The sequence below is a fragment of the Lampetra fluviatilis genome, chromosome 60 (genome assembly GCF_964198595.1).
Source record: "Lampetra fluviatilis chromosome 60, kcLamFluv1.1, whole genome shotgun sequence".
In the NCBI taxonomy this organism is placed as follows: Eukaryota; Metazoa; Chordata; class Hyperoartia; order Petromyzontiformes; family Petromyzontidae; genus Lampetra; species Lampetra fluviatilis.
The window spans coordinates 8548967-8620900 of NC_136334.1; the positions used below are offsets into that span (position 1 = coordinate 8548967).

Consider the following 71934-nt stretch of genomic DNA (forward strand, 5'->3'; position numbering starts at 1 on the left):
TGCCGGTGGGCTATGCACAAATCCACATTGTTGTTGTAATTGTATTGCTTGTCAAAATCTGAATCTTTATTTAGACTGGAGATATGTTATGAGCTATGGAAGCAGGGGCAGGTTAGCAACTTTTACAACAATACAAAAAAGGATTAGGAGTGCAAAATAGAGAAAAGGTAAACAAGTCACTAAAAATAGATAAGAATAAATAAAGTTTATAAGCACAAATTGTACAGGTACATGCATTTCTGCGGATTTTTCAACACAATGCAAGCTTGGGCAAGGCAGCAAAACAACAACAATAACAGTCCCAGACCACACCAAGACAACAACACATGGTCCCTCAATAAAATTGCACATTCAAAATTAACAATCGATAACTGGGCGGGTAGAGGTCAACATTATAAATCACACGAGCCATTGTAGTTGTGATCTGCACCACGTCTGTCTTGATAAAGGAGACCTGTGCCTCCTTCTGGGTGTGTGACGTGCCGCTGGGTGTGTGACGTGCATCCTGCTGGGTGTGTGACGTGCGTGGGTGTAGGAGAGGCCCCTTACCCTGGCATGGCAGTCGATGACAAGTTCTACCGCTTGATCTGCGATGGCTACTGCATGCAGCCACCCCCCCGCTGTCCACCGCAAGTGTAAGCCGCCCCCCATACCCCCCACACCAGGTTTTATCCACTGCTGGACTGATGCGTTTCCATTGTCGATGCAGGTGGCTGACGGAGGAGAGTGTGAAGTGTTTGTTGCGTGACATTCTTTGGTTTTAATTGTAGTGATTCAATTAATTGATTGAACAATTGCATAAGGGTGAATTATGTGATATGTGTTATTGGCAATGAGTTGTGCTGGCTGGTTCAGTGTCGATGACACCGCCATTATGAACCCTCTTGGTCTGGAATGTCCGACTTCCAGCCGTACGTGCTGTTGCGACCCACAGACTCCTCACATAGAGACCCACAGACTGCTTCTGTCTCTACGAGATAAACATGACCAGTGTTTCTGCTCTACGTATGGAGATGCGGTGCCATTTAGACGCCGCTGTGTGAATCCATACCGTAGGTATTTTATGCCTTCGTGACCCTCTCCCTACTCACCCCCCTCACCCCCCTCGCCACCTGACTCCCTTCACCCCCCCCCCTCTGTGACGTCATTAACATCATCGGCACTCATCCAACCATTCTGAGAACGAACGCGCACTGGAAGAGGTGAAAGCGCAGTCGGAGCTTGTGCGCGACTCGCCTTCCTCGCACCCTCACCGCAGCCCCCTCCCCCCCTCGCCCCACAGCCGCAAGGTGATGCACCGCTGCTGGAGCTACGCGCCGTTAGAGCGCCCCACGTTTGAGGCGATCCTCACAGAGCTGAGACCGGCCTCCAACGATGACAAGATCGACAAAGGCGAAGAGGTCGACTGGGAGCCGTCGTCCGTTCCGTCCGAGCGCAGCTCCCTCGCTTGCTAGGACCCCCCTCGCTACGCTGTCCACTCTGGGGGTGAATAGTTTTTTATTATTATTTCAAAGATTACCGTGCTACATTTGTTTATTCAGGGAAGTCTCAAACTTTTGCAGGAGAGTCCTGTCCAGCTTTCACAGAAGGGGGCGATATTGCCACGGTGTGTAATCCCTGTTTAAGTAATTTGCAAGTAATATCTTGTTATTGTTATTTTTTTAAAGCTGAGAACCCTGAGAAAACGTGTGCACAACAGGGCAAGAACATGCAAAGTCTACAAACTCTCACTTACACGCAAAGACTAAGATCCCCCCATGTAACAGACTGTTGGGGTAAGTGCTGTTTATGAGTACTTGTGCAGGCCAGCACAGCATACGGGGTTTGTCTCTTCCAGTGCTGATGTTTTCACAATGTACCAAGTACTCATTTTGGCGTTGGCCGTGAGCAGGAATCAAACCGGGATTGCTGGGTTCATAGTGCAGCACGCTGACCGCTGCACTAATGCTCCCCATAAACATCGGCAACATAAACAAACAACAGCTCGTACAAATACAAGAACCCCGCCCCTATAAGGTACATTGTGTTGTTTCGCATTTACGTTGTCGATCAATTAGGGAACTGTTTACTTATAAATATGTTTTGCACATATGCATTTTTAAAACGATTGATCAAATGTTTCAACTAGGAGCGCACGTGCTAAAAATTAACTATTTTGTGTTGTGATACCGTACTATACGCGCATAGCGCATACCACCGAAAAACCCTCCACACGCATTCAGCGTCTGTCTGCCTGCCAGCCCGCCATTTGGTGCATTCGTTGTGCACGTGTTTTGTAGAATTCTAGCGTTAGGTGGTAGTTCAAAAAAGTACAAAGGGCTGCGAGAGATAATGATCAATTTAAAACAAAAATAATTAACCTCTTCAAGGAACTCACCAAAAGATGTTGGAATGAGTGGGCAGGTGATGAGACGTCCCTTTTGCACTGCAGGGAGACCGTGGCACTGCCGTGGATGGATGACAGCTTCTTGCTTGATGATCTCATGGCGCGTGCCGTGTGATATATTGTTTCCGTTGAAATTCTATTTCGTAAGTCGAGAAGTAGACTTAATTTGTCGATTTCGTTTGCACTAAATTTCGTAAATCAAAACACAAAGATTTCCTGCACCACCAATATAGACTGTTGGGCCAAGTGCTGTCATCAAGCACCTAATACAGAAAAGACAGAAAAACACGTGCGTTCATGCACAACCACATACAAATACACGCGACCATTGTAAGCACACGCTTTCAACAGAAATCCTAAATGTTATATATTGTGCTTTAATGATTATATTTCATATTAGTGTGTCTTCTCAATGTTACACAGTAAATATAATCTTCAAGGACAACTCTTACAGTCCCATCATCACCACCATCTTTATAATCACCATCATCACCAAATGTATCATCATCCCAACCACATGTATAATCAATCACCATCTGTATCATCACCACCAAAGACAAAGACTCCCCATATAGCCCAAATAGACTGCTGGGGCAAGTGCTGTTAGCGAGCACCTATGAAGGCCAGCATGGCACACGAGGGGTGGGTGGCCAATACCACGCCCGGCCGCCTTTGTCTCCCCAGTAGTGATGTTTACACACCACACCAGGTACTCATTTGAGGCCGAGTCGACCTAGGGGAGGTCCATGATCGGTTCAGATAGTCGTTTCCTTGCGTTAGGCATGAGCGAGAATTTAACTCGGGTCGCCGGGTTCGTAGCGCAGCGTGCTTAACGCTACACTACCGCTCCCCACCACCTGTATCACCATCATCTTCCAGAGTGAATACATTTCATGTCAATAGCTGGAAATGCTTGTATTTGTAATAAATAAAAAATGTATAAGTAGTTGTCACTGACACTCACCCGCACTAAAACGGTCAGAAAGGACTGAAAGATGAAATATCTTCAGAACCCGACATCCTGAAACTAAACTAATGATTTGTATTTTACCAGGTCAGGCCCACTGAGCTATATCGCACGCTTGTGAGTCCTGATTCCACTTTTGGGGGTCTCAATTCCAACGCCATGGGATTATATATGTCTACACGTGCGTGCATGTGTGTTTGTGTGCACGCGTGTGTGCATATATATTTACGCGATCTAACCCAAAACAAACCTCTATTATGTTGCTATTCAGTTGCATGCAACCAAGTTACGCTAATCGCTCAGGTATAGGGCCGCCTCAAGAAATGCTTGTAATCGATGTATTGATGATGACGATGCGCCATGGTCCCCAGTCTCATTGAACCCGAGACTCACGCAGTTTGTGCACTCCCAGCAGATATTGACAGCGCAACAGGGAGCGCGTCACCAGCATTCATTGAGTAACTCACTTTATTTCGTCTGTCATCTGTTCATTCTTTAATTCATAGGTTAATTAAAGGATGTATTTGTCAATTCATTAATTAGGCACTTCATCCATTTACTCATGTTCATCCATTAATTTAGCAAATAATTGATCGCTTCTCTCAGTCTCCTTCTATGTGTAATGAGTGACTTCTGCGACACGTCATGTAGAGGGTACTTTTATTATTACACGGACACAACACAGGCCAACCTTATCTTCTCACTCCGAGTACACACTTGGATGTTAGCGTCTCTACTGGCTACACACACACGGCCGATCACTCGGCCCGCAGGAGATCTTCCACGTGTTCTGGACGACGGAGAGAGATGACGGCGAGCAGCGATGCAGTCCGGTCACAAGACTCCACACACGAACCCCGAGCCCCGGTCCGGCCCTGGCTATATCCTCCCAGGCGTGGCTAAGCTCCTCCTCTGGCCACGCCCTCTCGTGGAACCTTCGAGCAGGTTCCTGGAACGTCTCGGCCAACCCTGCCCATTACCTTTTGCCCCAGGTACCTCTCCCTTTCAGGTTGGATGTTGTCTTTAGCGGTGCCCGTGCTTCCTCTTCCAGCCAGCAGGTGTCATCATGTCATTACACATGCATCAAGTCGTACGTGAAGTCACAGCTCAGTTCCCATTCGTGTTCAGCTATACAGGTTACATCACGGCAGCTCGACACAAAACGATGTAATCAATGGTGACGGAATGATTATTTGGTGCACTGCACGATAAACCCGGCGACCTGAGTTTGATTCCCAGTCAGCCATCCATAGGGGGTGTGGGGCCTGGGGTAAATCTCACTGTGGGCTTCCTGAAGCCTTCAAACTAAACCGGAATTATTACCCATAATAGAGGTGTTTGGGTTATATCGCGTAAATATATGAATGTGTTGTTAAAACCCGCCACCACCTGATACAGCCAACTATTAAGGGTTCTCATGTAAACAGAACTTGCCAATTCGTCACTAGTACAGCACTAACCGGTGTATTGGAGACCCAAGCCACAACATTTACAATCTAGAATATGAGGTTTCACCAGTAATTGCAACTAGCTTCACTGGTAAGGCCCACTGAAGTTATTTTGCAGAAGCAACCTGGCCAGAAATGATAGCTCAATGAAGTGGCTTATCATGTAGAAATGTATCGCATCCAAATACTCTAAACGCACGTTTCTAAATGTGGAGGGAAAAACCGGAGGACTCGGATAAACATCCACACGACCATAAACAGGTGTCAGGGTGGGGATCGAACCCACGACCTCCAGCATACCTGCTGAGGTCACATCTCGCCACCGTGGCGCTTTTTGCGTGGATGCCTTCATGAAACTCATCATGGACCAGTCGAACAGAAACGTTTCGACAAATCTGGATCCACATTCCACACCTGTAACTATGGATGAACCCACGAACAATTCAAGCTCACGCTTAAAAACACTGACCCTCCCACCAAACACATTGAGAAACATCATAAGGCCACCCCATGGTTCCTATTCCCCCAGCTCCCCAGAAGCATGCAGAATACTCCTTGTGGAATGTATCGTGTGCTTAAACTGCACAGGGACGCGCAGTGGCAAAGTCCTCTGGGAAGGCGATCGACAGAGTGGGGATGCGTGAGACAGATTTCTACTCAACCTGCCGACCGTGCTACCGCTGAGCCTCCTGGCCGGCTCATTAAACGTCGGACGGGGGGAAAAACCCATCAATAATTGCAGATAATAGGAAGAATAGGGGCAGGGATAATATGACTTTTGCACTGACCCTTAAGGTCATTCGGAGTCACAGGTGATAGAGACGTGGATAAGAGGCGTTCACATGTCGTTTAAAAACAATTGGGCTCAGGCAACTTGTCTCGTACTGGAGCATGTCTTTAATCAATTTAGTACATTTGGTTGACCGCAGAGCATACAATTAGCACGTTGTACTCGTTAACGAAGTTAAAAAGAAGATCGTATGACTTTATACCGGCACTAGATAGGCAGAGGGCAGCTAATAGGCATAGGAATGATGCCGCATCTTTCACAGAGCCCCCCACCTTCTCTTTACAAACAAAGACAAAGTTCCCCTGGAAAGCCTGAACACTGTTGGGACAAATACTGCATATGCCCGTGGGCGTTGGGTGGCGGCACCACACCTAGCCAACACAATCTGCCAGATGTTGATGTTTTCACACTGCGCCAGCTACTCATTTGAGGCTGTGTAGACTGAGGAGAATCCCAGGACCGTTTCAGATATACAAACGCACAAACACGATAAACCAGCAATTAATAAAGGCAATATTGTTGTTTTGTCAATATTATTCAAATAACAAGTAAACCCGTAAAAACAAAGTTTTTCACTATAAATCCTTTATATGCGTGGCATCGGGGCGGCTAGAGTCCTCTCGTCCTCTGGCTTGAGATGGCTGCCACCTATGGGTCAGATGATTGTCTGGCAGCATCAAACAATTGGTAATTAAATATTTAAAAAAAATTCCCTAAACAGTGTAAAATTTTGGGATTTCTTTTCACGAAAATGCATTGTCACGCACAACGAGTCTGTGTGCAAAATGTCAGCTCGATTGGATCACGGGAAGTGGGTTAAAAAACGACCGAAAGATTTGCACGGTCCTAAGCAAGCAAGCGAACTTAATATAAAGGTTTTAAAAATGAGAAGCTGCCATTCGAGTAATATTTAGCAGATTGAATTTGCAATCCAGAAGTCGCCGGTTTGATCTTCCTGCATGGCAATTGAAACATTCAGAAAGTTTATTTTTGAAAATCACGATATGAATAAACAGTTCTAACTTTTTTTTCATAAAAACAAAATTAAGTTTTTTTCTTGTGGGTCCCTCTGGAGTTTTGGGCCCCTGGATGAATTCCATTCCCCATCCACTTTAAATGCGGTGCTCGTTTTTACGCGCCTCGTGTGACAGCTTGATGATCACTCCCCAATCAGGCCTCTGCGCTTGCGTCGGGTGCAGGGGAGCTCGGGATTTCTGGAGCATCCTGCCCTTCGGGACAGACAGCCTGCCACATTCCAACGCACATTCGTCACACACACATGCACACAAAGACAAAGATCCCCCGGATAGCTTTAACAGACTGTTGGAGCAAGTGCTGTTCGTGAGCACCTTTGAAGGCCGGCACGGCACACGAGGGGTGGGAAGGCCAGCGCCACGCCCGGCCGAGTGGTGACGTTTACACACACGACTAGGTATTTATTTGAGGCCGAGTCATCCTAGGGGAGGCCCAGTACTGGTTTAGATAATTGTCACTGGTGTTGGTCGTGCGCAGGAATCAAACTCGGGTTGCCGGGTTCGTAGCACAGCACACGAACCGCTAAACTCCCGCTCCCCCCACACACACCACCCACACACACCACACACACCACACACACCACAAAATACCACACACACAGCACCACGGCTGATTATGAATATTGTTATTATAAAATGTGTACATACATAAGACCTCCTGAATTAGGCCACATGCACCAGTTTATTCCCCGAATACATATCCAGGCTATGCCTGAATTTATGGTTTTTCATTACGACAAATGGTTTTTAAATTACAGCAATGGGTACACTCACCACAGCTGCCTCGGTCTCCTCCCTGGGGCCCTCCTTGCCGGCCTCATCTGGAGAGACAGACAGAGAGAGAGAGAGAAGGGAAAGCAGAAACATTTCCATAGACCTTGATCACTTGCAAATTTCCCTGAAACCAGTGTGAAGGAAGGCCACGACAACACGTGCTTGATACGTTTCCAAGTATTACCAGGAATTAACTAAAAAACATTCTCCAATGGCGTCACTATAACCCTCGTCAGAATGAACCAAGATGAACAAAACTCTCTCCGCTGTCCGCTGTGAGGGCAGATTCTGCTCCGTGCAACAGCCGCAACGTCAACGCCCTGGTGTAGCCGCCTCTTCCCATCGTCTATATTTGTTATGTCCCCACACATCACATCCTTGACTCTACTTCCCGTCCCATGCTGTAGTCGCAGGCTAAAAGTTTCCAATAGTTCACAAAAGGGTTGCCGCGATAAAATTGTTTACGATATGATACGATGCGAAGATTATTATATCAGTTCCCCATAACTTTGTGTGGTTTACACTTATTCTAATCTTCTTGTGCTTTGCTGTATGTCCAGCGAGTGAATACTACTGAAAGGTTCTTCCACTCACTCCAGTTCCAAGCACACATGCTGTCCGAAAATGCGGTGGGTTTCCTGCCTTTTGGAGTCAGGATGCACGGGGGCAGCCTCAACTGTCTCTGCGTGGCACAGAGCCACTCAATCCAAGCGGGCATCAGACTGCCAGTAGGGGGCGATGATTCCAATTTGTAATCCCAATTTAGTAACTTACAGGTAATTGTTTGAATTTGGCAAATTTTAATCGTGAGGCTGATACACAATGGCCTACTCTTTCTGATGATGAATACACCCGGAGTATTAACCAGGGTTAACCAGGGCGGGCTGCCAGATTCGAACCCTAAACTTCTGCACCAAGCAGTGAACGCACTACCGCTCGGCCGCATGATTGCCAATTGGCGAACCGATTTATTTATTCTATTAACTCATTTGAAAACTCATTTGTTTATAACTGCTTGTTATATTTAGTTTGTTGTCCTTCCCGCACACCTCAGATTAGTAAGGTTGGCTACGTACGGTGTGAAAGAACTTCAACATACATAGATAACCAGAATGCTCCATCCACCATGGCAATCAAAGTAAAAATGATGTTATCTCTGGAATTTTGCCAATAAATAAAAATATCACATAAAATTTGGTGATTTTTTGTTGCAATAATTGGTGACCCAAGTATGAAACCACTATGGTATTTATCGCCCACGGATCACAGCCCCATGTACTGTTTGAGTGTAGCAAAGAGTTTTTAGCCTTAATGATCCCACTCTTCACATAAGTGGTGACTGTATCATTAACAATCCCATCGTGCGTGTTGTCTGTAGTGTACAGTGCCACTCAGCACCAATGGGGAGTTCCGTTGTTGCACCATCGGCACCATGGTTTGTCCTCTCTTCTCCACTTCTGGGGAAAGAAGCCAGACATTGTATGTAGAACTTCTTTCGCACCGTACGTAGTGAACCATGCTCATCGGAGGTGCGAGAAACAGCAGTAAAGTAGAACATGGCTAATCGAAGTGCTGTAACCACACACGTCCACGGCACTGTCCTCTCTTCCTTTGTGTGGATGAGAGTTCTACCGTTGGGAAGCAGAGGACAGTGCAGACAAATACGTTGTGTTGTTCTTCTGTGCTCCCATGTCTACGCTCGCCACCTTCACACACCGGCCAGCGTGGTGAAGTATGGATGAACCCCCCCCCACCCCACGACCTGTATGGCATGGGCAAGCCCTCATCCAGCAGTGGATCAACAAAAGGTCTGGCCCTATTCACGTTTTTACAGTTCCGTAAATAACAAATAACAAGCAACGATACGTCACGTAACTTACTTGGCAACTTGCCTGCTTTCTTTCTTTCCTGTAAAGTAAAAAATACGTTACATTCTTGGTTTGCAAGTGATATTTCTTGTTTCGCAGAAAATGATATAATTTTTGGTAAACATGACGATGCCTGTCCTGCTCTTCACTGCGTGGCAGGTAGTAGGGTAGCCGTGACATTTGGACACCGTATTGCGATATATCGTACAATATAATAACATCACCACAATGATTAGACCATCCACTTTACTAAATAGCATCACAAAGTGACCTTCGTTACTTATTTAATTCATTTTAAATATATTACATTTCTTGGCGAAGTATGAGACAGCACATGATAATGTTTATAAATAATCACACAGTAAGCAAGCCAACGTTCGGTCAAGATTGACATGTGGATTTTAAAGGTTGGACAAACACGTCCCTTGTTCACTGGGTTATTACTAATTGAAACTAGTGCTGTTGCAAAACTTTTCCGTAGTAAATTGAAAGTTATTTTTTCAAGTGTACAGGAGATTGTGGGTTCGATCCCAACCCTGACGCCTATTGTATATTTGGAGTTTGCGTGTCTCTCTCCCTGTGGTAACGTGAATTTTTCTCCGGGTCCTCTGGTTTTCCCTCCACATTTATAATCAGGGTGCATTTAGAGTATTTGGCTGCTGTACATTTCCACATGATAAGCCACTTCATTGGGCCATCATTTGTGGCCAGGTCGCTTCTGAAAAGAGCTATATAGCTCAGTGGGCCTTACTTGGTAAAATAAAAATTGGTTTAGTTTAGTTATCGTTTTCATAGTTCACGTAGAGTACTTCTTGTGTACCTGAGAGCACGCGAATTACAATATTTATGGCAGGCTTATGTTGAGTGAACCGCAGTTGATTCACTTTTAGAGAATATTTATTCACACTTAAGTACATCAAAGCACAAAAACAAGATAACATAAACACAGAATGCATTAACAAAGTCATGGGAAACATATCGCGATTATCGTCATGTCGTGAAATTTGACATTGTATCGTAGTATCACGACGTGCAAAAAAAGATATAAGGCGACCCGAGGCATTACATCGCAATGGGACAAACTCGAGGTGTGGGCGACAAACCGAGGCATTGCTAGTTTAACACGTGGGCTTACGCGACCAGTATCCATAATACAGGATGTTTTGGGTTAGATGGCGTGAATATGAATGTCGTTAAACCCGCCACGGCCTTCTCACCTCCACACGCCCCCCATCGCCACAGCAGCACCGTGACCACCACGATGGCCGCCACAATGGCCACCGCTCCGGCACCAACGCAGGCAAAGAACACAGGGCCCTGCCAGGACTCGGCGCTCTGTGGGCTCCTCTCCGCGTTCGAAAACCGGCTGTTTATCGACACCTGCGTCTCCTCCGGTTGTGGTCGCTCCGTTCGTGCGAGGGGGTGGCGTGGCGGTTCGTTTTGGGGCGCGTGTGGCGGTGGCGACGAGGGGCCACCGCGTGGCACCTCGGCCTGGCTCGTGACGAGACTTTTGGGGTCGTGACTCGACAAACTGACCGCCGCTGAATTCCCCAAGTTGTCCAAGGCTTGTGTCACAGAGGCTGCTGTTGAAAAACTGATGGAAAAGAAACATATTTAATTTCAATATAAAAATATCAAGATGCCATCAACGCGAGAGCCACTACGATCATGACTGAACGCTCTCCACCTGCCAGAACTTGCAGCTGCTGTACAATACACATGCCACCTCGAAGATCTGGCGACGCAGTCTCTCACCATCTACCCTGAGGCTTTCCCCTTCTTCGAAGGACTCGTGAAGACAATTCCAATGCCCATCTCGGTAACTGGCCGAGAACATGTCCAAGAATGTGGAGTTAGAGCCAGTTCGAGATTCCAGTTGGGCAGAGAACAGACAGGAAGGAAGTTCTAGAAGGTTATTTTAATCAACTTATTGTGGTGCATTTATTGTGGTGTATTTATTGTGGTGTATTCATGTAATCTTGACGTAAAGCTTTCGTGACTGCAGGAATTCATATTCTTTGGGTCTTTCGATAAGTCACGTATTAATTTGAACCTATGTACGTGACTTTACCGAAAGACCCAAATAATATTTATGTAATGCCATAGCCGTAGTGTTACCATGTGTACGGTTTTACCGGGAAGGTGGTGACGCAGTGGTTGGCACGCTGAGCTACGAACCCTGCAACCGACCATGGCTATCACCAGTGGCAAGGCCTATCGACATCAGTCCTGGTCACTCCCCGGCCCCTTCACAACTCTGAACTGACTAGCGTGGTGAAGTATGGCCCAGCAACCCACATGACAGACAAGGTGCGTAGGGACATCTTCATCCAGCAGCGAAAGGACAAGGGCTGTGATAATCATTACGGCTTCACCACATTGAGATGGCCGTGTTAAAAGCAACGCGTCACTGAGAAACAAAACCCTGGGATGGCAGTAGGATGTCTCCTGGAATGTTACCTGCTATCGGAGATTAAACAAGTCCCTAAGCTACCTACGATTTTAAGTCTTGCAGTGTTAGTGTGAGGTGTGAGACTCTAAACCACAGTCTTGTGCGGTGCGTAGCTACGTGTGGAGCTCCGTTCACAGTGCCCGTTACCTCTCCCTGTGCTCGCTCACAGCATTTGGCGCAGTGTCTTGTCGCTGCGTTGGCTCTCTCTCCACACGATGTTCGTTGCCGCGCTTGTCTTTGTCCCCTTCACGATCATCCGGATCGTCCTCTCCTTCCTCATCATCATCATCATCGTTGTCGTCGTCGTCGTCGTCTTCAGAACCCTCCTCGGAGTCCCGGTGCGTGGGAGTCGTTCCGTATTCAACTGGGCAGGGGTGGCAGGGTCATCAGGGAGCTCGGAGTTCAACTGGGCAGGGGGTGGCAGGGTCATCAGGGAGCTCGGAGTTCAACTGGGCAGGGGGTGGCAGGGTCATCGGGGAGCTCGGAGTTCAACTGGGCAGGGGGTGGCAGGGTCATCGGGCAGCTCGGAGTTCAACTGGGCAGGGGGTGGCAGGGTCATCGGGGAGCTCGGAGTTCAACTGGGCAGGGGGTGGCAGGGTCATCGGGCAGCTCGGAGTTCAACTGGGCAGGGGGTGGCAGGGTGGTCAGGCAGCTCGAGTTCAACTGGGCAGGGGGTGGCAGGGTCATCGGGGAGCTCGGAGTTCAACTGGGCAGGGGGTGGCAGGGTCATCGGGCAGCTCGGAGTTCAACTGGGCAGGGGGTGGCAGGGTCATCAGGCAGCTCGAGTTCAACTGGGCAGGGGGTGGCAGGGTCATCAGGCAGCTCGGAGTTCAACTGGGCAGGGGGTGGCAGGGTGATCAGGCAGCTCGAGTTCAACTGGGCAGGGGGTGGCAGGGTCATCAGGCAGCTCGGAGTTCAACTGGGCAGGGGGTGGCAGGGTGGTCAGGCAGCTCGAGTTCAACTGGGCAGGGGGTGGCAGGGTCATCGGGGAGCTCGGAGTTCAACTGGGCAAGGGGTGGCAGGGGCATCGGGGAGCTCGGAGTTCAACTGGGCAGGGGGTGGCAGGGTGATCAGGCAGCTCGGAGTTTAACTGGGCAGGGGGTGGCAGGGTGATCAGACAGCTCGAGTTCAACTGGGCAGGGGGTGACAGGGTGATCAGGGAGCTCGGAGTTCAACTGGGCAGGGGGTGGCAGGGTGGTCAGGGAGCTCGGAGTTCAACTGGGCAGGGGGTGGCAGGGTGATCAGGGAGCTCGAGTTCAACTGGGCAGGGGGTGGCAGGGTGATCAGGGAGCTCGAGTTCAACTGGGCAGGGGGTGGCAGGGTGATCAGGGAGCTCGGAGTTCAACTGGGCAGGGGGTGGCAGGGTGGTCAGGGAGCTCGGAGTTCAACTGGGCAGGGGGTGGCAGGGTGGTCAGGGAGCTCGGAGTTCAACTGGGCAGGGGGTGGCAGGGTGATCAGGGAGCTCGAGTTCAACTGGGCAGGGGGTGGCAGGGTGATCAGGGAGCTCGAGTTCAACTGGGCAGGGGGTGACAGGGTGATCAGGGAGCTCGGAGTTCAACTGGGCAGGGGGTGGCAGGGTGATCAGGGAGCTCGAGTTCAACTGGGCAGGGGGTGGCAGGGTGATCAGGGAGCTCGAGTTCAACTGGGCAGGGGGGTATGAAGGCTGAGAATTCATCTCACGTTGTTACAACATATCGCACAGTACTGTATCCTGAATGACATTCCTCGTGCCATGTACGAAGTCTGAGCCGAATGAACGACAAGAAGGGGCGGTGGTGCGGAGTGGACAAAGCAAATTCGATTTCACGAAACCTTTCAGCTAGAGTGGGTCCGAGATGAAACGTTCAAGGCAAACGCACGGGCACATCAGTAAAAGGAACACGTGTATATGCATGAATGATAGTTTATCCAATGCGAAATGAAGGTCTCCCCATGCCACATCGACCGTGCAGGTTGTTTGACCATACTTCACTACGCTGGTCAGTGTGGGTTGGTATAGGAGGGTCCACAGCTCCGGTGTGGCTATCACTCGCCCCTGTGGCCAGGAATCGAATTTAGGTCGACGGGTTCCGAGTGCAGTGAGCTAACAACGACGCCACTGCACCACCCCCATACATTGCCTCGCCATGATGCATATTTAGTGTCGAATACAGGGTGAATAAAAATGTTGAATCTTACATTTCAGTGATTAAATAACTTCGGATTTACACAAAAGGTTGGCCAAAGGTCAACTCAATTTTCTCGGCGCTATTTATCCGTTGGGAGAAACATGTGCAGGCATTAGACAGTAATTGTTGCACGGATCTGCATGACTCTGAAGTTTTGCTTCATGATCGTGAGGCAGGGTGGTGCTGGGAGCCGCGGGGGCGTCCGTGCCTCACAGCAACAAGTCCCTGGGTGCGAGTCCCGACTCAGGCTCCTCTACGTGTGGAGGACGTTGGTTTGTTCTCCTCCTCCTGCTCCCCACGGCTTTCCTACATATTCTCCGGCTTCCTCCACAGCTAATTCTTTTTACAATGTAGCTGGTATTGGCCATAACATTCCAATGCTAAAATATTAACTGCAAATTACTGAATTGGGATAACCCTGACTGCGAAAACTTAGCAGGACCCTCCTGGCAGAGGGGCCTTGAGACTCGGCGAGTCTCTCCCGGGTCAACAAGTCGAGTATTCAAAGCATTCGCGTGTTTTCACATTCGCGTGAACGGACCGCGATGACAAAACCAACGGAGGTTCTCGCCGCGGCTCACCCACGTCCAGGCAGAACTCTGCCACGGCGCTCTCCTTCTTGCCGATGATGCAGGCCCAGCGAGCGCGGTGGGCGAGCGTGGCGGCGCGGATGTTCAGCGTCTTCCCGTCCGCCGAGATGTGAATGTCCGAGCCGCTCTTGACGGGCACACCCGCGGCGAGCCAGCGCACGCGCGGCTCGACAGGCTTGGAGCCGCAGTAGGAGCAGGCGAGGGTCACCGGGTCTCCTTCAGCCACCCCCTCCCACGGGTTGGCCTCCAGTAGCAGGTTGGAGGTGCAGCCTACGCACAAAAATGCCCTCATTGCACACACAAAGTGCCCGCGACAAATGCACCGCGATAGCTTGCCAATGTCGTCAAAGAGCGTGAACCTTTCACGCGAACTATGGTCATTCTTGCAGCGGCAGCGGCGTTTGGCGGTCCGTCGAACAAAGACGGTCACTGCATCTCGTGCTTTCGAATGCACTTCTGCGGCCATCTCTGACGCTCTTCCTTACGATATGAGGAAGCCACTGGAGCTATGCGCTTCTAAATCATCATCGAGATTGAAAACTCGCTTGCTTAAAACAGCTTTTGTGTTTCATTTGTTGTCCTTTCCCCGCACCTCCAATTTGCACGGTTGTCTACGTACGGTGCGAAAGACGTTCAACACACAACACACATATATACAACATACAACATACATACACACAACATACATACACACAACATACAGGAACTAAATTTAGCAGCTGACTGACTTCATTAAAGCGTTATTCACGGGACCTTCGCTATCCTGTAATCGTAGCGACTGTGTGATGTGACGTGCGATGTGACGTGCGGAAAACATTCACCAGACCCAAGTCCACCCCACAGGGTGGGTGCCACCTCTAGACAGCAGAAAGGGAGAACTCAGCATGCGCGTGAAAAGAGTAAAAAGGAGCCCTCGTCGTTACAGAAGTGATGAGCATGCGAACTTTAGAACCATGGCGTTGTTGCCAGGTCAAGAATAGTCCCCTCTAGCACCCGATTAGTGATGGCTAAGATGATAATGGATACATATAATTTGCAGGCCATTTCAAAGTGGTAGGCCTCGTGGCTTTTTACACTTTTTTGTGTTTTGTTTGAAACGTACAGTTTTTCAACCAACACTATTTTTCTGTTATGATGAAGTTTTTCCACACCTGGAAGCTGCTAATTAAGCCAGGAAGAGAAAACCCACAAAGAAGAAGCAGATGGTTGGGTAGCTCACGGGTCAGAGCAATGAGCCAGCAGCATTGATGCTGTCTTTACAAAACAATGATAATCTAGAGCTGTGCTTAGCAACTGGCACACGAGTGTGACACAGCAAGTTCCAGGTGTGCCGTGGTATTTTATAAATTCTAGGAGGAGAAAAAATCACCAGCCCCCATCGCCCCGCCTCCCGCCTTCCCCTCTCCATTGGTCACAGCTCAGGATGGCAGACAGCCATCAGCCACCACCTCCGTCCACCCACCTACCCACCACGCAGGCCTGCAGATGGGATTTGTTTTGGCTCTGTGTGTCGTGAAGATCAAGTGAGCTCGAGAGTGAGTGCTATGGGGTGAACAGGATTGGGAAGCGCTGCCGGTCCATTCCTATCACGATTTTTGTGTGGATTGATGGAGGGCTGTGGACAACTAGAGTCACGTACGAGAGGCATTTCACGGTGCATCTGAAAAGTTTTCACAACGACAGCTAGAGCGGAGGGGCAGACGTATGCCGAGTCCTCGCTTAACGCGTGGTGTGCATGCCACGAAGCGTTTTCGCGAGAATGCAGTTCTTCCAAACGGGAACACTTTTCGCACAACAAGGAATGGACTCCGTTACAACATGGAACGCGCACTGTTACAACGAGGATCGTGCACTGTTTTAACGCGGTTTCTGAGCGGTCAACGACGAACTACTTTCTTGAGCTGCGCGGCTGAGCAGTACAGCGAAGCAGTACGCACAATGAGACGGTAACGTGGCTGGCATACCCTCAGTATGAGTCCTGCCGTCTCGCCGGGCCCGCGCTTACTTGGCCTCTCACCAGACTTTACCATCGCCATTTACGGGGGACGCTGTCGTCCGCTTGACGCGGCACTTCTCGAGGAAGGTTTCTACTCCGCGCGCGTCTGGACGGTCACCGTCTGGCACCTGCGTTGACGAAGAGGCGGATGGCGCGATGGAGCCCGGTGGCCTGGTTCAGGCAGGTGTAGTCCCCTGCGTCGCTGGCGCGCACCTCACGCAGCCGCACGGTGTAGTCGCCCCGCTTGATGAGCTGGGGGTGCACGAGCACACGGCCGCGGAACTGGTCGGAGACGACCTTGCGCCCATCCTTGTTCGATATCTCCAGCAGGCGGCCTCCGTCTGTCCTCACGCACCTGAGAAAAAATTGCACAAATTTTACTCTTGAACTATTCGTTTATTACCACGTAAGGCCCAACTGAGCCACGTAGCTATTATTTTAGAAGACACATTAAGTGAAAAAAAGGAAAATGTTATGTGATGTGGTGATGGTTCTCTTCTTCTGCAGTTACAGGTGTCCGGGCTGAGACCATCAACTTCATTATTGTTTTAACTTGCTGACCTGCCTCTAACTGGACATCTGTGAAAAAGAGCTTCATAGCTCATCGGATTCCTCCTGCAGTCTCAATACATATTCTGATTCTGAACTCACAACACTTGAGAACCTGGTTTAAAAGTGTATTTTACCAGGTAAGGTCCAGTGATCTATACAGCTCTTTGTCAGAAGCGACCAGACCACAAATGACAGCTCAGCGAAGTGGCTCATAACGTGGAAATGTATAACAACCAAGTACTCGCAATGCATGTTGATTCTAAATGCAGAGAGGACCCAGAGAAACATCGACACCACCACAGGGAGAACACGCAAACTCCAAATATACACGCGTATGGGTTCAGATCAAACCCACGATCTCCTGAATACCAGGCGAGGTAGTTAACATCTCGCCACCCTGGTGGAAATTTGCAGCAAGTTTCATTGCGCGGCTGTAACGATGAAATAACTAAATAATTGGAAATGTGTAACGCGCGCAGTTTTCGTTCACCCTCATTGAAAGAGAGAGTGATTCAGAGGCGTGGGAAGCCACAGACAGGCAGGAAGGCAGCCAGAGGCAACACTTTCCCAAGCTCTGCGGTCCTATAATCGGGATGTTTGGCCAAATCCACCGGCTACACTGCCATATGCTGGCAAGCCATGAGATGGCGAGCTCAACAACCCACAGGGAGGGAATTCCACAGAAGTGTTTGATCCACCAACCATCGCCTCCACGGTGCTGGGTTTCAGGCGTGCACTGCCACCAGTGGCCGGCTACTTTAGTTGATTGAGTTCATGATTCGGATAACCGGCCAGGAGACTCCATTGGTAGCACGAGCGGCTCGCGATAAAAAAAAAACGGTGTACGAATTCTAATTCTGATTGGGGGTTGGCTCAGCCCATCATCACTTTCTTTGGCGTCGATAAAATTAGTACCACTCTGCGGGGAAGTCAAAAGCGGTTGTCCTATGGAGAGGCTCGTCCCCGTCATATGAATGTGGAATTTCCACCAATGCTGGGTCGTATACCTGAGCATACACACCTTTGCGTTATCCGCATTCAATTCTCCACTCTGGGATCATAGACGGCACGTGCAAAACATACGGTCCAGATGGTGGGTCCACATCTGAGCGATCAGTTGCACAACTTTATTTTATTTGTTTTGCTTTTAACATTTTGGTGACCCCCTACCCGGGTTATATTGGCAAAGAAGACTTTATCCTGACCCCCCTTGAGGTCTCCACCCCCGGGTTAAGCAAAATAAACCTGGCAGCTCGCAGTCAGGACAGACTCCGCTTTCAAGCGTCCATCTGCTCGACGGCCTGGAGCGACGCATTGCATTGGGTGCTCCGTGCGGCGCGCATCTTTCATGAATGGAACATTAAAGATACACCGCAGTGGTGCGTTGCTACATATTTGATTGTCCGTTAAAATACTAAAATGCATTGGGACAGGTGGAGTAAAGGGGTGGGGCACTGCTGCTTGGCCAGATCATTTAGGCGACGCCCAGACGCACGCATGTCACCGCGCCACTCGCTCGCTTGCGGACAAAGCGGTCTCAGGCCATTGTAGCGCACGGTGTCGATGGCGATTTAGTCGCGCGGCCGATTGTCACGGGCGCGCAACGGCAGACTGCGTCCGCGCGTCTGTCTCGTCGTGCCGCGGACCTCACCAGGGGGCTCGCGGCCTCCACTCCCAAGTGACGAGCGCCCCGGGAGAGAGGGCCCCGAGTCCTCTGCATGGCAGCGGCACCTCCCCGCCAGCCGTCACCGTCACCGACACCGCCTTGGCGTCGGGCTCCGCCAGCCCCCGCCGCACCACCGTGCACAGCAGCAGCAGCAGCGGCAGCAGCGGCGCTGCGGAGAAAGACACCGCGCGGAGAGACGTGGCGTTCATGACACCGTCGAGATGAAACGTGTGTTCAAAACAAAATGTACACGTGCTTTTCAATAAACATGATGATTTCGATTTAAAGCTTTCGTGACTGCAGGGATTCATCTTCTTGGTTCTTTCGGTAAAGTCACGTATTACTTCCCTTCTACGTGACTTTACCGAAAGAACCAAGAAGATAAACATGATGATGTCGTGTGATCAGCAAAGAGCAGCAGTTGGAGATTCAGTTGGAAATGGTTTAGCCATTCAATTGCTTTGAGAGATGGTGAATTGCAGATACCCACACGCCCACTGCCTTCAAATGTCTATGTGGGGCAGTGTGGTGGCCTCTAATCTGTGGAATAATAATAATGTTTGGGATCATAAACCTGACCTTGCTTGTCCTACTCTTAATCACTTTTAGACCTCTTATTTTCTATCAAGTGTGCGAGGGATTGATTTGATGTTGCTTGTTGTGACATGTGATGGCTTCTTGTATTGTTTGCGCTGCTTGCAGCAAGTCGGTGCACAACATTGTGGCATTCGGATCGTGAATGGAGGTCTCAGCATCAACATGCAGCGTGTTCACAGCGATGCCGTGGTTGCGTTTTTATATGGAATGTTTATTTGGAGGAACTGCTTTAAGATTTACGTGACTCCATTCTTCTTGAACATCAGTATTCACGATGCCTGTTAGTCATCTCTTTGTCTTGTCTGTTTATGAAGAGTGTCCCCGTTTGTCTCAATGCTTTATGTAGCGTGAGGTCGTATCGCAGAGTGCAAGCGTGATTTTAGATTTACAGCCCCTTTAAGCTAAACTAAAACTATATTTTTTTACGAGATAGAGCCCATTAAGCTATGTAGCTCTTTTTTAAGATGCGATCTGGCCACATAATATAGCTCAACGAAGTGGCTTATGATGTGGAAAATTATTACAGCCAAATAATCTAAGCACGTGTTTCTAAATGTGGAAAAACCGGAGGACCCAGAGAAAAATCCACACCACCACGGGGAGAAAGACATGCAAGCTCCAATATACAGCAGGCGTCGGGGTCGGGATCAACCCCACGAACTCCTGTGTATCAGGCGAGGGAGTTAACATCTCGCCATTATGGTGCCCCAATTCACTGCTGGGCGAAGGTATCATCTGTGCCATAACAGTCGTGGGGGGTTTTTGGCCATATTTCAGCATGCTGGTCAAATTTCGATTTAAAGCTTTCGTGACTGCAGTGATTCATCTTCTTGGTTCTTTCGGTAAAGTCACGTAGAAGGGAAGTAATAAAATAATAAGAACATGCTGGTCAATTCAAGCTGGTGAAGGCGGTACCCCGGGCCGGTTCAGTTCTCACTGCTGATGTCAGCCATGGTTGGAAATCAAACTCGGGCGGTCAGGTCCATAGCACGGTGCGCTAACCCCTGCAACCGTCACCTGGCAACTGTTCTGTTAAATACGTCGGGTTTATTTTGGCAGCCTTATAGGTGGCCGAGTGGCTCAGAGGTCATGTGGCTGAGTTCACACTGCTGAGATGCTGGGATGTGAATTTGGGTTTCAGCTGCCTGTGGTTTAACTGGATTCTAAAGTGCAGCGAGTTGGTGGTCTTGGCCACCAAAGACTGCACCCAAAACCCTGGATGTAAAATGTATTTTTTCAACTCATTTAGCTACATTCCAATTCAAATAATAAACTAAACATGTATCATATTTGTAACAGGGTTTGTCGGTAAAATTCATCCCGAGTGTTTCAAGTCCAAAGGGGATCTCCAAATGGTTGTTTTCTCCTGTGGGTTATTCTCCCACACAATAATTCAGAATGGATCGTTAATCGCACCACGTGACTCTGCAAAACAAACTTGGGGTATTCAGGCCGTCTGGTTTCCATCCACATACAGACAAATAAACTGTCTTGAGAAAGCCTGCAGTGATTTTGTTCTACTTTCATTCTTGACTATAGTAGTATCTGCTGTTGACAAGTTATGTAAATAAATCGCTCTTAAAAGGTCATTGACAGAAATTCACAAGCAGAACCCTCGCATAGAAGTCGTGGGATGTTGAGTAAATGTCACAATCTTGTCCATGCCGTCTCGTCACATGGCAACAACAACACAAGTTTAAACAACTCTCAAGAGATGAAAAATGCTGCAGCTGTATTCTCTGCATGTGCACCGTATCTCAAAGCTTCACTGTCAAACAAAGAAAATAACGTGGACATTCTTAACCAACAATGTGGCTGGGTAGCTCAGCAGTTTAGTACCCTAAGTATGCACCACACTTAGATCATGGGTTCGAATCTGCATTTCTACCACCGGTGATCAACCTTGCAGCGTGCTCTTGATTGTTTGGGGGTGCATACAAAACTCAGGGGGCACCATATAGTCAAGGTAAAGTGAACTTTATGGAAACGTTAAATGCTAAATGGAGTAACGCTGCGATCAGCTCTTGGCATTTGTGGGTTCTGCTCTAGCCCACACCCCCTGTGAAGGACTACCCCCCCCCATCAACAGATACTATTATGGATATACTGCATTTGTTAGAACATTTGAGAAGGGGGGCTGAGCCTTCAGCAGCGGGGGGTTCAGTCCCCCAAACCCGCCCCCCTCTCTCGCACGACGCGATGAGACTGCACCATGAGGCGCCACGGTGGTGAGACGTTAACTACCTCACCTGGTACACAGGAGCTCGTGGGTTTGATCCCTACCCTGACGCCTGCTGCTGTATATTTGGAGTCTGCGTGTCTGTCTCCTCGTGGTTGCGTGGATTTGTCTCCGAGTCCTCCGGGTTTCCCTCCATTTTGAATCCACACGCGTTTAGAGTATTTGGCTGAAATAAGTTTCCCCGTGATGATGATCAGCCACTTCGTTGAGCCATCGTGTGTGGCCAGGTCGCGTCTGAAAAGAGCTACATAGCTCAATATGGCCTTAGCTGTTAGAATAAAAATACTTTAGTATCTCAATAGCTTTACAGTTGTTTTAATCGGGCTTCTCGAGTGTAGTGAGTTCACAATTGGAATGTTTATGCTGCAGGAGGAATATGATGGCTGTGAAGCTCTTTTTCACAGATGTCCAGTCGGGCTGGCAGCCAGCACAGCAACAAATGAAGGTGATGGACTCAGCTCGATCACCCGTGACTGCAGAAGAAGAGGACCATCAAATTCGGGTTTTTTTTTACTTAATTTATCTTATTTACAGCAAATTTTTTAAACGTTGGTTTGATCTTCATGCAATAATTATTGCAGCAGGTTGTGTGGGAAGTGCCCGCTAGCGTGGATAACAGGTCACTCGCACCTCCGATTAGCATGTTTGGCTACGTATGGCGTTAAAGAAGTTCAACATCATACATACTTGAAGGGAATTCTTTGCAGTAGTTGTGTGATATTACCTTCAAAGGGCCATTCACTATCTCAGCCTGATGCACTGCTTTGCTATCATTCCAAATAAACACTTCCTCTTGTAGGGGATCGCAAGTGAGAATTTAAATCTTGACTTAAAGCTTTCGCGACTGAATGAATTAATATTCTTTGGGTCTTTCGGTAAAGGAAAGACCCAAAGAGTATGAAAAACAGTATATGATTTTTTTTTAATGCTGACTTTCCAACACTAAAGGGATAATTTGAGGAAAGTCTCGCCTGTGCCTGCCACTGTGCTGAGGGTAAACAGGCACGTGCCAAGCGCACGCGATCTGTCTTTGCTCTGCCTGACAGAATGTTTTTAGAATACTGATTGAGTCTTAGCTGGTGAAATGCCACACACAGCTGGGGAAACCTTCCTGCCACTTATCGTGGCAGTCTCGAGCGGGCGTCTGTCTGCATCTCATTACTTGAAGAAGTGAAGTGCATGAAACAAAGTGGGAATTCACGCTGTGAAATAGATCCTTTACAGACGAGGCATGGGCCGCTACCGTGGCAGTGATGGTCAGGACGCTGGACTTGCAATTCAGAAGTTGGTGGTTCGATTCAATCTCCTGGCGTGGCAGCCAGAAGTATAAATAGGTCCACCGTAGTGGAATTGGCAGGTCAAGTTTGGTGGGGTAAAGTGTGGGTACTCCCATCTCTTCTAAGGCTACTGGCCACCATGAAAGAGTAGGCCAACAACACCCCCAGAGGGTTTCTCTTGGGCTTCTGCCTCGAGTGGAGGCACTTCTGCCACCAGTGGCGTGAGTGAGCAATTGCAGGGTTGCTCCTTTACCTATATACAAGGCTGCTTGTGATTCATCCACCTCGCGGCCCAATGAGTCAGAATCTGAATATTTATTTATGCTGGAGGAATCCGATGAGCTATAAAGCTATTTTTCACAGATGTCCAGTAAGGGCGGGTAATAACATTGCAACAAAAAATACAAAAACATGATAGCAGTGCAAAGTACAAGAAAGGTAAACAAATCACCCAAACGCATACAGAGGAAACTAAACCATCCCCATCCTACCAGGCAATGTCCATTGAGGTATTCACTTGTTTTCCAGAAGCGACTCGGCCACATACGATAGCTCTACAAAGTAGCCTGTCATTTGGACATTTACAGTAGCAAAATAATCTCATTGGATTGTAATGAGTCGGCTTGCGTTACATACCAATTTTTTTTTATATAATAGAGTTGAAGCATAGCTCCTCCATGGGCTGCATGGGTTGCACGAACCCATTGCATGCAACATGTACGAATGCAAAATAATCGACTCTTTATCAGCACGACACTTAATCAACGATTCATCGCATCGGTGCAATGCCTCGTATGTGCAGTGTAGATTATGTAGGGAAATCTTGACACGTGACGTGCCACCCTCTTGCCAATCCACTGCTGGATGAGGGCCTCCCCATGGCCACACTCAACCACAACTGTGAGTGTGATTTGGTGAAGGCAGGGGGATCATGGAGATGTTGCATCGTCATCATCATCATCATCCAATCGAACACGTCGGCTACGCTGCGCTGTTTTCTGCCACCCAAACAAAGTGCCGCAGCTGCCTGCACTGAACTTGTTGTTTCCTGCATCACGGTCGCCCATCAGAGCGTTGTCCAGACTCAACCCTGAAACTCCCGAGGTGCGATGAGATCGAGCATCGAGCTGCGCGATTCGCTCCTGGACGATTCCTATGCCCAGCTCCCTTTTGCGTATTTCTGAATGTTGGGTGTCCTCAGAATAAAAAAAACACTCTTTATTTTACCAGATAAGACCCACTGAGCTATAGAGTTCTTTTTCATGACCGACCTGGCCAGAAATGACAGATAAAGTAGTTAAAAACTGCTTTAATTGTTTAGTTTGTTGTCCTTCCCCTGCACCTCCGATTAGCACGGTTGGCTACGTACGGTGTGAAAGAAATGCTACATTCATACAATTAAATGACTTATGTGAAAATTTATAGCAGCCAAATACTAGAAATGCATGTCCATTTTAAATGTGGAGGGAAAAACCTGAGGACCTCGAGATTAATCCACTCGTGCGACGGAGAGAGAGAGACAAACAAACTCCAAATATACCCGGCGAGGGAGTTAACATCTCCCCACCGTGGCACCCCAAAAACAACCCCGTGCATACTGTCAATTAAATGGGATGACAGTCGTACTTTTGTGACATCACCACACAAACAATTATAATCAATTACCCGCACGGAGTGTGGCCAGAAAATGGGTCGGGAACGACACGTGATGGGATCGGATGCACGCGACGTGACTTCTGTAAAGCCATCGTCTGTCCCACCACCCAAACATCCGGGAGAACCCTTCCAACCCAAAGCTCTGCGGAAAGCCATCACAGCCTCCTCCTGCACACCAACCCCTCTCCTTCTTATCTACCCCTCTTTTTCCACTGAGTGCAAAAAGTAATAATTCCCCCACTGAGTAAAGTTGCAGTTTTTTTTATTTTACTGGGGCAAGGGGGAGGGGGGGAGGTTTATGCAGGACAAAAGATCCCTGCCCATAATGTAAGAAAAAACACTCGCGGGATGAACAGCAGCAGTAGTAAAACAAGGGGATACCAGAACACTGGGCGGTTTTTTTGCGTTTCTCCCAACATATAAAACATGTATATTTTTTTTCTCTACGGGACCCTTTTTCCAGTATTAAGATGATATATATATGAAAGAAAAGGCTTTACCACTCTTCGGCAATAATACAGGAGGTGTTAAGATGTTCAAACACCAAATCGACACCTATGACATGGCAACAAGTCTGCATTAACCGCTCGTGTTTGCAAACCAACATGTTTTTTATTCCCCCTTTTCCTCATACTCGAATGGGCTCCTTTCCCAAGTCTTCCCAAGTTATTATGACCCTGTTCAATTCAAGAAAGTATCAACTATTATCTACTACACCTTCAGTTATTGCTGGCTGTTGGCGTTTTGGACTCCTGAGTCTATGCTCAACAACTATGCTGAAATAATTTTTTTAAAAATCTCACTGTCCTATTTCTGGAATGTTATGAGACAAAGAAAACGCCGTCCAGAACTCTCACAGTAAACAGAGGAGCACCCCGTATATCGTGTCAATCAAATCATTGCTTAATTCTCAGAGCTGAAATGAGACAACATTTTATATTTTGTGTGTGTTGCCATTAGCGATCGGACTAAGACCATCAGACCGGCTACACTCGAGAAGCGCGGTGTAGTCACAGGTGGCTGAGATCCCCCAGATTCAAACGCAGGATCTCGGCGGTGCTGGCTCAGCTCTCTGCCTCCTGAGCCACCCGACCACCATCACAAATTCCCATAATTAAGGTACTTTTACTGTGGCGTATTATATACCCCATTCCAAAAAAAATTCATCTTTCCAATGTCTCGCTATTTTACTGCAATGATGTCACATTTAAGCCGTATTTTGATGTCATAAGAATAACACTTTTATTTGTTCTGAGATGATGCATCAACTATATTTAGTTTCACACAACCCAATTATGATTACTCTGCAATGTTACATATTATGGGAATTATTTTGGATGCAGTGGCTTAACTGAAATCCCAGGAATAAAACAATTATTTCTTTGGCAGCTCTGCGGTCATACCCCAAAAAAATATTTTATTACCCAATAATGATTGCAGTCTCACCTAGTCTCAACAACCAGAGGCCCTGTCATCCTGGCCTTCACGACTCTGTCTCCTTGAGTCTCAAGATGGGGGGCCTCTGGACACGGCACAAAGTAATGACAGAGGAGGTGGGGAGCAGTTGTTGACCGCACTGTGCTACGAATGCCGCCGCCCAACTTCAATTCCAGGCCATGGTCTAACATCAGTGGTGAGTGATATCTGACCCAATTTTGCCCTCATCCACCTTCACCAACCCGCACTTACCAGCGTGATGAAGTTCGGTAAAAAAAAAAACCCACGACCGACATGGCATCAGAAAACCTTCAACCAGCAGTGCACTGAAAATGGCTGGAACATTTGATTAGATATTTTTGCAAAAAAATCATTGTGGCAAGTCACAGCATGGTTTATATGATTGTGTTTAAACGCAGAGGTGCCTCCAGACGCTCCCAATGAACACACACGCTGTGAGCGCCGTTGTGTTTAGTCTGCTGAAATCTTGGCACGAGACTTTCGCGACCAGCCCTGGCCAACAGATGTGAACGACCCGAAACATTGTAGGGTTGGTAACATTCGACAGGGGGGGGGGTGGTGACTGTACCACAACGATGAAATCGCTCGACACTTTAGCTCTCTCCGACGCGTTGCACGCACCGTAACACGTGTTGTTCGGCATTGCATCATTCAGAACATCGCGTGGTTGCAAACTGCAATAGCTCTCACACGGGAGAGATATTGCAAGTACAGCAGTGAAAACCTGCGCCGTGCGTTGACGTCATCTCTGCCGTAGAAAGTTGCAACAAGCTGCTGGCTCAGCTTATATTTTTTCAACAAGGTCAGCAGTTGAACTCTTAACAAACACCTGGTGAACATATGTGGGGGAGCAATAAGCGGCTCCACTCTGGTTTCAAACCACACGCAGAAATGTGCAAAATACACACAGCCTCAGTGCATTATGGGAAAACTGTTCGCATTTCATGAAGAACGTTGTGGTCCTCTTGTCTTAGGTCACCAAAATAACTTTGAGAAAATGTGACTGCCTGACCAGCAGCAGTGATGCAGTGATGGACAACGGTGGACTGGTGCCTGCACCGGGAAACCACACACGTGGCATCTCTACTTCCGCAATGTGGGGTTCATTTACTTGGCTCATGCCAAGTATAATCCAATCCGTAAGTGACGATGTTTTCACAGATTTGATTAGCGGCACCATCTGTTGTAAAGTGAACGAGAATGAACGAAGGGGGCTGTTGAGCGCAGGCCTCATCACGGTCCCAGCCTTTATCATTGACAAGGAAAGAAAATTGTGCGGATTAGGTTATGTATCGTTTTGCGGCACGCGGTTCTCATTGGAAGTATTCGACAAGTCTCAATTGTCGCCAGACATGCAGGAAGCAGTCTGTCCCGAACGCTACGATAGCACCTCGGGGCTCGGAGAGTGATCAGTGTGGGCTAGAGAGTAAGACCCGAATAGCAACACATTTCCTACCATTTTCGAATTAATTGTGTTTTTATTGTACCAGTTAATGCTCTGCTAAGACGAAACATTTTGAAATGAACAAACCAGATGCACTCTGAGTAAAAGCATGACCTAATTTCTCCAAATTTTTTCCAGATCGTTGCTAGACTGGCTTGGAATGGGCATTTTTAGCTAAGGCACTACCACTAGAGTACAAGGTACGGACATCCGTAATAATCCTACATTATTATACCGTCTTCCTATAATCGTATGACGAACTTTCAGGCAAATTAAGGATAGATGGATGTTGCATTCCAAAATAATGGCCAGCACAGCGTTCTGCAAAGTTACAGATGAAATTAAAACTCTAAACTAAAACTTTTTATGTTACCAGGTAGAGCCCACTGAGCTATGCAGCTCTTGTTCAGAAGCGACATGGCTACGAATTATAGCTCAACGAAGTGGCTTATCATGTGGACATTTATAGCATTTTCTGTCTCTGCTATGAACTTAGATTTTGAGACTGTGAGGCTTTCTCACTTAGACACACAGTCTCATGTTTATACTGTATACATGATTAATAACGATAGTTCCTGTAATGCCAATTATTTAGCCAGGAAAGCCTAACCGAGTCCAGGGGTTATTTTTCAGGAAGTGCTGTGGAATGGAATGTTTGGCAAATACCATTAATGAGCGTATTGGAGGAAACCAAAGTAACCAGAAAGACACAAACGCACACGAGGATTGGTGAAGCTCTGCACCTAGAAAAAATACATGGTAAGCCATTGCAGTGACCCATTCCACCCAAGTACTAACCAGGCCCCAAACCTGCTGCTGAGCTTGTGATATCCACCAAGATCGAGTGCATTTGTGGCTGCATTTCCCCGCCTCAGCTCACCCCACGACCCCTTAAGTTCCTTCTTATAAACACTACCTCTTTTCCTGCTCCCTCTTTATAATCTCTCACCATGGTTTACCACTCGTTCAATCATCCATCCAATCAATTCATTATCATAATGTCTCATTAATTTAGTTTTTACCTAATTCACGCATCACAGATTCACCCATTACTTCCTTTTATCTATTTTACTAACTTCATCTTCACCATCACATTCATGTGTACCACCATTAATTTTCTGTAAAGCGCATAGGTCAAGGCACTATATAAATTATATTAAGATAAGATCATATGAAATATATTGACCACGGTGTAGAATCACGGTGCTTCATGTATACGCATAACTTTTCATTATTCTAAATATCAACAATAAAACAAACAAATGCTGTCTATCCATACATGTTGAGTGAAATTGTATTCGCCATTTACAGACCTGAGCCAGCTGTGGCCAGACCAAGTGTCAACGTCTCATCATCGGGTCCATGCTTCATGTACGTACTTTGTACACGAACAGTACTATGTCAATCCACTGCTGGATGAGGGCCTCACAACTCCATGCGGCTTATTAGACCATACTTCAACAAGCCGGTCAGCGTGCATTGGTGGAGATAGGGAGCAGACACAAGGGAGCACAAAAGTAAAGAACGGTGGGTTTTTCTGGACTGAACCTCTGCTGCCCACCACTTAGCCTGTGACTAATTCACCGATAATGTGCTTCTGATCTCGTCACATCTCTGAAGATAAGCAGGGTTAAACTTAACTTTTTTTTTATTTCACCATGTAAGGCCCACTGAGCAATATAACTCTTTTTCAGAAGCAACCTGGCCCATATACGGTAGCCTAACGAAGTGGCTTTTCACGTGGAAATGTATCGAAGCCAAATACAGGCATGGGAGACCATCACCATGCACAGCAGGTTGCTATAAGCTGCTGCTGCTGCTGTAGGAGCCTCGTTTTGAAACGAGGGGTGAAAATTGCCGCATTGCTCTCTCAAGCAGGGCTTGAACACGGAAGATCTCCACTGAGAGCCACGCACTTTAATAATAACAGAGACGCTCTGTCAAGGAGAAACATTTTGAAATGAACAAACCATATCCGCTCTGTCAATAAACAGAAGTATTACCTAATTGATCACTCAATATCTTCAAGAATGTTGCTAGGCTGGTTTGGAATGGGCATTATTAGCTAAGTCACAAGGTAAGCAACTCTATAATAATACTACATTATTAAACCGTATCTTCCTATAATCGTATGAAGAGCTTTCAGACAAATTAAGGCGAAATGGATGTGGCATGCCAAAATAATTATAGTTGCAGCTGAAGTTAAAACGAAAACTTTTCATTTTACCAGGTAAAGTCCACTGAGCTCTGTTCTTCAGGAACGAGCTGGCCACAAATAGTAGCTCAACGAATTGGCTTATCTTGTGGAAATTTATAGTAGCCGGACACTCTAAACGCATATTTCTAAATGTGGAGGGAAAATCGGAGGACCCGGATAAAAATCCACACAACCACGGGGAGAACCTGCAAACTCCAAATATACAGCAGCAGGCGTCAGGGTTGGGATGGACCCGACGACCCGCATATCAGGCGAGAGGGAGTTAACGTCTTGCCACCGCGGCGCCGAGTATAGAGATATCTTTATATAACGGCACAGGAACAGTACATTTTTAAATTAAGGAACAGTTTGACGCATACAATGAATACAATGTACCACACAATCATGGGACCTCCACACCACACAAAACGCAGTGAAAACTTACCCAACAGTGTGAAGCCTTTCAGAGACCGGGTTGTTTGAATTATCATGGTGAACAATGAAATAAAAATAATCAACATCTATTGATGAATAATAAGATGAAAACCTGTACTCGGAATATTTTGTTGATTGAAAATATACAAAATGTATTTTATTGGACAGCCACACCGGTGAAAACAGCAGGTGCTAAAGAAACCAGTCGATTCAAGTCCCTTGGAAAATACCACGACGGGTGATCCTACGATTGCTGCGTCCACACGCGCGCAGTGGTGTGGCTTTCTGAGCACCCAGCGGGCCCAGAGAAACGGATTTATTTGGCCAGGAAAACTCCGTGGTGAAAAACCACAGCCCCCTTTCCCCCACAGCAGCCACCTCCTCTCAATCACCGCGAGAATTCACTACTCCTGAAAAAAAAATTATGGCTTTTGGCTTTTTCTTTTCCTCCCCATTTTCGTGGAAATATTTTTGCGTGGATTATTTCTACAGTGAGGTTTTTTGGGGGGTTGAATTCTTTCAGCGGGATCGTATCGCGGGGCTTGGTGATGTTTTGACTGAGGCTGTGCACTCAAGTTGTCCGACATTCCTTTCTTTTGCGGAAAGCTCTCGCGCGCCAGTTCTGTTCACCTCGAAAGGACATGTGGCTCCAAACGCGCTGAGCTCGGCAAGGCTTTAAAGTCTCCACTTGATTTTCCACGACACCGCTGCTGCTCCTGCTGCTAGGCTGGGTTGGGGTGCGGTTTATTGGTGTAAAGCACGACCACGGGAGTACAAGGTGACCGTGATACAATATTGTTGTAACCTTTATTCCTCTAATCGTATAAACAGGTTCACATATATATAAATGTATGCATGGACTCACTGATGTTGTGAGAATTGTTTTCGTTAATTGGGCGAGATGGATGTGAATCCCAGAACCGCATTCGCAATGTCTGGGCTGAAATTAAGCACCAATGATCGGTATGAGTTTCAGATTTCCAGATCAGGCCAATTGATGTATTAACAATGCAAGTTGTTAAGATGTAATCAGTAACATCAGAAATCGTTAAATAAAATTTGACATTGGGCTTTAAAAAATATCCAATATCCAAATGAAGTTAACCTAAACTCATCCTTAGCGCAGGGCAGATAGGCCTACGACAATAACCTCCCTTAAAAAAAATATCCAAACCAGTCTACCTCTCGGGTGAAATGATTAATCGATTCCTTAATGCTCACGATACATAACCTTGAACTGCATGTGTAAGAGTTCATGTGTATGAAATGGTTTAATTAAATCATAATAAGTGATAACCATCTGCCAACTAAAGTTGTTGTGCCGCCCACAGTTCCCACGCCTCTAGAGCCCGGGGCGTCCCGATAATCCGTCACGACCAAGGGACCGGACTCGGGAGCCCGGGGCTCGAGTTCGTCAAGGGACGCCGGGGATGGGCCCAGCCCCCCCCCCCAAGGCGGCTGGGTGGACATTCAAGATCCCCCCCTTGAGCCACGTGCGGCTGTTTTTTTGTTCGATGTGTTATTGTTGTTGTTGTCACTGGGTGAGTGGGGTCACAATGCTCACCCCTTAAAATCGCCTGTTGAGTTCGAGATCGTCGCACTTACGATTATAACATTCCTTACTGCAGTTTTGCCCGAACGCGCGGCTCCACTAAAAATGAGAGGAAATGTTGGCGGCGGATATAATCTCACCATCAACAAGCCCCTGGGGAGCACCGGTGGTATTGGTTAGAAAGCAGGACGGGAGCCTGATTAAGGGACGGACGCCTCCTGATATGCGGAAGATGTTTGGCCTCAGCTGCCCCCCCCCCCTTGCTGCTCACTGTGGGTTGGTGATCGGGAGCACTCGAGAAGAACGGGGTTCAGATCTCTAAATCTCTCTCAAATCGTCCACCCTCTCGACTCTGCCCATGATGAAGCCTTTTGTCTTCCACACTCGCAATCCCGGCTTATCAGCACCGCCTCGCATCAGAACACTCACATGCCCCCCCCCCCCTGCTGCTGCTGCCGAGACTCCGCATCTCTCGCTCCCTGCACTCTCTCCATGCTCCACCAACCCTGGGATGGAGCCCGCTGCCGCTGCTGCTCGTCCGCCTGCCGTTCGCGGGAGCGTGGCCGTGTCACCGGCTCATACCCTCCTCACCGACTCGCAGTCCGTTCCATATAATTTATAAAACAGCCCCAACCTCGTTCTTTAGCATCTTCCACAACTGTGCCCTATATCTATGCCCCCCCCCCCCCATCATTGCTCCCCCACCTCCATCGATGCCTCTCACCTCTCCCCGTGCTGCACATGCTCCGGGCCACTTGGGTACTCTGACACGCGCCTGTATGCACCAAATGTTGAACTTAGTTTGCATCGTACGTAGCCAACCCGCCTGCTATGCAACCCCACAATTGAATCTAACATCCCCTTGGTTGTCACTCATTTTTCCCATTCTGCCAGCCCCCCCTCTCCACCTCGGAACTTCCTTCCCTCAGTGTCTGTAAAAGTGATCCCCCTTCCCGCAGTTCAAACCTCACCTGGGAGCGACTTCATCCACCCGCAGCCTCGGCCAGGCCCCCGGGCACCTTCGATTCCCCCCCCCCCGTCTCTACCCCCCCCCTCTCCTCCCCCCTCTCCTCCCCCCTCTCCTCCCCCCTGCTCTCTCCCCCACGCCGCTCTCTTCACCTCCCTCCCCCTGCCCCCCTCTTCTCCCTTCTCTCCCCTCCCCTCTTCCCCCGTAGTCTACACCCCCTGCCCCACCCCTCCCCCACCCCTCAATTCCCTCTCCTCCACTCCCCCAATACCCCCCCCTCTACTCTCGCCCACCCCTTTTATCGTAGCAGCGTTCTATGTACAAGTATTTATTTTACCTCACACCGTTTCAGCTATTTTAGCTCATTTAAAAAAAAATACGTCTTTAATACATTACATTTTCTCGCATGGAAAAAGCTCCGAGACTCCCTTGCGTTATTAATATTGTTGTTAATTTCGTAAATCGCTCACCCAATCGGAGCACAGTGTCTCAATCGTTGCCGTTGCAGTTTGGAGAAAATAAGCGAGGGCAGAGCCGAATGAAACAATGGGAAAATTCCCGTTAGTTGCCGAATGAATAACCCTCATAAGGTCGCTCTTATTACACACAGAGTGCTCGCCACCAAATGGACCACAGTACCTTTGCTGATCTCGCCAATAAGCAAAATCCACCGCCACGTGAATTCTGGTCATCCTCGCAGCAGCGGGTTTTAGCTGGCCATTGAACAAAGAGCGTCACCGCATCCACGCGCTTTCAGATGCTCTTCCGCGGCCATTTGGAATGCGATTCCTTCCGATGTTAGGAAGTCACTGGGAGCTATGCACTTTGAATTCAAGATTGAACATCAATTTCGTTAGAACCGCATTTTGTGTTTAGTTTGTTGTCCTTCCCCCGCACCGATGACTGGCTCTGTGCGGTGTGCAATACGAAGTCCCACGTACATACATCCTACCCACTCGTAACCCCACAACTGTTAATTCCCAATTGTTTCAACAACTCTCGCACGCCAGGTTCTCTCCCCGGACTTCTGCATGGCTGATTCTGTCTTGCCATGCAATTCCCAGTTTCTGTCTAAAGACACCTGGTGATCAAAATACCAACAACTTATTTTCAAATTTGATTAGTCCAGCTCTGCCCCACCATCTCTCACCCAACCACAACTTGGGTGAATGATGAAAAAAAACACAAATCTAGCAAATCTAAAACGAATTGCAAATTAAATGTACATTATGGGGGGTTTTCAGAAGGTTTTGCTAGCATGACTGCTTAATTGCTGCATTTGGCTGCCTGGGTGGCTGTGTTTGAAACCAGAGATAGCAGCGTTGCTGGCTCAGCAATACCATGGAAATGAGCTGCTGTGCTTATATCCTCGCAGCCAACACATTTGTGATTCAAACATTCGTAGTTATATATATTTTCCACGCGTAGAAAGCATTTCGGAAAATAATAAATGCAGCCAAATAAAGATTGGATTTAATTCACATTCCTAAAATGCGTAAGATGGGTGGAGGTGTAGAGGTGGAGGAAATAGCGGCCTTGAGCAAACACTCGTGGTCATTGTTTTTTTCAATCACAACAGAAGCAAATTATGAACCAAATGGGAGAAGAGGTTTTCCCCCTTTTTCTGGCAACAAAACAGCTGTGTTAAGATGTTAAAACACCAAACTGAAACCTTTTACAAGGAATCATGTCTGCATTAACCACAATACTTGTGGTCAGAATGGAAAAAAAACATACTCTGATAATATATGCATTGTCCTTGAAACTGATTGGTCCACACCAGAGACAGCTTTCTGTTGAGACTCGTCTCAAAACGGTGTGAGACCAGAGGATGTCCTGGTGTGGAGTAAACGACTGCGTTCTGACCTGGCTCTCAGGCTTGTATCCCCGCCAGGTGCCACGGCCGTAGAGCACGTGGGTCGCAACATGAGGCGCTATGGCTCCCAGATGGATACAGTTTTGCCAGCAGCAGGAGACAGATATTGCAACATGGATGTTACCCAATGAAGTCATTTGTGATACATTTTCAAATGTGGGCCCGTGACACCGGTACTCATGGCGCGACTCGAATGCCACCACGGGATTTTAAGGTGGCCACCGCAACGAGGACTGTGAGTGTCCGTGGGTAACATTCCCGCAGTATTAGCCAGGGGCAGCCGCGTCGAGCCACGCCGCCGTTCGGCCTTTCACGGTTAGCAGCGGACCCTCGCCTCTTCTGGACCCTGGCCCTATAACGCAGCCACTCTGCCTCTCTCGGGACGATTGGTGGGAGTGAGTGGCTGCCAGGGCTTGCTCATCTACATGCCCTCACTCGTGCCCCCAGTGAAGGGCACAGTGTGTGGAACCAGACAACAGGCATCGGATTCTCTTTCTCTGTACTGACATCTGGCTTGAATAGTGTCCCGAGTAATGCAGCAAAATGTTTCTTTATATTGTATCGGTTTTTTGTATCTCTTTTTCTCATTTTCCCACATATATCTCTCACGTATGGAGAAAAAAATACCATAACAAGTAGCGAAGACTCTTGAATAAAAAGGCCTTGATTTATGGAGTGAAGGCAACAAGTAGCCAGGCAGAACGGTGCACTCCTGTGCAGGTTCATTTGGGGGTTCGACCGTGCGTCGTTTGGCATCGTGTCCTGACGTTTTCCCCTCCGCGTACTGGGAGTTGCTGCAGGAACGAACTCCCAGCACACGGAGCGACACGTGGCACAACCTCATAACGCCACGCCCGCTGCTGCAGCTGTCGCCGCATATTGCAAACACAATCTACGAGAAGAGAATGGTATCGACCCCCAAAAACACACACTCAATAAACCTGTACAAATAGGGCACTGACCTACTTGCTGTACTGGCATCTGCTTGCCACCTCGTCGCCCACCCAGTGGGTGGCCACGCACTCCAGGTGCCGCCTCGTAAACTTGCCAGTGGTTGGGCCAAGGTTGGCATGTTGCTGTAACCTTTGGGCCAACGTTGGACTAACATTCAATGTTTACTGGGTATTCCCATGTTGACAGAGGGTCACATACACGTGCTGGAGTGATACGAAGCGTGGTTTACATTCTCAGTCTATTTACGGCAACGATGCTAAGCTGGCTTTGAGTTGGGGTATATTGGCGTAAGGCACTACCACGAGAGTACAATGTATTCTCCTTTCAATGATCGTATATTACTGTCCACTATATTATAGTGAGGAGAAATTCAGGGGAGATGGCTGTGGATAGGGAAGGTGCGCATCTTCAAATGGTGACCTTCCTTCGTCGGCAGTGCTCTTGTGCACTTGCAACTCAACTGCATGCAAGGCCGTTATCCATCGTTGTGGTGGCATTAGGGGTATTTAGAAAATAAATACATGAACATATTTATCTCCACGTAAAAAATATACTACTATACTTACCCAAGAATGTCATTGTGTAATGCGCGTGACGTCACTCCACGTCGAACAACCCCCCTCATTAATAATCATGAACAGGTGACGTCCTCCAAATGGACCCGCCCCTCATTAATAATAATTAGCGGGTGACGTCACTCCACATGGGGGGGCGAGGCGCCTCCTCCCCCCTCCTCGGCGTCAACTCACAACCCTCACTACACAGGCAGAACCCTCACGTCACGCGATCTCCGTAACGCTGTTGAGACATCGAAGTAAAAAGGACGTCGTGATGAACAAGGGATTATCACCTTTATGTTAAATAGGCCTGTGTCACCGCGCCTTTACAAATTGCACACGAATGGATGCAATGAATATTACGTCGCGCTCTGCTTTTCGCTTCCAAGTTTCAGATTTACTGAAATGCACCCGTCCTTGGACGGGCAAAACGCTCGTATATTTTTAGTTCACCAGAACATGGGCTTTCCGTGAGCAGATGGCTCTTCATAAGCTGATGGACTAAACATGCACTTCATCACGACTGTATATGTTTCGAGTGACAACAGTGCTCTATTTCATTCACCTACAACACTTGGCCTGCTTATGCACACATTGTTTAACGGAGTCTTAATACTCTAATGGCTTAATCGGCAATGACCTGTAACATTCATAATAAAGGTTGTTTTTTGGTTATATCATGCATATATAGATGTGTCGTTAACCCCGCCACCACCCGACACAGCCAATCAGTAAGGTTTGCCACGTAAACAATTAGTGACTACTTTAGCACACTGGTGTGTTGCAGAGTAAACCCACATCATTTACAATTTGAGTGCACCGTTTCGCTGGTGATTAGTCAGCTTCAATAGAATCAGACCACTTTCTGTAAACAAGAGATGGGCGCCGCCTCGATGTTCAATTCGAGCAGGGAGAAAGCTCTAACTCCACTTTAGTTGTAACAAGGCGAATGTTCACGTGCGCATGCGGAGCAGTTCCATTGGTGTTGTATATAAGTTGAACTTCTTTCGCACCGTACGTAGCCAACCGTTCTAATTGGAGGTGCAGGGCAACAAACTAAACACAAAAAGCACTTCTAAAGCAATGAGTTTGCCAATCTAGATAATTATTTAAAAGTGCACATCTCCAGTGGCTTCCTAATATCGGAAGAGCGTTCCAGCCGAGTTGCGCTGCTACGGTGACCGTCTTTGTTCGATGGGCAGCCAAAAGCCGCCGCTGCCGCTGCTGCTGCTGCCGCTGCGTGGATGACTGGGCTCGCGTCACGGCTCACGCTCCGGGTTGTGGCTGGAGAATGGGGAAGTGGGACTCTGGCGCCGGGACGAGGACGGACGAGGCCACGTGACTCTACCGTCTTGCACCGTTGCACCAGGATGCACGTGCGCGGCTTTACATCACTGACATCATGGGCGGCTTAAGTGGATCCCACTGGAACATGTGTCACTGCCTCGACCCCTGCATTCCCTTCACAGCCAGCAGTCAGAGAGTTTCCGGCCACCCACAGACTCCAGTGGGTAGTTCGCACGACTTCGGGGATTACAATCATGCCCCCCCCTCATCACTGTAAGTTGTAACTAGAGGCGGGAGACATTTAGTTAAGTCTATTCGTTGACTAAACGTTTGATATTCGGCTACATTTTATTGAGAAATGATTTGGTGGTGATGCTGCTGCTACATTGGCAGTAGTGTACAAGCACACTTAACACCAAAATTCTCAACACATTCATCAATAACACCGTGGCCTTAAAAGAAACATACATCTTCTTGGTTTTTTCGGTAAAGTCACGTAGAAGGGAAGTAATAAAATAATAAAAATAAAACATTATACAAAATTCTCACGACGTTTCGGCCACAACGCAAGCAGCCGTCTTCAGGTAAAGAATGAGAACCTGTCACGCTGGGAGCTTATATATATTATATATACATATAACGATGAATTTATAATTTCCGTTGTGCCATCATAGTACATTCTTATACGTGTCCTAGTGAAGCGATTTTGATTGGCACGTGCTGCTCGTCTGACGTGTATCTCCGGCACCGTAAGTTGCAGGCAAACACGCTGTGCAGGAGGGCTTTAGGAAAGCAATACAGAAGTGACATTTACAACTTAATCAGGGAGTACAGGATTTTTAACTCGTGGAACAAAGTACATTTTTAATTCAAACTAGATGCTGCTGGGGGTGGTGCACTGTTGAAGTGGTTCGCGCACTTTACTGTGAACCTAGACATCCGAGTTGAATTCCCGGCCATGGCTACCACCAGATGATTACGGATAGGTCTACCTTAATACTCTTGTGGTAGTGCTTTGTGCCAATAATGCCTCCTGCATGCCTGCCTAGTAAGCGGCGTTCTGGAAAATATCGCGTGAGAAACTCAGCCCTGGTTACATGCCTAATGGGGTGTCACCGAGGAGGATTGTGGAATTCAGGGATGGAGGCTGAGTTTTAAATTGAGATGGGTGGGGGATCCCATATTTTATTCTGGATGTTTCTGTGGGTTCCGTTCATGTCTCGGGCCTTCCCATGGGTGTCATTGGGTTAATGCGAATCACAGGCTCCCTATGAACACAACACGGTACAATGTAACACACATTGCTTTGTCAATTCAATACAGTACTGCATGAAGGCCTCCCTGAGCTTTTTCGGTCGTGCGGATTGTTTGACCATACTTCACCACACCGGTCAATGCGGGTTCGTGAAAGCGGCTGCCCAGGACCGGTTTAGATATCACGAGTTTGCCGTGGCCAGGAATTGAACTCGAGTTGCTGGGTTCGTGGTGCAATGTGTCGCCCCTGCTCCAACCCATCTCTCCACTGTGTAAATACACAGCACAAGACGGTTTATTGTTTAAGGAGCAATACAATTCAGAAGGAATCTTCGTCTTGGCAAGCTGACTTTTCCATTTTCCACTTTGTGTGATTTATTTGTTTTGGCTTTTGGGGAGTCTACCAGCGAGCGCATTACATCGAGTTTCATATCAACGTTAAAGGCGCAGCCTTGCATTTGCTCGCTCGCTCCACTGCTAGCGGCAGGTCACCGACTAGAGGGAGCAGCTCTCGGGAACCACTCTAGAGGCTACTTTGGGCCAACTCTTTCACGCTGGCCACGCGTCTTGGAAGAGGTGGAAGCACCCCCATTTTACCCCACCATCTGCGGTGCCACCCATTTATTCTGCTCAGTGGACAGAGGCGGTGTGGGTGGGAGTCTAGAAACTTGCTGCATCGTTTCAACTAACCCTCACCGGATTGCAAGCCCGGTGCATTGCTGCTGCTGACCATCACACTACCACTGCAGTGGTGGCCGTGCATACAAATTCAACTGGCCGCAGAGCTGCTTGTGACATCAACGCCTCTATGATGGCTGCCCGTGCAGTCGAGTGTCGCGAGAAGCTTGCAGATGGCCCGGAAGAGTGAAGTATAACGGAGGAAGGTGATGGTCCGTGGTGCATGCTGTGCAGGACGCACACATGTGTGCAAACTGACGCAAGCGAGTGCACGAGCGAGCGGTCGCACTCGACGTAAGAATTCCACGCGGGCGTGAGTTGAACCAGAGCCGTTAGTGCAAAACCAGGTAAAGGTTAATTGCAGTACAATAGCTGTGTTTCAACAATTGCTTTTTTTGGTTTGTATCAACATTTGGGCAATCATTAGTTATGCATAACTTTCTGTAGAAATAGCGGTTCCAGGACGTTCCAATAAGTGATATTTGAAGGAAGTACACGGCATTGTGAAGATGAGGTCAATGGTCACCACAGGAAATGTCATTGATGCGGCAGCATTCCGCCATTTCCCCCTTCCTTAGGCCAGATTCCCCAAAAAATGTAGAATTCAACATCCGGCAATGAACACCTATATGATCCGAATTAGAAACAGACATCACTTCATATTCAAACACCTCTTTTCTTTAAACGTAGTTTCCGTAGTCCGTTATAAGACAATTCTGCTGACGCAATCATTCTCTTGATTTCCTTCGTAGAGCACCCATTGTACGCATTACTAACATAGTAACGTGTGCTCTTAGGTGGTACTGTAATGCAATACATCTCCTTCACATATCCGTCTCTCCACATAAACAAAGCCATTAAAACCCCATCAGCTGCGCAGCCTTCTGGCAGTGTGTAATTTCATCAGCACTGGTTAAAGACAAACTCTGGACTGGTTTTGACATGGTGTCTCATCGCCAAAGTCAGGATTGCTTACATCAATGCTGATGGGCCCTCTCATTACATTATGGGATCATAGTTTGATGCAACATTCTACTAAATATAACTCAAAATAATCATTAGCATTCTTGTGGAGGGGCGCCGTGGTGGCAGAATGTTAACTACCTCGCCTGGCATACAGGAGGTTGTGGTTTGCATCCTGACCCCCGACGCCTGTATATTTGGATTTTATTCTGGGTCCTCCGATTTTCCCTCCACATTTAGAATCATCATGTGTTTAGAGAATTTGGCTGTTATACATTGCCACGTGATTAGCCTCTGGGTTGAGATATTGTGGCCAGGTCGCTTTTGAAAACTTGTTGTATATCTCAGTGGGCCTTACCTGGTAAAAGAAAAATAATTCATAATTTAAATAGTTTCTAACAAAACATGTATATTGAAACATTCCAGAGTTTGCTTGCACTCCCAGAAGGCCAAGGTGGCTGATGGTAAGAGTAGAGGTGTTTGAAGCAGTAGTAATGCCTGTGTTTCTAATTGGAGTCACAGCAACTCCAAAGGAACTGGATCAGTGTAACCCAGGAGAAGACCTAAAGCCAGATGCCGGGCTATTATAAGAGCCCATCTTTGAAGGTCAAGGGTGGCCTTCACAACAACAACCACATTTCCTAGCAGGAGGAACACAATTATTTCACACGCACGGGTAGCGAAGCCTTAACTTTCCCCAATACGACCGCAAATGCATTGCTCCGTCGAGCGCCTCCTCTGCCACGGCTCTTCCTGGACGTTCCGAGATCATCGCTCATGACGCTGATCAGCAGGCTGAGCGCGGTAACAACGGCGAAGGAAGCGAACGTGAAATAATTCAAGGGTCCGAGGGTGTGGTCTTGCGAGCGGGAGCCTGGGTGGCCGTCGAGCATGAAAAACAGCTGCTCCAGGCAGCCGCCGAACGTGCGGTAGTTGTGCAGCGGCGCATCGAGCGGCGTGTTCGCGAGCTGCCCCAGAGGACGACTAGTGCGATGAAGGCGAATCCGTGAGCGCGGTGCCACGAAGCGGCGTGGGCACCGTCGGGGAGGGCCGCGGCCGGCCCGCAGGCCCTCCTCAGGTGGTCGAGAACGCCAGGAAGGCCAGCGAGCTCGAGAGCTGTCGATCCCACGCGACCATCTCTTGGAAGTTGACGTATTTATCGACAGACAAAAAATGCACACAACAGCGATGAGTTGAATGAACTCGCCACAATTGTGGAATGGTTTATCAGCCAGCCAGGGTTATGTTGGGGCATGATACTCTGGCTGATCTGTTGTCACGTGACCGGACGACACTGGAGGGGGGCCACCGGTGGACGGGAGCCGAGGGGCGGTCACGTGGTCCCGGAGAGCTCTTGGGAATGTTCGAGAAGGGGCCCGAAGAGCCTGGAAGGTGGGCGGGGCTAAGGGCGGAGCCAGCTCCAGCCCGGGAGCATATAACGAGAGCTCCGTGAGGAGCTCGGGGTTCTTCAAGTTTTGGTGTTCGAAGATCCACGTCAGGGAGAAGCCTCTAGCCACGCGGTCCGGGACCCAGCTTGGACCGGGATAGCGAACCGTGTCTAGTTCTGCCGTAGCGTGGCTGGATGGGCATTTGAGCCCCGAGCATAGATTTTGTTTTGTTGGCGCTGTTGTGTTAATAAATAGTGTTGCTCCAAAGTTAACGTCTGCGACTCAGTTGGACTCGCTACACATTTACAGTTTGAGCATCGTGACGTTTCGCTGGCGATTATAACCAGCTACGGGGTGTTTGGTGGGTTTAACTACACATTTATATTTACGCGATCTAACAACGGCACATGCCACCAAATGTCGAGACGTCATGCGCGAAACAACACGTGGGACGATGCCGAACACGCAGCAGAAAGCGAGTGACGACTTAGCGATAGTCACCAGGCCCTACAGAGTTGGGCACTCGAGTGAGTCCAGCAATTTGAAGAGGCAGATGAACCCGTCGTGCTCTCACTGGGTGTCGCTTTCCTCCACCCTTCTGTGAAGTTATGGTTAAGGGTTAAAGTTAAGAGTTATGGTTAGGGATTGGGTTATGGTTAGGGGTTAGAGTTAAGAGTTATGGTTAGGGGTTAGGGATTGGGTTATGGTTAGGGGTTAGAGTTAAGAGTTATGGTTAGGGGTTAGAGTTAAGAGTTATGTTAGGGGATGCTAATCCTGCATAATGCACGGGCATAAGTAGTACTAATCACATACCTGCATTTCCCATATCCCTTCCCTTTGATGCTGCTAATCCTGCATAATGCACGGGCATAAGTAGTACTAATCACATACCTGCATTTCCCATATCCCTTCCCTTTGATGCTGCTAATCCTGCATAATGCACGGGCATAAGTAGTACTAATCACATACCTGCATTTCCCATATCCTCTCCCTTTGATGCTGCTAATCCTGCATAATGCACGGGCATAAGTAGTACTAATCACATACCTGCATTTCCCATATATATGCTAAATTCCTCTTGATATGCAAATTATTTTGTCAAGGCGCCCTTCTCCCCCTTCCAACCCAGCTTAAATATACGCTCCAAGCCTGGGGTGTGTCATTCAGACTCTGTCTTCTCGACAGACCTGTTCTTCACCTGAGGACGGCTGCTTGCGTTGTGGCCGAAACGTCGTGAGAATGATTTTATTATGTTTTATTTTTATTATTTCAATTCTACGTGACTTTACCGAAAGAACCAAGAAGATGAATCCCTACAGTCACGAAAGCTTTAAATCGAAACTTATAGACACTTCTACACTCCATCAATGTATCCTTTTAAACCCTATCTCTGTCCCATAACTTCACCAGCACTCCTTCCAAACTTCATTCTGCTCTTAAAAATAACACCATCTGCGAGCTGCTGATATTCGTCCAAGGTTCGTCGCTCTTCATCCTTTCACAGAAAATACCTGTGCAAACTATTAATTCTGCTTTTCTAATTACTGGGTGGTATTGAGCTTCATCCTGGCCCAAATGTAAAGAACTCGTATTATTCTGTAGATTTTTCTGGCAGAAAAGGTGTTGGTGTTCTACATGTCAACATCAGAGGGTAAATTAAGTCAACTAAAACTATAAGTGGCAAATCTTTACCCGGACATTGTTTGCCTAACAGAAACATTTCTCACTCCTGCCGTCAATGACTTGCAGATTACGATTGACAACTACAACCTTTTTCGGCTTGACCGAGGATCTAAAGGAGGTGGAATTGTCATCTATGTTCGTAATACTATTGCATGTTCACCAGCTCACTCCTTGTTTAAAAAATGTTGCCTTGAAGGTATGGCTCTTAGAATAACTCTCCCTAAAAATAAAAGATCTTAGTAGTGTGCTGCTATAGACCGCCAAGTGGGAAAGATGTTGAAGCTGCATCTGCAATGAGAGAGCTTCTTGGGGGCCTCCCTAATGGTGAAATAGTTTTAGTGGGTGATCTAAATTGGAATTGGCTAAACCCGCCAGCCGTGGCCACAAATTTTGCAGATGAATTTAACCTGTTTAAATTAATAAATGTCCCCACAAGACACAACCTAGAAAAACCGGGACAGTCATCTCTGCTTGACGTCCTATTGACAAATGCCCCTCAGAATTTCGCACTGACTGGTGTTCTGGGTAATAACCTTAGTGATCACTCCTTCATTTTTGGGGTGAGATCATCAGCCAGACCCAAAACCCCCCCTAAATTGGTTGAGAAGCACTCCATGAGACATTTCAGCACTCAGAAATTTACTAATGATGTGCTTCACTCGGATATTAACAAGGTCTGTGATATCCCAAACCTGACTACGGCTTGGGAGACCTTCATGTACACGTTTCTCCAAATTCTTAACAAACATGCTGCGTTGGTTAGATTTAAAACTAAAGGCAACCGTCCACCGTGGTTTGATCTTTTGATTACAAAGATCATGAAAACTAGGGACAAGGCTTGGGCATGTGCTCAGAAAAATAATTTGGTCAATGACTGGCTAGAATACAGGATTTTAAAGAATAGAAACGTAAAAAAAATACGGCATGCAAAAAATGCCTACTTTTCTTCCACTCTCCTGGAATCACATGGACATGCCAGGATCTTCTGGAAAACAATCAAATGTATCGAAAAGGCATCCAAAACAGATAATCTGCCCGTTGAGCTTAACCGAAATGGGGAATATTTTTCAGATCCTAAAAAAATTGTTGACAATTTTAACCTTCATTTTTCTGAAGCTGGTACCCTATTTGATAATGTATTGGGAGTTACCCCTGCTCATGCAAATTCCTACACCCCTATCCAAACATTAAACGAATTTAGTTTTCAGCCAATCCACGAAAGTAATGTTCTGAAACAACTGTCCTACCTCAAAGGGTCATCCTCTACTGGAGCAGATAGTTTTTCCCTTCTTTGCTCTACTGTTGGTCACCTAATATACAAACCTATAGCCCATATTTTCGACCTGTCCATCAAAGAAGCATCAGTTCCTATAGAATGGAAACATTCCTATGTTCGTCCACTTCACAAAGGGGGCCCTAAAGATGATCCAAATAACTACCGACCTATCTAAATTTTGTCCCTGTTGATGAAAATTTTAGAAAAATTATTGAACTACCAAATTAGCAGTTTCCTGTCCGCCAAAAATCTATTACATCTAAAACAATCTGGGTTCCGAAAAAAATACAGCACCACATCTGCTGCATTAGACTCTCTGATTCACATTTACAATAGCCTTGATAATAAGCAGTACTGCGCCTGTCTTTTTCTTGACTTGTCCAAAGCTTTTGATACAGTAGACCACAACATCCTGCTTAGTAAAATAAGTTGCCTCGGTTTTTCCGAAAACACATTAAAATGGTAAAAAATTACCTCTTTTCTCGCACCCAAACTGTATTCACAGATGGTTGGTCAAACAGTGTTAAGATAACAAAAGGGGTTCCACAGGGTTCCATTCTCGGCCCCCTCTTGTTCTCTCTTCATCTAAATGACTTGGGCACTGAACTGAATGATTCCAGGGGAAATCTTTTTGCAGATGACACGGTACTGATTACTGCTGGCCGCTCTCCGGATGACGTGATTGCTAAGCTCCAGAGTGATTTCAACAAATTACAACATCAGCTAGTTGCTCTTAAACTAGTCCTAAATCCTGCCAAAACCAAAGTGCTATGCTTCTCACCAGGACTAACGCGGGAAGTTATTTCCCCCCAATTACATTCCTTAAATAATGATCAAATAGAGCAAGTCAAGATCTATAAGTATCTTGTGGTCATCCTGGATTCAAAACTGAATTTTGAAGATCACATTGATTATATTGGGAAAAAGACAAAAATTAAAATTGGTTTTCTATATCGACACAAGCACTGCTTCCCCCCTATGTTCCGTTTGGAATTGATAAAAGCTACCATACTGCCTCTACTTGATTACTGATATCGTGTATAAATCAGCCCCAAGTACTGTACTGAAGAAGCTTGACTCAATGTATCACTCGGCCTTAAGATTTGCATTGAACTGCCCATATAGGACTCACCACTGTATTCTCTAAATTGGGTCAAACTTAACATCTCTGAATGTTCGACGGCTTGTGCACCAGATCTTATTTATTCATGATGTACTTACAAAAAAATCCGCAGATTACCTGCTGGATCTCCTCTCTGTTTCAAAGAACAAATTTGACCTAAGGTCTACACTCATTTACCAGCTTCATATTCCCTATTGCCATACATATACTGGAGGAAGGGCCTTTGCTATTGATGCCCCCAGGGTCTGGAATGCTGTTGCCAATAAATTGAAACTTGAGTCACTACCTATGAGATTTCGATTTAAAGCTTTCGTGCCTGCAGGGATTCATCTTCTTGGTTCTTTCGGTAAAGTCACGTAGAAGGGAAGTAATAAAATAATCAAAATAAAACATAATAAAATAATTCTCACGACGTTTCGACCACAACGCAAGCAGCCATCCTCAGACCAGGTCTGTCGGGGAGACAGCTGTCTCCCCGACAGACATGGTCTTCACCTGAGGACGGCTGCTTGCGTTGTGGCCGAAACGTCGTTTGATTTTATTGTTTTATTTTTTATTATTTTATTACTTCCCTTCTACGTGACTTTACCAAAAGAACCAAGAAGATGAGTACCTATGAGATCTTCACTCAAAACTTCTCTAGAGGAGTTGTACACCCCTAGCTGCCAGTGCTATTCAGTGGCCTAAAATAAAATGTTTCGCTCCGGATGATCGTTACAAAGTATGACCTGTGTTTTGATCTAGTGTGCTGATCTTAAAGGTGCTTTGAAAAATTATGATACTCCGACTGATGCTCCTGCTGTTGTAGAGCGACTCATGCAGCCAGCTATGGCTGCAGGGTTTTGGTACTACATGTTGTTTATGTCGTTAATTGTGAAAATTCCATCACAGTTCCTATGATCACTGTTTCATTGCTTTATTTTGGTGATTTCGAAAAGTTTTTTGGTTTGGCCATGTTTGTTTGTTGTAGTACGGAGTAAGACTGATGGCCTTAATCTAAGTTGTCTTGTGGTTGTTGGTTGTTTGACTTGCATCCCACTGGGATTTTTGCACACAGCGTTGGTGTACGGTGTTTTTTCTGCAATATTTTGCTGTCTTTTCTTGGATTTTCTGTTTGCACTTAGTCACATATTCACTTTAAGATGTTTTCTTGTTCATGTTTTGTTTTAAGTTTGTTGCGGTTGCACCCGATTCAAGAGCCGAATGGCTCACAGGGCTACACCTAATAAATTAACTTGACTCGGCCTCAAACGAGTACCCGGTGCGGTGTGTAGTGAACATCGCCACTAGGGAGACAAAGGCGGCCGGGTGTGGGGCTGGCCACCCACCCCCTCGTGTGGCGTCCCAACCATAATAGGTGCTCGCTAACAGCACTTGCCCCTACAGTCTGTTAAGGCTATACGGGGGATCTTTGTCTTTGTGTTAGGTTCAAACTTAATTTGTGTTAGATGCTCGCCAACAGCACTTGCCCCAACATTCTGTCCAGGCTATACGGGTGATCTTTGTCTTTGTGTGTTGGGAGCAAGTTTGAGTGGCATGTAACCGTGGGAGTTGAACGGGCGCGTGCTGCTACTGACAATCGTTGACAACGGTTGGATAGACGCTGATAGACACACACAGACAGACAAGACAGGCGAACAGACACAGACAAGAGGAACAGAGACGGAGAAAGATACACAGAGACAGAGAGACACAGGCAGAGACACACACAGAGGCGAACAGAGAGATGTTCAATCGAACACACTTAACTCGCTCCATTGAAAGAGATTCCTCGATCTTTGCCCATCCCTAGAAGTCGTTCTAGTTTCTATTCATTTCATTGTGTGTAGTGTGTACGTGCAAGCAATGTGGGATATCGATGTACACGGATATGAACAAGATCAGCAGACAAGACGTCTTTCATACTCTTTGGTTCTTTCGGTAAAGTGACGTAGGTAGAAAAACGAAAGTAAAAAAATAAATCACGACGTTTCGATCGCAACACGAGCAGTCGTCCTCAGGCGAAAACATCCAGACATTGTCGTGGCAGAATTCACATGAGCTACAGCTGAGCATTGTTTTAATACGGTGGGCTCACGCGAAATTGATTCTGGAAGACGAAGGTACTTTTAAAACCCACTGGCGATACTTTCATATAAGCGCACTTCATATATCTGTGATGAACCCTGCACTTTCCGTTGTTTTCATGCAGGGGGCGCTGCAAACCTACTCGCCCGCCCCCTGCATGAACGACGGAGGCGCAGGGACAGACGTTCGATCGCGTTGGAATCGATCTACAGACGGCGGTCTTCTGGCACGGCCAGCTCTGTCGCCTTATCTCCACCCCACTATCTCAACTAGGTGAAAGTCCGCATCGAACCGAATCCCCGGCAAGGCCATCTACTTAACGACTAAATGTCGTTTTCAATGAAGTCTTCCAGATGTAAAATTATATAAGCTTTTAATGAATATATAAAATTATCAAAAGGTAATACAATTCAAAGTTGTTTCATTTTAAAACTTCAAAACAAAGCATCGGGAGTTTGCGTGGATGCGTCGTTCGTGCGCAATTTTTTTAGTGACTTTCCTGGCCCAAGGCCGTAAATGGTTGTGAGGGGGCTGTAGGCGGTCCGGTTTGCTTCAATCCATGGTTGTGAACATCCAGATGTTAATCAGCCAGAACCATTTCTAGTCCTAGTTAGACAAAATCTACGTCAACACGTAATACAAAATTATAATTCGTGTTGTAGAGAATGTATCTCCTCTACGTGTAACTTTTGAGTGGTATGTCTTGCAACTGATGAATGATCCGATTGTACTCCCTATTTCAAAGACAATGAGTTGCTCCAGAGGGAGATGCTTCCTGAAAAAACAAACATACCCTTTGACCTGTATCACAAGAACGAGTCTCATCTGAGTGATCTGTACAGGTTACTTCCAAAACACACTTTGTCCTAACATGACGTATTCAATGTTTGATCCTTATAGACAAAATGTTGCATGTACGCACACAATCAGACAAGTATTCATTCTAAATTGAGTAATTTTAACAAAATTGAATTACTGCACTGAAATATGCTGCATCAGGTGACATCGCATTAACAAGCTTTCAAAAAGAAATACCACCATCTGCTTTACAGTGTATGTACAACATACTATTGTGCCATTCAATACGAGTAGGTCATTGCATGTTGGCGTCTCGGTAAAAATTTAGCAAATTACAAACTCCACAACTGAGATGCCACATCAACCATCGCCCCCTACTGACAGGCTCTTGCCCACATGCAGGCCGGTGCAGGGCCACCACCTTGTGCCACACAGGGGCAGCTGCTACTTGGGGATGCTCTTCGAGTGTTTGAGACGAGATAAAATACAAAACTCCGAATTGCCGAGGCGATTAAGCAGGCACCATTTTAATGCAATTATTAGAACGTAGTGAATGCTTGGGAGCTTATTGGGGTCCACAAAGACTGGCCGCTCTTACCCTGCAGGTTGAACCTAGCAATTGAGTGTTCAACTTCATTCTTGTCATTAAAGGCCTGCGGACAAAGGTGCATCTATTAGAGTGATATCGTCTCAGGCTTACACATCTACCGGGTCTCCATTTGACTTTGTATTGTCTCGGAGGAAGTCCACCCACACCTCCACTTCCACAAACTGCTGGGAGTTGCCTCGCTCTGCCTCACAGTCAGAATTCTCCTCCTGCTTCACGTTGCCTCCATCGATGTGAAGGTCCGATTTTGGAGTTGAATCTTCACATTTTACCTTCACTTCTTCGCTCTTCACCATCACTTTTTCACATTTCACCTTCACATCATCATGTTTCACCTCAATACCTTTCAAAGTATACGAGCTGGAATTTTCTTCCGGTTCTTCTTTGATGAGGGATGGGCTCATTGCGGCACCTTGACTTTCACAAGCTGATTTCAAACTCCACTCCTTGTGGATCTTCTGATGCTTGTGAGTTCTCTGGTGTCTTTGAACATTTGATGAACGTGCAAACGCCTTCCCGCACACACTGCACCTGAAGGGTTTCTCTCCCGTGTGTGTTCTCTGGTGTACATGAAGAGTAGATGAATCTGAAAACGCCTTCCCACACACACTGCACTTGAAGGGTTTCTCTCCTGTGTGAGTTCTCTGGTGTATTACAAGAGTAGATGACTGTGAAAACGCCTTCCCACAAACACTGCACTTGAAGGGTTTCTCTCCCGTGTGTGTTCTCTGGTGTATTACCAGAGTAGATGAATCTGAAAACGCCTTACCACACACACTGCACTTGAAGGGTTTCTCTCCTGTGTGTGTTATCTGGTGTTTTTTAAGAGCAAATGGATGTGAAAATGCTTTCCCACACACAGTGCACTTGAAGGGTTTCTCTCCCGTGTGTGTTCTCTGGTGTTTTTTAAGATGAAATGGATGTAGAAATGCCTTCCCACACACAGTGCACTTGAAGGGTTTCTCTCCCGTGTGTGTTCTCTGGTGTACTACAAGAGTAGATGAACGTGTAAATGCCTTCCCACACACACTGCACTTGAAGGGTTTCTCTCCCGTGTGTGTTCTCTGGTGTACATGAAGAGAAGATGAATCTGAAAACGCCTTCCCGCACGGAGTGCACTTGAAGGGTTTCTCTCCCGTGTGTGTTCTCTTGTGTGTTACAAGAGTAGATGAACGTGCAAACGCCTTCTCACACACACTGCACTTGAAGGGTTTCTCTCCTGTGTGTGTTCTCTGGTGTTTTTTAAAAGCAGATGACCATGCAAATTCCTTCCCACACACACTACACTTGAAGGGTTTCTCTCCTGTGTGAATTCTCTGGTGCCGTGCTAAATGTGCAGGACGATCCGTGCTGAATGCACACCGGTCACATTGTTGCCTTGTCGCACCAAGCTGCGCTGAGTGCCTTTGCTCCATCAGACTAATTATGCAGAGACAGCGACAGCTGCAGACAGAAAAAAATATCCACACCATCTACACATCAGTATCAATGCATATATACAGTCACACGTGACTTACACGTCTATACTTATTAATATATTCATGATATAGTGAAAAAGTGTCACAAATTCATCACACGGGCTGTTATGGCACACAATGAGAGGGCGAATGGTCGTAAGCATGCCTGGAAGCCATCGTATCTTCAAAATGAATGTTAACCCAAAACTCCGAGCACACAATTTTGGCTGTCTAGCAACAAAAGGAATATTTATGAAAGCTAAATTTAGCTGACATAGCAAAAGGTGTTGAAAATAATACTATTTGTGTTGTGCAAAAATGCATAAATTAATGTTCAATCGCAACTTAGAGGTGTGAAGCCAGCCAGGCTCACGATGTCCTTGAATGCTTAACAGATCTGACTTCAGCTGCATGTGTGTGCTGTGTTAACTTCTTGACTGTTTCCATTCTTACAAAGTTCCAGAGGAAAACAAAAACAAACTATTGTTGTGATAACCTCCGTGTTCAATAGAGTTAATAGACTTCACTGCAAACACAAACTTTACACTGTCACACACTGGCATGGTTAACAGGTGGTGGTGTGTCCAGACCCACGCCTGGCCACCTTCATCCGCTCACTATTAATGCTTCCTCACTCCACCAAGTAATTCAATGAGGATCAATCAACATCGCCAAGGCTGCGTGTCTCTCTCTCTCCGTGGTTTGACGCCTGCTGTATATTTGGAGTTTACGTGTCTCTCTTTCCCCGTGGCCGCGTGGATTTCCCTCCGGATCCCCCGGTTGTCCCCACTCCTCATGCAGAGAGTGAACACCACCACGCGTCTAGAGTGAACACCACCACATATAGAGAGTGAACACCGCCACGCGTCTAGAGTGAACACCACCACGCGTCTAGAGTGAACACCGCCACGCGTTTAGAGTGAACACCACCACGCGTCTAGAGTGAACACCGCCTTGCGTCCAGAGTGAACACCGCCACGCGTCCAGAATGAACACCGTCACGCGTCTAGAGTGAACACCGCCACGCGTCTAGAGTGAACACCGCCACGCGTCTAGAGTGAACACCGCCACGCGTCCAGAGTGAACACCGCCACGCGTCCAGAGTGAACACCGCCACGCGTCCAGAGTGAACACCGCCACGCGTCCAGAGTGAACACCGCCACGCGTCCAGAGTGAACACCGCCACGCGTCCAGAGTGAACACCGCCACGCGTCCAGGGTGAACACCGCCACGCGTCTAGAGTGAACACCGCCATGCTGTTGACGAGCCTCACCTTGTTGTTGTTGTTGTGGGTAGGTAGCTTGTGAAAACAAGAGCGGTATAGCAGCTCAAGCGGGCGTGGCCTGGTAAAAATAAAAACGGTGTTAATATTGAATATTTAAACAAAGTTTCAAAGTGGCGATCCGGGTCAAGACAAATTCAACTTAAGCGAGAGAATTAAAGCAAACGCGATCAGGCGAGGGCAGGAGGCAAGGCCCCGCGTTGTAAGTTCCAACCTGGACATCGCTTCCATGCTCGCTGCTACTCAAATGACATCCCTACGAGAGAGAGAGCGAGGCTCTACCTCGGTAAACAACAACCACCACAACAACCACCACAACCACCACAACCGCGATGAGAATTCCTCACCTCGGATTTCAGTTCACGGGCGGAGCGGCAACTTCCTGGTCCCTCGTGACGTCACGCGGCAGCAGGTGACATGACGTCACTTGCGGGGTACGATGACACTCCCCTCCCACAATGAGCGGCTCCTCAACTCGCTACGGCTTTCACGAATAAATTATGTTAATGAGCCGCCAGTCACCGGGCGTGGCTTTGCCCAAATAAAGATTGGCACTGGGACAGGTATTGGCAGCGGCCGAGTGGATGTGACGTCACGCTCAAGAGCACGGTGGTCGGGGGGTGAGTGACATGACGTCACTATCGAGGCACACCTCCCCTGGCGTTTGACGCCGATGAGGTCACGCTGAGCGGTGACGTCAGAGAGCGGGGTCGGAGTTCAAGCTTGTTGACAGAAAGGAAGCAGCAGTGTCGACACGGCCTCAAACGAGTCCCCGGTGCGGTGTGTCAACATCGCCAGCACTGGGGAGACAAAGGCGGCCGGGCGTGGTGCTGGCCACCCACCCCCCCCCTCGTGTGCCGTGACGTGGCTTGGCTCTCCAGCATACCGCTGGCGACATTTCACGATGACATTTTCACGTCCATGAAAAGAAAATCGCCATACGAACCTAGGCCGTTTTTTTGGCAAAATTGACCCAATTTTCCGAGCTTTGTTTTTCTACTAAAAGTGCATTCCTTGGTTGTGTTTAGCCTGAGTAGCCTATATATTACGTTAAAAAGTGGGGAATTTCATGCATGAAATTTTCGAATATAAAAAGTTAATCGGCATACTGTGCCGATTTTAGGCTCAATAAGCTCAACTTTCACAGCTTTGTTTTTGGACGAAAGTTAATTCCTCTATTGTATTTACCCTTAGTATGCCATGCATTAGATTAAAAGTGGAACATTTTATGATGAAATATATATTACATTAAAAGTGGAAAATTTGACCATGAAATTTGAAGTAAAAAGATCAAATTGGCATACTTTACCGATGCCGTTCTTGGCCAAAATTGGCTCAATTTTCATAGCTAGATTTTTCAAGAAAAAGTGAATTCTTCCATTTTGTTAAGCATTCGTATGCTCTATATTACTTTAAAAGTGGGAAATTTCACGATTAAATTTTCACGCCCCAAAAATAAAATCGGGGATACTTACTTATGCCGGTTTTAACCAAAATAAGCCAAATTTTCATAGCTTTCTTTTTCAACAAAAAGTTAATTAATCAATTGTATTTACCCTTAGTATGCTATGTATTAGATTAAAAGTGTAACATTTTATGATGAAATGTGCACGTCCCAATATAGAAAATCGGCATACTAACCTATGCCGTTTTTGGCCAATAAGTTTTTCTACTAAAAGTGCATTCCTTGGTTGTGTTTAGCCTGAGTAGCCTATATATTACGTTAAAACGTGGGGAATTTCATGCATGAAATTTTCGAATATAAAAAGTTAATCGGCATACTGTGCCGATTTTAGGCTCAATAAGCTCAACTTTCACAGCTTTGTTTTTGGACGAAAGTTAATTCCTCTATTGTATTTACCCTTAGTATGCCATGCATTAGATTAAAAGTGGAACATTTTATGATGAAATGTTCACGTCCCAATATAGAAAATCGGCATACAAACCTAGGCCGTTTTTGGCCAATAATGGCCAAATTTTTACAGCTTTATTTTTCAACAAAAGTGCAGTCTTCGGGTGCGCTTAGCCTTAGTATCCATTATATTACGTAAAAAAGTGGGAAATTTCACCATGACATTTTTAAGTAAAAATAAAGGAAATCACCCAAAATTGGTCAAACTTTCACAGCCTTATTTGTCGACAAAAGTTCATTGCTCCATTGTATTTAGACTTAGTATGCTACGTATCAGATTAAAAGTGGAAAATTTCACGATGAAATGTTCACGTCCCAAACAGAAAATCGACATACTATAAACCTCTGCCGTTTTTGGCTAAAATTGAACGAATTTTTACAGCTGTATTTAAAAAAAAAAGTGCATTCCTCGGTTGTGTTGAGCATGATTAACCTATATATTACATTAAAAGTGGGAAATTTGACCATGAAATTTGAAGTAAAAAGAAATTTGAAGTAAAAAGATCAAATCGGCATACTTTACCAATGCCGTTCTTGGCCAAAATTTGCTACATTTTCATAGCTAGATTTTCCAAGAAAAAGTGAATTCCTCCATTTTGTTAAGCATTAGTATGCTCTATATTACTTTAAAAGTGGGAAATTTCACGATGACATTTTCACGTCCATAAAAGGAAAATCGCCATACGAACCTAGGCCGTTTTTTTGGCAAAATCGATCAAATTTTTTTTTAGCTTTTTTTGCAACGAAAAGTGCATTCCTTGGTTGTGTTTAGCCTGAGTAGCCCATATATTACGTTAAAAAGTGGGGAATTTCATGAATTAAATTTTCGAATATAGAAAAGTTAATCGGCAAACTGTGCCGTTTTTAGGCTCAATAAGCCCAACTTTCACAGATTTATTTTCGGACGAAAATTAATTGGCTCCATTGTATTTAGCCTTAGTATGCTATGTATTAAATTAAAAGTGGAAAATTTCACGATGAAATGTTCACGTCCCAAACAGGAAATCGGCATGCTAACCTCTGCCGTTTTTGGCTAAAATTGAACGAATTTTTACAGCTGTATTTTGAAACAAAAAGTGCATTCCTCGGTTGTGTTGAGCATGATTAGCCTATATATTACATTAAAAGTGGAAAATTTGACCATGAAATTTGAAGTAAAAAGATCAAATTGGCATACTTTACCGATGCCGTTCTTGGCCAAAATTGGCTCAATTTTCATAGCTAGATTTTTCAAGAAAAAGTGAATTCTTCCATTTTGTTAAGCATTCGTATGCTCTATATTACTTTAAAAGTGGGAAATTTCACGATTAAATTTTCACGCCCCAAAAATAAAATCGGGGATACTTACTTATGCCGGTTTTAACCAAAATAAGCCAAATTTTCATAGCTTTCTTTTTCAACAAAAAGTTAATTAATCAATTGTATTTACCCTTAGTATGCTATGTATTAGATTAAAAGTGTAACATTTTATGATGAAATGTGCACGTCCCAATATAGAAAATCGGCATACTAACCTATGCCGTTTTTGGCCAATAATGGACAAATATTTGCAACTTCATTTTTCAACGAAAGTGCAATCCTCGGGTGTGCTTAGCCTTAGTATCCTATATATGACGATAAAAGGTGGGAAATTTCACACCGGGTACTTCCCGCGAGTACTCTTATATAAGCACACAACTTCATCTGTGATGAACGCTGCACTTTACGTCGTTTTCATGCAGGGGGCGCTGCAAACCTACGCGCCCCCTGCATGAACGACGGAGGAGCAGGGACAGACGCTCGATCGCGTTGGAATCAATCTGCAGACGGCGGTCTTCTGGCACGGCCAGCTCAGCTGTGTCGCCTCATCTCCACCCCGCGATCCCAACCAGGTGAAAGTCCGCATCGAACCGAACCGAACCCCGGCAAGGCCATCTACTTAACGACTAGAGAAAATTCACACGAAATGTCGTTTTCAATGAAGTCTTCCAGATGGAAAATGATATCAGCTTTTAATGAAGAAATACAATTATCAAATGCAAAACAATATACAATTCAAAGTTGTTTCATTTTCAAACTTCAAAACGGAGCATCGGGAGTTTGCGTGGATGCGTCGTAAGTGTGAATTTTTTTCGTGACTTTCCTGACCCAAGGCCGTAAATGGTTGTGAGGGGCACCGCAGGCGGTCAGGCTTGCTTCAACCCCATGGTTGTGAACATCCAGACGTTAATCGGCAAGGACCATTTCTCGTCCTAATTCGACAAAATCTACGTCAACACGTAATACAAAATTATAATTCGTGTTGTTGAGAATGTATCTCCTCTACGTGTAACTTTTAAGTGGTATGCCTTGTAACAGATGAATGATCCGAGTGTGCTCCCTATTTTAAAGACAATGAGTTGCTCCAGAGGGAGATGCTTCCTGAAAACACAAAAATACCCTTTGACCTGTATCACAAGAACAATGAGTCTCACCTGAGTGATCTGTACAGGTTACTTGCAAAACACACAGTGTCCTAACATGACTTATTCAATGTTTGACCCTTATAGACAAAATGGTACATGTACGCACACAATCAGACAAGTATTCATTCAAAATTAGTGACAGGCATATTAACAAAATTGAATTACTGCACTGAAATATACTGCATTAGGTTACATTGCATTAACAAGAAGCTAATTTAAAAAAATACGCACCGTCTGCTTAACAGTGTATGTACAACATACTAATGCACCATTCAAAACGAGTCGGCCATTGCATGCTGGTGTCTGGATAAAAATTTATAAAAATTCTAAACATTACCTACAAACTCCACAACTGAGATGCCACATCAACCATTGCCCCCTACTGACAGGCTCTTGTCCACATGCAGGCCGGTGCAGGGCCACCACCTTGTGCCACACAGGGGCAGCTGCTACTTGGGGATGCTCTTCGAGTGTTTGAGACGAGAAACGATACAAAACTACGAATTGCCGAGGCAATTAAGCAATCACAATATAAATGCAATTGATAACATTGAATGCTTGGGAGCTTATTGGCATTCGCTCCTGGTTAGAGGTCTACCCATCACACAGGTCCACAAAGACTGGCCGCTCTTACCCTGCAGGTTGAACCTAGGAAATGAGTGTTCAACTTCACATTCTTGTCATTAGAGGCCTGTGACAAAGGTGCATCTATTGGAGCGGCATCGTCTAAGGCAGTGGTTCTTAACCTTGTTGGAGGTACTGAACCCCACCAGTTTCATATGCGCATTCACAGAACCATTCTTAATCGGAAAAATAAAATATTTTTTCAAATTCAAAACATAGGTACATGTTTTACTGGTGCACAATCATGAGTCAGGTGTGTGTCTTAACCTCCACCGAACCCCTGAGACTGACTCACCGAACCCCTGGGGTTCGATCGAACCCAGGTTAAGAACCACTGGTCAAAGGCTTACGCATCTCCCGGGTCTCCATTTGACTTTGTATTGTCTCGGAGGAAGTCCACCCACACCTCCACTTCCACAAACTGCTGGGAGTCGCCTCGCTCTGCCTCACCGTCAGAATTCTCCTCCTGCTTCACGTTGCCTCCATCGATGCGAAGGTCCCATTTGGGAGTTGAATCTTCATCTTAACATTTTACCTTCACTTCTTTGCTCTTCACCATCACGTCTTCACATTTCACCTTCACCTCTTCATATTTCACCTCGTTACCTTTAAAAGTGTCCAAGCTGGGATTTTCTTCCGGTTCTTGTTTGATGAGCGATGGGCTCATTGCAGCACTTTGACTTTCACAAGCTGATTTCACACTCCACTCCTGGTGGATCTTCTGATGCTTGTGTGTTCTCTGGTGTCGTTGAAGATTTGGTGAAAGTGTAAACGCCTTCTCACACACACCGCACTTGAAGGGTTCTCTCCCGTGTGTGTTCTCTGGTGTGCTACAAGATGAGCTGAACATGCAAACACCCTCCCACACACACTGCACTTGAAGGGTTTCTCTCCCGTGTGTGTTCTCTTGTGTGTTACAAGAGCAGATGAATGTGCAAACGCCTTCCCACACACACTGCACTTGAAGGGTTTCTCTCCCGTGTGTGTTCTCTGGTGTACATGAAGATTTGATGACTCTGCAAACGCCCTCCCACACACACTGCACTTGAAGGGTTTCTCTCCCGTGTGTGTTCTCTGGTGCTGTGTCAAATGTGCAGGACAATCCGTGCTGTATGCACACCGGTCGCATTGTTGCCTTTTTGCACCGAGCCACGCCGAGTGCCTTTGCTCCATGAAACCAATTCTGCAGAGGCAGCGACAGCTGCAGACAGAAAAAAAGATATCCACACCATCTACACATCAGTATCGAGGCACAGAGGAATGCATATACACAGTCACACGTGACTTACACGTCTATAGTTTATCATATATTTATGATATAGTTAAAAAAAAGTGTCCCAAATTCATCACACGGGCTCTTATGGCACACAATGAGAGGGCAAATGGTCATAAACCTGCCTGGAAGCCCTCGTATCTTCAAAATGAACGTTAACCCAAAACTCAGCACACAATTTCAGCTGTTTGGCTTCAAAATGAATGTTTATGAAAGCTAAATTCAGTTGACATAGCAAAGGGTGTTGAAAATAAAACTATTTGTGTCATGCACAAATGCATAAATTAATGTTCAATCGCAACTTAGAGGTGTGAAGCCAGGCACAGATGTCCTTGATTGCTGGGATGAGCAGTTCCGACTTCAGCTGCTGCACGTGTGAGCTGTGATCACTTCCTGACTCCATTCTTACAAAGAGTTCCAGAGGAAAACTAAAATAAACTACTGTTTTGATATAACCTCTGTGCTCAATAGAGTTAATAAACTTTACTGCAAATACAAACTTGACACTGTCACACACTCAGAGGTGGAGCCAGGATTTTCAGGTAGGGGGGGGAAACCCCTCCAGCAATGAAAAATTACAGGAGTTGTTAGTAAGTAAGGAGTTGTTAGTAAGAAAGGACTTGTCCCTTGCTTTTCATTCGACGCGTGTGATCGTCATCGCGCTCGCTGAACGTGTTGATGCCTTCAGGAAAGAAAAATAGACTTTTGTATTTTGGGGGGGGGGGGGGGGGAATGACCATGACGTATGTGGCATCAACCCGCATCACACCTGAGCTAAGCGCTCTGCAATGCTTACCCCCCTACCACATGGCTCTTCGCGCGCCGTACTTCTACAGCTGTTCACAGCGTGCCGGGAGATTTTAGGTGGCGCTTCGCTCCTGGCCGATTAAGTCATTGGCTTCTCGGAGTTTCAATCCTAATCCGTGTGAAGAACGGGTACAACTGCCATCTTAAATATAAAGCAGAACTTACACCTGTTTGTTTGTGTGCAGCAGCAAAAACTCTCCAACGCTGAGCTCTGGCGTCATGAAATTTTCACAGCTTATGCTGTCTGGAATGTCTAAGCGAGCGCCGCGTCATTCCCTTCCCGAGTGGCAAAAATCGACCTGACGTAGCAGTGGGTTCAGGTTGAATTTCCTTGAGTGAAAACATCCGATTTAGGTAAATTGAAGTGTTTCGGCTTCCTTCTTGCAAGCATCAATTTTTTCAGGGTTTTTCATTGAATTATGAGGGAATATTAAATTAATCCAAGACAAAAATCCAAGTCCCGGGCAAAGCCAGGTAGTGAAGCTAGTTACTAATAAACCCCAATGATCCTATCGAAATTACGGATTTCTATCGGATCGTTGGGGGGGCACGTGCCACCCCACCCCCACTGGCTCCACCACTCTCACACACTGGCAGCATGGTTCACAGGTGGTGGTGTATCCAGACCCACGCCTGGCCACCTTCACCTGCTCAGTATTAATGCTTCCTCACTCCACCAAGTAATTCATTGAGGATCAACCAACACAGCCGAGGCTGCGTGTCTCTCTGTGGTGAGATGTTAACTACCTGTCCTGGCATACAGGAAGTCGTGGGTTCGATCCCGACCCTGACGCCTGCTGTATATTTGTAGTTTACGTGTCTCTCTCTCTCTCCCCGTGGTCGCGTGGATTTCCTTCCCGATCCCCGGGTTTCCCCTCCACACGTCTATAGTGAACACCGCCACGTGTCTATAGTGAACACCTCCACGTGTCTATAGCGAACACCTCCACGTGTCTATAGTGAACACCTCCACGTGTCTATAGTGAACACCGCCACGTGTCTATAGCGAACACCGCCACGCGTCTATAGTGAACACCTCCACGTGTCTATAGCGAACACCTCCACGTGTCTATAGTGAACACCTCCACGTGTCTATAGTGAACACCTCCACGTGTCTATAGTGAACACCTCCACGCGTCTATAGCGAACACCGCCACGCGTCTATAGTGAACACCTCCACGTGTCTATAGCGAACACCTCCACGTGTCTATAGTGAACACCTCCACGTGTCTATAGTGAACACCTCCACGTGTCTATAGTGAACACCTCCACGCGTCTATAGTGAACACCTCCACGTGTCCAGAGTGAACACCGCCACGCGTCTATAGTGAACACCTCCACGCGTCTATAGTGAACACCGCCACGTGTCTATAGTGAACACCTCCACGTGTCTATAGTGAACACCTCCACGTGTCTATAGTGAACACCGCCACGCGTCTAGAGTGAACACCTCCACGTGTCTATAGTGAACACCTCCACGCGTCTATAGTGAACACCTCCACGTGTCTATAGTGAACACCGCCACGCGTCTATAGTGAACACCTCCACGCGTCTATAGTGAACACCGCCACGTGTCTATAGTGAACACCTCCACGCGTCTATAGTGAACACCGCCACGTGTCTATAGTGAACACCGCCACGCGTCTATAGTGAACACCTCCACGCGTCTATAGTGAACACCGCCACGTGTCTATAGTGAACACCTCCACGCGTCTATAGTGAACACCGCCACGTGTCTATAGTGAACACCTCCACGCGTCTATAGTGAACACCGCCACGTGTCTATAGTGAACACCGCCACGCGTCTATAGTGAACACCGCCACGTGTCCAGAGTGAACACCGCCACGCGTCTATAGTGAACACCTCCACGTGTCCAGAGTGAACACCGCCACGCGTCTATAGTGAACACCTCCACGCGTCTATAGTGAACACCGCCACGCGTCTATAGTGAACACCTCCACGTGTCTATAGTGAACACCTCCACGTGTCCAGAGTGAACACCTCCACGCATCTATAGTGAACACCTCCACGTGTCCAGAGTGAACACCTCCACGCGTCTATAGTGAACACCGCCACGCGTCTATAGTGAACACCTCCACGCGTCTATAGTGAACACCGCCACGTGTCCAGAGTGAACACCTCCACGCATCTATAGTGAACACCTCCACGTGTCCAGAGTGAACACCTCCACGCGTCTAGAGTGAACACTGCCACGTGTCTATAGTGAACACCGCCACGCGTCTAGAGTGAACACTGCCACGTGTCTATAGTGAACACCTCCACGTGTCCAGAGTGAACACCTCCACGCGTCCAGAGTGAACACCTCCACGTGTCCAGAGTGAACACCTCCACGTGTCTATAGTGAACACCACCACGCGTCCAGAGCGAACACCGCCACGTATCTAGAGTGAACACCGCCACGCGTCTAGAGTGAACACCGCCACGCGTCCAGAGTGAACACCACCACGTGTCTAGAGTGAACACCACCACGTGTCTAGAGTGAACACCGCCACGCGTCTAGAGTGAACACTGCCACACGTCTAGAGCGAACACCGCCACGCGTCCAGAGTGAACACCACCACGCATCTAGAGTGAACACCACCACGCGTCTAGAGCGAACACCGCCGTGTCTAGAGCGAACACCGCCACGCGTCTAGAGTGAACACCACCACGCGTCTAGAGCGAACACCGCCACGTGTCTAGAGTGAACACCACCACGCGTCTAGAGTGAACACCGCCACGCGTCTAGAGTGAACACCACCACGCGTCTAGAGCGAACACCGCCACGTGTCTAGAGTGAACACCACCACGCGTCTAGAGTGAACACCGCCACGCGTCTAGAGCGAACACCGCCACGTATCTAGAGTGAACACCACCTCGCGTCTAGAGCGAACACCGCCACGTGTCTAGAGTGAACACCACCACGCGTCTAGAGTGAACACCGCCACGCGTCTAGAGCGAACACCGCCACGCGTCTAGAGCGAACACCGCCACGTGTCTAGAGTGAACACCACCACGCATCTAGAGTGAACACCACCACGCGTCTAGAGCGAACACCGCCGTGTCTAGAGCGAACACCGCCACGCGTCTAGAGTGAACACCGCCACGTATCTAGAGTGAACACCGCCACGCGTCTAGAGTGAACACCACCACGCGTCTAGAGTGAACACCACCACGTGTCTAGAGTGAACACCGCCATGTGTCTAGAGCGAACACCGCCACGCGTCTAGAGCGAACACCGCCACGCGTCTAGAGTGAACACCGCCACGCTGTTGACGAGCCTCACCTTGTTGTTATTGTTGTTGTGGGCAGGTCGTTTCTGAACACAAGAGCGGTACAGCAGCTCAAGCGGGCGTGGCCTGGTAAGAAATGAAAAAAAACTGTGAATATTTAAAACAAAACAAGTTACAAAGTAGCGAGCCAGGTGAAGGGAAATTAAAACTTAAGCAAGATACTCTTTCGGTAAAGTCACGTAGGTAAAACATTAAAATTAATGAAAGTAAAATAAAATAAAATATTTTATTTTATTTTATATTATTTTACTTTCATTAATTTTAATGTTTTACCTACGTGACTTTACCGAAACAACCTAAGAATATGAATCATTGCAGTCACGAAAGCTTCAAATCTAGAAGAAACTCTTTGGTTCTTTCGGTAAAGTCACGTAGAATAAATAAATAAAATAATAGCATACGACATTTCGATTGCAACACAAGCAATCATCATCAGGTACAAATGAAAGAGAAAAAAAACCTAGTAAACTTAGAAATGTAGTGCAATACAACACAGAGAGTCGGCTAACATAACAGTCAACAGCCCACCTGGTTGATAACGTTCTTCCAAAGATTGCTCAATTTGAGAGAGAGACACGGAGACACATAGACAGACACATAAGCAGAGAGAGAGAGAGAGAGATGACACATAGACACACAGAGAGAGATGACAGAGAGACACACAGAGACACACAGAGACACACAGAGACACACACAGAAACAACGCCTCTGTGTCGAGGCCTTAAATAGAGAGAGAGGGGGGCAGAGAGAGAGAGGGGGGTAGAGAAAGGGGCAGAGAGATGGGTGGTGGTGGGAATCCGGTTTCAAGTACCACCATCCCTCTCAAAAGAATTCTCTCATCAAAACGCTATACCGCAGAGCCAATGGCATTTCTGACCAACACCACTTGGCCGGTGAATTAAGTCATGTACATCGGGCCCTCAGGATGAACGGATACTCTGACCGCACTATCCGCCAAGCTGTTTCTCCCACCATACAGAAACAGCCACATGAAACTCCAACCAAAACTATCACGTTGCCATACATAGCAGGCGTGACCAAAAAGATCTCCAAAATTCTAAACAAACATAAGATCCAAGTCCGATTCAGTACAGTGCATAATATCCGTTATTTGATTCCATCTGTGAAGGATGTCGTTCCTGACTTACAGTATCCTGGAGTCTACAAATTGAGTTGCATTTGTGGTGATTGCTACATTGGAGAAACGAAACGTCATGTTGCTGATCGTGTCCGCGAGCACAAGTCAGATCTGAAACACGGCAGAACTGATTCTTCGGCCGTTGCCGATCATTGCTACAACTCGGTGGGCTCTCATGAAATTGTCTTTTCCGAGACCAAGGTTCTCTGCAAGCCTCCTGGCTACCATCAAAGGTTTGTGCACGAAGCCATACAAATATACAAACACAGACATAATTTCAACCGTGATGATGGGTACAAACTTAGTAATCATTGGAAAGATGTTATCAACCACGCAAAAAAGATTTAACTACACTTATTTGCCAATCTTATTTGACAGACAACTATTACAGTTTTACCATGTTTAGTGGTGGTATCCCTGCCACAGGTTGAGTCACAAACCGCACCTCTCCACAACAAAGGCTCAGCCTTTGTTATGCAGTCTATTCTTAGTCTTAAGCCTCACCTTACCATATTAATAATGCGCCCCTTGCACCACGATCTTCTCCAACCATTATATAAACGGAGTGGTAGCTACTGCAATCTCTCATTTACTTGATACAGCTGTCGTGGCTGTGACGGTACCACCTGAAGACGGAAGCTTGTGTTGCCTCCGAAACGTCGTGATTTTTTATTTTACTTTTTTACGTGACTTTACCGAAAAAACCTAAGAATAAGCGAGAGAATTGAAGCAAACGCGACCAGGCGAGGGCAGGAGGCAAGGCCCCGCGTTGTAAAGTTCCAAAGTGGACATCGCTTCCATGCTCGCTGCTACTCAATTGACATCCCTACGAGAGAGAGAGCGAGGCGCTACCTCGGTAAACAACAACCACCACAACCACCACAACAACAACCACCACAACAACCACAATCACCACAACCGCGATGAGAATCTCACCTCGGATTTCAGTGCACGGGCCGAGCGGAAACTTCCCGGTCCCTCGTGACGTCACGCGGCAGCAGGTGACATGACGTCACTTGCGGTGTACGATGACACTCCCCTCCCCACAATGAGCGGCTCGAAACTCGCGACTTCACGAATAAATTATGTTAATGAGCCGCCAGTCACCGGGCGTGGCTTTGCCCAAATAAGGATTGGCACTGGGACAGGTATCGGCAGCGGCTGAGTGGATGTGACGTCACGCTCAAGAGCGCGGTGGTCGGGGGTGAGTGACATGACGTCACTAACGAGGCACCTCCCCCTGGCGTTTGACGCCGATGAGGTCACGCTGAGCGGTGACGTCAGAAGCCATACAAATATACAAACACAGACATACATTCAACCGTGATGATGGGTACAAACTTAGTAATCATTGGAAAGATGTTATCAACCACGCAAAAAAGACTTAATCACAAATTTTTTGGACCATCTTATCTGACAGGCACTATTTTACTGTACTTTACCGAGTGTTAACATCCCCAGTTATTTTAACAGTACTCTCTTCATTGTTCAGCCAGCATTGGTATAAACATGGGCATTTTCGTTCTTTTGTCTATCATGTGTATCAGACCCCCCCTCCCCCTCTCTCTCCATTGTGTTGGCGTGTGCAGTAATTGGCCGCTTGCGCACAAGCGCTTCCACGTCCGTCCCCCACCCTTTTGGCCTCGCCCCCCCCCGCCCCCCCCTCCCTCCCGATACGTTCCATTCATTGGCTACCATAGTCTGATGAGCTCCCCCTAAGTTTGTACCCATCATCATTTTCGTTCTTTTGTCTATCATGTGTATTAGACCTCCCCTCCTCCTCTCTGCCCATTGTGTTGGCGGGTGCAGTGGCTGGCCGCTAGCGCACAATCGCTCCATTGTGTTGGCGTGTGCAGTAATTGGCCGCTTGCGCACAAGCGCTTCCACGTCCATCGCCCACCCTTTTGGCCTCGCCCCCCCTCCCTCCCGATACGTTCCTTTCATTGGCTACCATAGTCTGATGAGCTCCCCCCTCCCTCTCCCTCCCCCTTCAACTCGCTTTTAAGGGATTACATCTTGAATCATGGCCTCACTTGATGCAGCTAATCTGGCTGTGACGGTCCCACCTGATGACGGAGACTTGTGTTGCCTCCGAAACGTCGTGATTTTTTATTTTATTTTATTTTCATTCATTTTGATGTTTTACCTACGTGACTTTACCGGAAAAAACCTAAGAAGAAATTTAACATGGTTGCTGCAGGTGTGGACACATAGTGCAACTGCAGCGCCTCAGCGCGCTAATTGTAGCAGTGGAACTGTTCGGTGTCTTCACGGCTTCATTGCAGCCAACCCGCTTGGGACAAACGCCAGAACGCCGCCGCAGCAGTAGCAGCGTGGGGGGGCTGGTCACGTGGGTGGGGGAGGGGTGGGGCTGGTCACGTGGACTGGGGGAGGGGCGGGGCTGGTCACGTGGGCTGGGGGAGGGGAGGGGCTGGTGACGTGGGCATGGGCTGGTCACGTGGGCGGGGGGGGGGCTGGTCACGTGGGCGGGGCTGGTCACATGGGCGGGGGGGGGAGTGGCTGGTCACGTGGGCGGGGGGAGGGGCTGGTCACGTGGGTGGGGGGGGAGGGGCTGGTCAAGTGGGCGGGGGAGGGAGTGGCTGGTCACGTGGGTGGGGGGGGAGTGGCTGGTCATGTGGGCGGGGGGAGGGGCTGGTCACGTGGGTGGGCGGGAGGGGCTGGTCACGTGGGCGGGGGAGGGGAGGGGCTGGTCACGTGGGAGGGGGGAGGGGCTGGTCACGTGGGCGGGGGAGGGGAGGGGCTGGTCACGTGGGCGGGGGGGGGGCTGGTCACGTGGGTGGGGGGGGAGGGGCTGGTCACGTGGGTGGGGGGGGAGGGGCTGGTCACGTGGGCGGGGGAGGGGAGGGGCTGGTCACGTGGGCGGGGGGGGGGAGGGGCTGGTCACGTGGGCGGGGGAGGGGCTGGTCACGTGGGCGGGGGAGGGGAGGGGCTGGTCACGTGGGCGGGGGAGGGGCTGGTCACGTGGGCGGGGGGGGGAGGGGCTGGTCACGTGGGCGGGGGAGGGGAGGGGCTGGTCACGTGGGCGGGGGAGGGGAGGGGCTGGTCACGTGGGCGGGGGAGGGGAGGGGCTGGTCACGTGGGCGGGGGGGGGGAGGGGCTGGTCACGTGGGCGGGGGAGGGGAGGGGCTGGTCACGTGGGCGGGGGAGGGGAAGGGCTGGTCACGTGGGCGGGGGGGGGGAGTGGCTGGTCACGTGGGCGGGGGGGGAGGGGCTGGTCACGTGGGCGGGGGGGGGGGCTGGTCACGTGGGCGGGGGAGGGGAGGGGCTGGTCACGTGGGCGGGGGGAGGGGCTGGTCACGTGGGTGGGGGGGGAGGGGCTGGTCACGTGGGCGGGGGAGGAGAGGGGCTGGTCACGTGGGCGGGGGAGGGAAGGGGCTGGTCACGTGGGCGGGGGAGGGGAGGGGCTGGTCACGTGGGCGGGGGGGAGGGGCTGGTCACGTGGGCGGTGGTTGGAGGGGCTGGTCACGTGGGCGGGGGAGGGGAGGGGCTGGTCACTTGGGCGGGGGGGGGGAGTGGCTGGTCACGTGGGCAGGGGAGGGGAGGGGCTGGTCACGTGGGCGGGCGAGGGGCTGGTCACGTGGGTGGGGGGGAGGAGCTGGTCACGTGGGCGGGGGAGGGGCTGATCACGTGGGCGGGGGGGGGAGGGCTGGTCACGTGGGCGGGGGAGGGGAGGGGCTGGTCACGTGGGCGGGGGAGGAGAGGGGCTGGTCACGTGGGCGGGGGAGGGGCGGGGCTGGTCACGTGGGTGGGTGGGGGGAGGGGCTGGTCACGTGGGTGGGTGGGGGGGGGCTGGTCACGTGGGCGGGGGGGGAGGGGCTGGTCACGTGGGCGGGCGGGGGGGCTGGTCACGTGAGCGGGGGAGGGGAGGGGCTGGTCACGTGGGCGGGGGGGGGGCTGGTCACGTGGGCGGGGGAGGGGAGGGGCTGGTCACGTGGGCGGGGGGAGGGGCTGATCACGTGGGCGGGGGGGGAGGGCTGGTCACGTGGGCGGGGGAGGGGAGGGGCTGGTCACGTGGGCGGGGGAGGGGAGGGGCTGGTCACGTGGGCGGGGGAGGGGAGGGGCTGGTCACGTGGGCGGGGGAGGGGAGGGGCTGGTCACGTGGGCAGGGGAGGGGAGGGGCTGGTCACGTGGGCGGGGGAGGGGAGGGGCTGGTCACGTGGGCGGTGGGTGGAGGGGCTGGTCACGTGGGCGGGGGAGGGGAGGGGCTGGTCACGTGGGCGGGGGAGGGGAGGGGCTGGTCACGTGGGCGGGGGAGGGGAGGGCCTGGTCACGTGGGCGGGGGAGGGGCTGGTCACGTGGGCGGGGGAGGGGAGGGGCTGGTCACGTGGGCGGGGGAGGGGAGGGGCTGGTCACGTGGGCGGGGGTGGAGGGGCTGGTCACGTGGGCGGGGGTGGACGGGCTGGTCACGTGGGCGGGGGAGGGGAGGGGCTGGTCACGTGGGCGGGGGAGGGGAGGGGCTGGTCACGTGGGCGGGGGAGGGTCACGTGGGCGGGGGGGGAGGACCTGGTCACGTGGGCGGGGGAGGGGAGGGGCTGGTCACATGGGCGGGGGAGGGGAGGGGCTGGTCACGTGGGTGGGGGGGGGAGGAGCTGGTCACGTGGGCGGGGGAGGGGAGGGGCTGGTCACGTGGGCGGGGGAGGGGAGGGGCTGGTCACGTGGGCGGGGGAGGGGAGGGGCTGGTCACGTGGGCAGGGGGGAGCTGGTCACGTGGGCAGTGGGTGGAGGGGCTGGTCACGTGGGTGGGGGGTGCTGGTTGGGGCGCCCCCGTGCGTGGTGACGTCATCGCGCTCGGGTTGATTGAACCCGAGCGCGATGACAAGAATCTGATCTGTCCAGGTTACTTGCAAAACACACACCGTGTCCTCACACGACTCATTCAATGTTTGACCCTTGTAGACAAAATGTTACACGTACGCACACAATCAGACAAGTATTCATTCTAACTTATTGACAATCATTTTTACAAAGTTAAATTACTGCACTGAAATATGCTGCATCAGGTGACATCGTATTAACAAGATAAACAAAAAACACTGTCTGCTTAACAGTGTATGTACAACATACTATTGCTCCATTCAAAACAAGTAGGCCATTGCATGTTTAATGTAGCAAATTCTAAAAACATTATCTACAAACTCCACAACTAAGATGCCACATCAACCATCGCCCCCTACTGACAGGCTCTTGTCCACACGCAGGCCCGTGCAGGGCCACCACCTTGTGCCACACAGGGGCAGCTGCTACTTGGGGATGCTCTTCGAGTGTTTGAGACGAGAAACGATACAAAACTCAGTGTTGCTGGGGCAATTAAGCGAGCACCATATAAATGCAATTATGATAACATAGTGAATGCTTGGGAGCTTATTGGATCTCGCTCCTGGTTAGAGATCTACGCAACCCACAGGTCCACAAAGACTGGCCGCTCTTACCCTGCAGGTTGAACCTAGGAACTGAGTGTTCAACTTCACATTCTTGTCATTAAAGGCCTGTGACAAGGGTGCATCTATTGGAGCGACATCGTCTCAAGCTTACGCATCTACAGGGTCTCCATTTCACTTTCTATTGTCTCGGGGGAAGTCCACCCACACCTCCACCTCCACACTGCTGAGAGTTGCCTCGCTCTGCCACAGTCAGAATTCTCACGACGTTTCGGCTACAACGCAAGCAGCCGTCCTCAGGTGAAGAATGAGACGCCGCCAAGCTTGGAGCGTATTTTGAAGCTGGAGCGTACATTTAAGGCCTAAAGGTTCAACCTCCATTTATCCAACGTTCCTCATCTTTGGACACCCAAAGGGCGACAGATCCCAACATCTTCAGGGGCTGGTCACTGTACTGGGTGGGCTACGCTAAGCTCACCATATACAGGGCAAGGAGGGTGGTCGTGGAGGGGAAACGTCCGGCCAGCAGCCTGGGCATCTTCCACACTCTGGTCAGTGCCAGGGTGTGTGGACTGAAATTCCAGCATGAAAAAATTGGAGAAGCTCCGCATCAAGCGGATTTCACAAGTAGTACTAGTCGCATTCCTGCATTTCCCATACATATGCTAAATTCCTCGCGAGTGGTGAGGGCGAGTGGTGAGGGCGAGTGGTGAGGGCGAGTGGTGAGGGCGAGTGGTGAGGGCGAGGGGTGAGGATGAGCGTGAGTGGTGAGCGGTGAGTGGTGAGCGGTGAGGGAGATGGGTGAGTGGTGAGAGTGAGTGGTGAGGGAGAGGGTGAGGATGAGCGTGGGTGGTGAGCGGTGAGGGGTGAGGGCGAGTGGTGAGGGAGATGGGTGAGTGGTGAGAGTGAGTGGTGAGGGAGAGGGGTGAGGGAGAGGGGTGAGGGAGAGGGGTGAGGGAGAGGGGTGAGGGAGAGTGGTGAGGGAGAGTGGTGAGGGAGAGGGGTGGGGGAGTGAAGAGGACGTGAAACTTTGATGAATTTACCTCAGCGTCGCGTGTTAATGCGTGCGCATATTTTTAACGCGAATTAAAAATGGCGTCCACCCTGCAGCGACGGCGTTGCTGCCCGTTGCCAGGGGCAACCGCCCTGGTCGGCGTCTCGCGCATGCGCAATGGCGTGCTTCGTCACGTGCCGGTCGGCAATAGTAAATAAATACATATAGAGAAACCGCACTAAATCGAAAATCGGACCGATTTCAAGGTGACGGACGAAAAAACGGAAATGCCTATTCCCACCGCGGGGCACGGGACGTGCCTCCTGTTGTGTTTATACCCCCTTTTTATATTAAGAATAATGAAGAAATTTTTTTTCTTCTATTTTTATTTAATAATGAAAACAACCCACTCCTCCTCACAAGCACACCAGGAATCCATGAAACATGGAGGGCCATTAAAACGGTAAGATTTCGGTCACAGAGAGGTCATAGACATCCAGATGGACAAAGATCGATGGACTAACCTCCCAAGACATCTGGATGTCTACAGATAAGGTGCAGAGTAAAGGATAACAACGGTTGCAACTCGCGTTTTCTTTAACGTTTTCCTTACCGAAAAGTAGAAACTTAACAAAAAGAATTAACCAACAAACAATAGGGGCTTGTTATTAGATATTCCCTTATATTACTCGTATTCACCGTATATATATATAATTTTGTATTGTATGTTTCTATCTACCTGACCAAAAAAAATAATAATTACGAATTCCAACAGTTAAGGAAGCGTAAGTGGCAACTTACACTTAACCTCAAGACATTAAACAAAATAACTCGAGTAAAACAGTGCGATCCCTGTATATAGATAGACAACAAACATCAATAAACTCTACGAAATACGTGTTAATAACCATGGTAAATCACAAACTGAATAATAATTATTAAGTGTTAGAACAACGGTCATCCAGAAGAATAGGAAGTCAAAATAGGTCAACCACGCACAACTTAAAGAATATGCATTCCATAGAACCAAAAATCTCCTCGGCCACCTTTGTCTTCCAACGATTTGGCACAAACACATACCAGCCTGAATACGTATTGGGGGTCTGGCCTCGGAATGACCCACTCAGAGGGAGGGGTCAAAGGGTCGCGAGGGGGGGGGGGTCTGTGCTGGCATAGCTGGGACATCTGTTTCTCTCGTTGTTGTTCCTCTCGCAAGAGATGCGCAGAGAGGGGAGTCACGTTTTGAGTTTTAAGCACAAGCGCACATCACGAATGAGCAGTCTGGTTCGAGTGGCGCTCACTCTCGCAACTCGGCTCGCAAGAGAGCTGGGGCAGATCGTGCCTCGAAGAGAGATGGAACGAGGAGGGGTCGTTCGAGTCGCAGAAGTCTGAGTTCAACCTGGGTCGAGGCTGGGTTCAGCCGTGCTGAGGCTGGGTTCAGCCGTGCTCCGGCTGGCGGAGCGTCGTGAGGGAGCAAACGCCGATGCCGATAGCAGGTGTCGCTTCTCGCAGAACGAAGTTAAGTGCGAGTGAAGCTGGCAGCTGCACGAACAAAGGAAAGCACGGAGAAGAGAGAGTGACGAGTGACAAGCAATCGACCTATAGAAAGGGCGGAAACCATCAAGCGTCGACCAAGCGAGCATCGCAAAGGACGAGCAGCAGCGGATGAGCAACAAGAGCCATCGTTCATCGCCAGGGCGCTCCAAGCCGGTGAGCGCGCAGAGCCACTTCGTCCAGAGCCTGAGCCAACACAGCCTGAAGTAAGGGCGGGTGTCCGTGTGAAGTTGGCAGCGATCAAGGAGAGAGGGACAGCAGCAGCACGACTCGGGCATCACCGAGCATCGTGCCGACTCAACAATCATCCAGCAGTGGAGAAGCCTAGAGCTGCCACCAAGAGAGAGAGAGCGCCATCGAATGCGCCGTGTGTTTGATACACACACACCGACCAACACCCAGTGAGAACAGACAAGACGTCCAGCAGCGACGACGGAACCATCAAGCGCCAAGCAAGCAAGTTTCTTCAAGGAACATGGTGCCAACGCCGCTCAATCCAGCAGTGGAGAGAGGGCGCAGCACGGGCTCGCTGCGGCCACGCCCAAGCCAGAGAGAACCTCTCTGGCCACTGTTTGTATAATCCCTCCCCCACCCCACAAGCTAAAGACAAAACTCCCGGCTCTAATTTTTTTAAAATTAATATTACAAGGGGACAACGCGCACACAACACGCACACGAATAAGATTTTAAAAAGTTATCTTTGTGTTTCAAAAGGGGTTGCCATTTCAAGGT

At 48.2% G+C, this 71934-nt stretch overlaps 3 protein-coding genes across 5 annotated transcripts in view; 1 reads left to right on the forward strand and 2 right to left on the reverse strand.

Annotated features, from left to right (window-relative positions):
- The window catches only part of LOC144950972 (mast/stem cell growth factor receptor Kit-like), a 20559-nt gene extending 19042 nt beyond the window's left edge, over positions 1 to 1517 (forward strand). The window contains exons 15-16 of the mRNA XM_078881160.1: positions 536 to 635; positions 1283 to 1517. Coding sequence (XP_078737286.1) covers positions 536 to 635; positions 1283 to 1454 — 272 coding nt within the window. The 3' untranslated portion in view covers positions 1455 to 1517. The remainder of the gene's footprint in view (positions 1 to 535; positions 636 to 1282) is intronic.
- A 4192-nt stretch (positions 1518 to 5709) lies between these two features.
- On the reverse strand, positions 5710 to 30050 carry LOC144950956 (uncharacterized). The gene is made up of 10 exons (XM_078881139.1): positions 30005 to 30050; positions 18677 to 18860; positions 16602 to 16828; positions 14469 to 14747; positions 11867 to 12083; positions 10485 to 10861; positions 9280 to 9307; positions 8798 to 8856; positions 7400 to 7446; positions 5710 to 6836 (listed from the first exon to the last, which is right to left on the reverse strand). The coding sequence occupies exons 1-10, from the start codon at positions 30048 to 30050 to the stop codon at positions 6762 to 6764; spliced, it is 1539 nt and encodes a 512-aa protein (XP_078737265.1). The 3' UTR covers positions 5710 to 6761.
- Positions 30051 to 47469: 17419 nt separating this feature from the next.
- LOC144950900 (uncharacterized) lies at positions 47470 to 64336 on the reverse strand. Of its 3 annotated transcripts, XM_078881066.1 has the most exons (4): positions 64192 to 64336; positions 62111 to 62183; positions 57538 to 57944; positions 47470 to 50324 (listed from the first exon to the last, which is right to left on the reverse strand). In XM_078881066.1, the coding sequence occupies exons 3-4, from the start codon at positions 57914 to 57916 to the stop codon at positions 49114 to 49116; spliced, it is 1590 nt and encodes a 529-aa protein (XP_078737192.1). In that variant the 5' UTR covers positions 57917 to 57944; positions 62111 to 62183; positions 64192 to 64336; the 3' UTR covers positions 47470 to 49113. The 3 variants fall into 3 exon arrangements, with proteins under 3 accessions (XP_078737192.1, XP_078737191.1, XP_078737190.1); XM_078881065.1 differs by lacking the exons at positions 57538 to 57944; positions 62111 to 62183; positions 64192 to 64336 and adding exons at positions 51759 to 51824; positions 52111 to 52184 and having other exon boundaries at positions 47470 to 50468; XM_078881064.1 differs by lacking the exons at positions 57538 to 57944; positions 62111 to 62183; positions 64192 to 64336 and adding exons at positions 51755 to 51824; positions 52111 to 52184 and having other exon boundaries at positions 47470 to 50467.
- Positions 64337 to 71934: the final 7598 nt, after the last annotated feature.

Coding starts and splice junctions, on each gene's coding strand:
- LOC144950956 (XM_078881139.1), bottom strand. CDS start 30,050: ATGATAATTCAAACAACCCGGTCTCTGAAAGGCTTCACACTGTTGG. Junction 16,829..18,676: donor TGGAGGCCGCGAGCCCCCTG/GTGAGGTCCGCG, acceptor ATTTTTTCTCAG/GTGCGTGAGGACAGACGGAG. Junction 10,862..11,866: donor GTGAGCGAGCACAGGGAGAG/GTAACGGGCACT, acceptor CTTTTCCATCAG/TTTTTCAACAGCAGCCTCTG.
- LOC144950900 (XM_078881066.1), bottom strand. CDS start 57,916: ATGGAGCAAAGGCACTCGGCGTGGCTCGGTGCAAAAAGGCAACAATGC. Junction 50,325..57,537: donor CACGGGAGAGAACCCTTCAA/GTGCGGTGTGTG, acceptor TTCACACAGGAG/AGAAACCCTTCAAGTGTAGT.